Genomic DNA, 72089 nt, shown 5'->3' with positions numbered 1-72089 from the left:
AATATTGTTTATTGCATGACTGGTTAATGATTTACATGCTTTAACGAAATTATTTAAACATCTCAAGCTGCGTACAAATGTAAAACAAAAATGTATCGTCCTAAATATCGAGTTTGCTGTTTCTCATTTGAAGCGAATCAGATCGACGGTGGATGAGAAAGAGCAGAAACAGCTGTTGATGGATTTGGATGTTGTTATGAGCAGCGATTGCCCTTACATCGTACAATTCTTTGGAGCACTGTTCAGAGAGGTAAACTGGTTCTGTTTATATCTACATTATTTCAATGTATGTCAGCGTTTTCACATCTTGGGTGGATGCATTTTCTGCTATTTCATACAATCAAACTAATGCCTAATTCACAGCCCTTTATTGATCCATTGGTGGGTGAAGGCCTTTCCCACACTGTGCTGGCCATGGGGTTGTGTGACCATACTTGACTATGGTTTGGTGAAGGTGATGGGCATGCCCAGAACCACTATAGATACCACTTGCCACTGATATTATCCTTAGGCGTGAATTGAATTAATGTTGCCAGTCATTGGGCAGGACGCCAACACTGCACCACTTTCCTATCAACGAATAATACGGCAAGTTATTGTGATGAATGTATGGTATTTAAGTTATTATTTCTTCTTCAGGGAGACTGCTGGATCTGTATGGAACTCATGTCTACCTCGTTTGACAAGTTCTACAAATTTGTGTATTGCACATCAGACGATGTCATCCCAGAAGAAATATTGGGAAAAATAACACTGGCAGTAAGTTATATAAAACTATATATCTTTTGTTAAATGATATAAAATGAAAATGTTGACTTAACACTAATGTAGACTGTTAGACTGTAGCCTGGTTATTACGTTTAGTGAGCGTACTGGTAGTCTATAATGTATACTGTAGCCTGGTTTTTTAGCTTGTGAACACTTGGGCTATGCCCATCTCTAAACCCTTATAAACACTTTGCCTTTAGAGGCTACCCCCTCTTTTCCTTATGACGACCGCTTGTGTTGCGATCAAAACGTCGTGGTTATTGTTTTATTTTATTTTTAATTACTGAAAGAACCAATAATAAGTCTACATTATAGACTGCCAGTACGCTCACTCCGATTTAAGAACCAGTCTGCAGTCTACATTAGTGTTTTTTGTGTTTTATAATTTTAATTAAATTTTTATCATTTTTATTTTCATTCACTTTATTTTTTATTAAAATGTTTCTATCTATGTGACTTTACCGAAACAACCAAAGATTATACATCAAATGTATTTCCTATTTTACGTGGGTAACATGATTGACATGTTACGTTGTTTTTTAAAGTAAGTTTGTACATATTCCATTTTCATAATTTAGTAAAAATGCATTTTTTTTATATCCCCTCTGTAGACTGTAAAAGCACTCAACTACCTGAAGGAGAATCTGAAGATCATTCACAGAGGTTTGATCATGTTTCTTCCTCTTCTGATGCATGTTTGTAACTAGCCATTTGATACAAAAAATGCTTATAAATAAAAAATGACGTGTCTGGAAATGCCAATAATTACGCATATATGCAGTACAAGGAAAATCAACGTATATGGTACATAATATCATTTTTCCAACATTTCTCTGCCAATGTGAATAGTTATTTAATGTTTTTTTCCCCTTGAAAATATAATATGCGTTTAATAGTGTGTGGCTTGATTCATAATTGTTTGCACATTTTTGTTAATCAAGCGTTAATTAACACTCGTTATTACATTACTGTCACTGTGCTCCATTAGAGTGCAAAATTCCATTGTGGCCTCTAAGGTCACATAGTCACACATCTATTCAGATGAGATTACATGTTTGATATGTTACGTAAAATATTCATACGTTGAAAGGGGATTGCTGTCAGATATTATACTGCTGATGCAAAACATTGTTCGCTTGGTTCACATCAATAAACCAATAAATAGCGTAAAGCAGTTTTAACACGTAGTCTTGTAACATTTCTCAATGGTAAAGTGTAAAGGAACCATAGCTTTTTTTCATATGGGCATTTAGAATATTTCTGTTTAAACACTTTTAATTACCTAATCAAAATTACTTTAGGGTTATATTCAGATGTTTGGTCTACAGATAAATACATCATTATCGCTGCTAATATTTTTCAGAAGTTTGTAAACAGGAAAAAAATCTAAATCGAGTGATTGACGTTATTTTTTAACATTGCTGAATCTTTTAATCACATTTTTTTGTATATGTCCCTTCCTCGCCTTAGATGTCAAACCTTCAAACATCCTTCTCGACCGCAGAGGCAACATCAAGCTGTGCGATTTTGGCATCAGTGGGCAGCTGGTGGATTCCATAGCCAAGACGAGGGATGCAGGCTGCAGACCCTACATGGCTGTGAGTCATAATAAAAAAATACTTTACATGTAGCGAGTTTGACTTGGGTACATACATTTAACCACACATTATCATGGGACCTCCTTTGCCAGCACCAACATATGTGAACATGTTTTTTCCCCTTTTTATCTGGCAACAAAACAGGTGTTAAGTTGTTAAAACACCAAACTGAAACCTTTTACAAGGAATCATGTCTGCATTAACCACAATACTTGTGGTCAAAATGCAAACAAAAAACATACTCTGATAATATATGCATTGTCTTTGAAACTGATTGGTCCACACCAGAGACAGCTTTATTTTTAGCCTCGTCTCAAACGGTGTTAGATCAGAGGACGCCAAAAGGCGTACAGCACAAAGACAATGCCACTATCAGAGTAATGAGAGCTCGGGGTGAGCATCTTTGAGCTGTGTACGCCTTTTGGCGTCCGCTGGTCTAACACCGTTTGAGACGAGGCTCAAAAGAATGCTGTCTCTTGAAACTCTTCATTTGTACTTTTTAAAGAGGTTAATCGTTGGAAGTCGTGTATACCAAATGTTGAAATAGCTGCATTCCCTTAGAATTATTTTTTTTTATTTGTGTATTTAGTCTTATGTGACACTGAATCATGCCTAAAAGTTTTGAATGCTAACACCAGCACTGACATCAAACTAGCTAAGATTAGTTGAATGAATCCATGTGGGGGAGTCCATGCACATGAATAACATTCCATTGTCGTCTTTGGTATTTAGGCCACTGGTGTCATACAGTGGCAGTGTAAACGGATACAGTAAAGTCAAGAGATTGAAATACTGGTATGAGTAAACGTGGATTGGTCGGAATAACTTTTCACTTGGGGACTAGGATAACCATAAATGTCCAATGAAAGTCAAATGTAACAAACTGACTACGTCATGATTTTATTTATATTATAGATACATCGCTCAGGGATGACCACAATAAATAATATGCACCTGAATAATAGCACGATTCATGTTCTTTGATTCTTTCGGTAAAGTCACGTAGAATGAGAATAAAATAATAAAATAAAATAAGACAACAGAACTGTCGGGACGACAGAGCTTCAATGAAAGAACAGAACTGTCGGGACGACAGAGCTTCAATGAAGCTCTGTCGTCCCGACAGTTCTGTTTTCACCTGAAGAAGGCTACTTGTGTTGTGGCCGAAACGTCGTGAGAATTTTATTGTCTTATTTTATTATTTTATTTTCATTCTACGTGACTTTACCAAAAGAACCAAAGAAGGTGAATCCTTGCAGTCACGAAAGCTTTAAATTGAAATTTAATAGCACGATTGTGTAGTATTATTTTGTATAATTAATAAAACAAACATTTAAGCATAATGCATGTGAACAATGCATGCACAATTAATATCTACTACATTTAAAGAACTACTGAAATGTTTTTCAAACTTATTTATGGTAATGACAAAAACTATTGTTGGCTTTGATTATTGTGAGGTCATACAACATGCTTACATGTAAATTGTCTTAATGGTCTTATAAGTTATTTACCATTTTGGTTGGAGCAAGTCTCTTGACATGTCCTCACACTGCTAGGTAATATTAATCGTTGGTGGATTTACTTCATAAAATGCTTATTATGCGCAGTTGATAACAAAATAATTGTGCTTAAGTCATCTTAAAAAAAAATAGATTTTAAGTCTAAAAATAGATAACTGGTTAGAAGTCACATTTTCCTTTTGCGGGAAGAACATTATCAGTAAAATGACCCAAACATTACGTTTTAACATTAGTGTTTAATTACCTCAAAAGGGATTTCATTTTTTGTGAAGTGGTGACATTTCGCCAGGGTATTTTGCCTTCAGAATTCTTATTACTCTATCATTTGATGTCACTTGTGATTAATTAAATGTCTGGCTGCTCTGCCTCTATTGAACTCTTGTACAAGCACTGATGTAATGTAATAAGTTTAGATTTCCAGTCCCAAGGTTCCAAGCTAACGTCATCAATGGTGACATCATACCCTATTCTTGGATTATATAGGTATTTTCCCTGGTGGGTGACGTCAGGATAGGACTTCAAAGGGCAGTTAAGAGCTGGTAAGCTCAGCGTTTAGGCATGCCTGGAATTGCCATTCATTTCACTTGACTGCTTACTGGGTGAGGTCATAGCACAACATTCCCCACTTGTATCTATTGTTTTAGAATTAACATATTGGTATCGCCTTCTTTGGTTCTTTCGGTAAAGTCACGTAGAATGAGAATAAAATAATAAATTGATAAAATAAAATAACACAATAATATTCTCACGACGTTTCGGCCACAACACAAGCGGCCTTCATCAGGTGAAGGGGACGAGACTGTCTGGTAGGACAGCGCTGGAGTGAAAGAGCCACGTTCAGATGAAGCCACTTAGCAAGGGAGCATGATTTAAGTCAAATGTACATAACGCAATTTCATCTGAACGTGGCTCTTTCACTCCAGCGCTGTCCTACCAGACAGTCTCGTCCCTTCACCTGATGAAGGTCGCTTGTGTTGTGGCCGAAACGTCGTGAGAATATTATTGTGTTATTTTATCAATTTATTATTTTATTCTCATTCTACGTGACTTTACCGAAAGAACCAAAGAAGATGAATCATTGCAGTCACGAAAGCTTTAAATCGAAAAATATTGGTATCGCGTTTTATGTCAAATATTCTCTGCACATTTCAGCCTGAAAGAATCGATCCAAGTGCATCAAGACAAGGCTACGATGTTCGCTCAGATGTTTGGAGTTTAGGTATAACATTGGTAAGCCGTGTACATTTTGGTGTCAACGTTGTCTTCTTGAACAAAATATTTTATTTTTAAATAAAGCCTATAAAAAAAAAACAGAGGAAAGATTAAAATGTTGCGTACAAAAGGGTCATCTTCATTTGTGCATCCTAATCTTAAGCCACTTAGCAAGGGAGCATGATTTAAGTCAAATGTACGTAATGCAATTTTTTTAAACAAAAGGTCACGTGCGTTTTAGAAATTGAATTTTTATGTAGACTTATTTCACATTCGCATAGCTTCAACTTATAAAACATTTAAATTTCGAATGTTATGTAATCCACAGCTTATAGAATTACACAGATTTTCACGAAATATGAAAGCATTTCAATATACATGTATGTGCCATTCAACCTATCCAATGCACTCCAAACTATCCGATTTACACGAAGCTCAAATAGTTTAAACCACTCAAATGGGTTTTTGAAACATCGATCATTCTAACAGTTAATGCAGTTTCAGGTTACGATGTACAAACTTCTTTGGCTAACGGTTATTTCCTGTGGTGACGGACAGATTGAACTGGCGACAGGGAAGTTTCCCTACCCGAAATGGAACAGCGTGTTTGACCAGTTGACCCAAGTGGTCAAGGGAGATCCCCCACAACTCTCTAACTCTGAGGAGCGACAGTTCTCGGCTAGCTTCATCAACTTTGTCAACAGCTGGTAAATCATGATGCTCGCTTACTCTCTTACATTCTTACCTGCTTCTTTGTACCATTACACAGTCGATCACCATCTCGTGACGGGTGGGGTAAAGTGTGGGTACCCCCACATTTTTTTCAAGATGTCTGGCCAACGTGTCGGAGTAGGCCATATGCCTTCTCGAGGGGGCTGTATAGAGCTCCCTCATGGGGGGGGGACCCTTCCTCCAGCAGTGGTGTATACATTTACGTGTGTTTCACTATTACCTTTCATTGAACTCGTGACTTTTTTCGTACCTTCAGTGGCTGCTATTCTTAGAACTTTTTTGTTTGTTACATGCAGCTAATATCCAATCTTGATTAATTCTTAAACTTGTTTTTTTTAAGCCTTACCAAGGACGAATCACGAAGACCAAAATACAGAGAGCTACTGGTAAGTTTAAAATAACTCTTGTTAATTTCCGTTTTGCATTTTGTGGGGTTTTCGAACATCATTGACACGTGTTTTTATCCGTACGCCTGCAGAAACATCCGTTCATTCTGATGTACGAGAGCCGCAACGTGGATGTGGCTGTTTATTTCTGCAAGACCCTGGATCGGATGCCTCCTTCTCCTGTCTCGCCCATGTACATCGACTGAATTGTCCTCGGGTCTTTAAAGAGAAATCAGTACCAGGAAAAGGCCTTCCTCTTTCCCGTCATCCCAATCTATTCCCTGTGCAATAAGTCTGTGCAAAATTCATTTATTCACACACGGCCTCTGGAGATCCCAATCACAATGCAGCTAGTTAGTGTTTTGCGAATGTAGAATTCATTGTTCTTGGATATCCCTGTTTTTGTGCACACCTCACTGGACTTTGCTAGTTGTAATGTCTCTTCACTTGGTGTGTATCCTATGTACCATTAATGGGTTACTATGAGCTTTGTCCGAGTCAATGTAATTTAGGGCTATTAATTCTCTAAATTAATTGGTAAAGTTAATCAACCTGTTGATTATTGAATAATGCAGCCAATTTAATGTATGTAAACAAATATTTAACGACGTCATTCAACATTTTTGCTAGGTAAAAATGCGTTCAGCTTTCCCGATGCAAAAGTGTGTTAGAAAACTGCTTGTGAAATGTTTTTGAACCTCACCATTTTACCTAAATGGATTAGAAGAAAATCCTGAAATCCCAATAAATGTTCATCACCTTAAGCAAGAAAAAAGTGCTGTTAGCATGTGTTGCAGTTTTAAATGCTTCCAGTTCGGCTGTTTTAAAATATTAACTTAAATTATTAACTATTTAACAAAGGTTTGGGCTCAACAGTTGGAAATGTGCTGTGCAAGCAGTGAACACTTGGAAAGTAATTATATGGATTATTCCTGATATTTCATGACTACAAACTTATTTTTCTGCATACTGAAAGAACCACTGATCATGAAACACCATGGTGACTTTGTTATTTTGTTAATACCAAAAAAAAATACTTAAAAAAATCTACATTACATAGTAATTACCTAAGTTTTTTCTGTGTAACATAACATACTAACTTTAAACACGGGGGTAGAGATTTTAACATTTCACAGTATAAATTAAGGTTAATGTTCTTATTGTGTGTTTCATCTGCTCCTTCCATACAGCAGTGAATCAGACCAAATATTAGACAAATGTAATGTGTAGGGGTGTTGCAGCATCTTTGCTTAGTTGAACTAAGCCAGACACATTTCTCGATAAGGCGAATTTATTTGACAAAATTTAAAATTGGGTTTTAATAAGAGTAAATGAATTATTTCAGTTATCTGAAATGCTGTATGCCTGTGTATTTTGATTTTTTTCCCTCTCACTGTCTCATCGAGGTTTTTAAATATCACTATTGTTCTGTTTAAATTATGTAATATTACTTTCAGGTTTATTGAAAATAAGAGTTTTTATTTTAAAACACGTGGAAGAGTTGCATTTGTCGTGTTTCACTAACGCTACACAGTTGGGTTGTATAATAATGATAATAAACAAAAATAGATAATGTTTCATGTAAGATATTTGGATACTGTGAAATCCAATGAGTATTCTGCTTTGACATGGCTTTCAAAACTCTGCTCCAACTTTTAAGGCAATGGAATGTATCAAACGTGTAAACCGATGCTGCATTCTCTACATGTGTTTGTGTTGTAGATGTGAACTTGTTCTGAGCCCCTGTCTATTAGAAACCTGTACAGTGCCTGCTTGTTTGTGTTCCGTACGTTTTAGGCATATCGTGCGGCAGTCTTTGGTTCTGAACTCTGCATTTATTTTGTTGGAAAAGTGGACTGACACTTGCAACAGATGTTTATGCAGCAATGCCAGATACTCGCCGTGTGTTCATTGCAAGTTACATTTACTCTTTTACTGGCTTGTACATAGTGATGTAATAAAATTGGGAAATGGTTTAAAACAATCTTGTAATCGTTTGATTATGTTCAACATTACATTTTATGCAAGTTCTCCAAAGTGCAGTGATATATCTTGAAGGCAGAATAAATTGTGAGGATAGCCTTCATTGGGGGATGTCTTGGATACTGCGAATAATGCGAGTAAATTTAAATAATATTTTATTATTTCCCTTTTACGTGACTTTACCGAAAGAACCAAGAATATGAATCCCTGCAGTCACGAAAGCTTTAAATATGAATAGAATGTGAACATGAATTTACTCACATTATTTGCAGTGTCCAAGACATCTATTCATATTTACATAGAAAATGAACACTTAAATACTTATTTACAGTTTTATTACAAAATTGCTCTTTCAGTTTAATCTGAATCATCGTGAGGCAGAGGTAGAAGGCCGAGAGGTTCCCAGGAGGTGGAAAGCCGAAAATGTTTTCTGCTGGGTTTCAGGAATGTTTTTGTCCTAAAATGTGAAGAACAAAAAACAACACTCACGGCTGAGCCTTCCCATGGTACGAGCTCGCAGTCCCATACAACATGCATGTTGTGTGTCTGTTAAACTTCTTTCACAGTGCATAAGCTAACCGTGGTAATTGAAGGTGCTGGGGGAAGGACAACAAAATACAAAGCAGTTGTAACGAAATTGGTTTTCAATCTAGAAGTGCTGAGCTCCGATGGCTTTCTAATATTGGAAGGAAGAGCGTTCCAGACGACCGTAGAAATGTTTGTGCATAATGCGCAAAATCAATCGGTATTCTTTACGCACGTGTCTGCGCGTTGTTTGAAACGGGTGGGCTTTTTCCAGCACGCACTTCGTCTGTCATGGTTTTTTCTCGGCATTTACAGACCTTGATCACTGCCAGAAGTAGTATCGCCGAGTTTAAAATACTACACACCAATCTAAATAATTGTTTATGCTCACAAAAACAAAATCGCTTTAAAAAATAATAAAGTGCAGACTGTAAAATACTGTTAAATGACACGGGCATTCTTAGCATTTCCCCTGATTGGTTGTATCCTCTTTAACACGTGGATTTGCTCTCCAACACACCAGTGGGCTGTACTCGTAACGAATTGGCATGTTCTATTTACGTGACAAACCTTACTAATTGGATGTCGGGTAGTGGCGGGTTTATCGACACATTTACGCGATTTAACCAAAAAACCCTCTTATGGATGGTTGTATCCTGGCAACAAATCCAAGCTAATCACCTAAAGTTGGGATGAGACTTTCTAAGAGCATCGACATGCCAAACTTTTTAAATAACACATGATGCGTGCTTTTTTTTAACCTTTCCCATGAAAGAGCAATGCAACTATTCAAAATACATTTTGTATTACCGACTAAAACAATGAACAATTAACAGCTATATATCTAAGAAGCCAGAAGCTCGGTAAACGTGGGACGTTGAACCAAATAATAACCAACGTTCCAACAATTCCAACCCACATGCCAACGTTGGCCCAACGTTAGACGCTTTACCTGGGAGGCTTTTGTTGCAGGGTCGACACAAACTTGTGCGGATACATCTCAAAGTAGAACATAACTTACTGGAGAGTACAGAACGGCACAGGTCAACGCTCAACTGCAATTTTTAACGCACTGTAAACAATTGTCGAAGCATGATTTGCAATCTTTATTTTTACAATTTTTTTTCCAGGCATTGAAAACAAAACGTTTATGTACGGTATACCAAGATATCAATCTATTGTTTGTTTACCCATCCCCAAGTTCTATGGAAGAATGGACAAAAAAGTGTGTTTTATCCGGTAAGTCGGCTAATCTGCCCTAACGAGGGCTCGCTATTGCAAAAAAACCAGAGAAATGGCTCTAATAATTATGCCGCTGCACCACACAACACTCAAATCAACATGGGTGCTTAATTCCCCATCATATGAACTGCCAATTTAGCAGTAAATAATTCTGTGATGTAACCTATATCCCTTTCTGATGTGTGCTCAGGTCGTAACCACGTGTTGTTAAGGAGCTTTATAGCTCATCGGATTCCTCCGGTATAAAGGAATATTCTCGATTCTTTTGGGCATATTGTCTGATGTTTTCTTTGCTCCATGTATCCGGCATTTTAACCAAAACGCGGCACCCGAGTAAGAAAGCCCATTGTTCAGATTTTGGCACAAGTGATTTGCCACTGAACAATGAACAATATCGAAAAGCGATGCCAATGTGGATATGTCCATTGTGGCAGCGGAAGAACTGTACAACGATAGGAAACTAAATACTGTACTGCAGTAAAAGTTGAGCTCGGTGGAAACTGATGATGAATTGTATGGTTATAGCTTAAACTTTAGTGAGCATTCAATGCGTTGTGCGCATCTAGTACATTCATAGCTATTACTTGCAGGAACAGTTTTGAAGGGTAATCATGGTGCAGCACGACAATTGATGTACTAAATTTCGATTTAAAGCTTTCGTGACTGCAGGGATTCATCTTCTTGGTTCTTTCGGTAAAGTCACGTAGAAGGGAAATAATAAAATAATACAAATTAAACATAATAAAATACATGTCAATATTATTTTATTATTTTCCTTCTACGTGACTTTACCGAAAGAACCAAGAAAATTGATGTACTCTTCCCCCCCCACCCCCACGCTGGCCCAGACATCCTAGAAGAGGTGGGAAGTCCCCAAACTTGACCCCACCACACGCCGATTTGGTGTAACTTCATCATGCGGTGGTGTGGGCTATGGGGGCATCTCAGAAACTTCCACCTTGTTTCAACTGCCACGCCGGGGAGATCGGCACTATCGACCTGGATTTCAAATCACGTTCTAATCATTGCACGATGACATCATCCCATGTGTGTATGTAGCACTTCTTTCGGAGGTGTAACTCTCACACAAAGACACAGATTCCCCGTATAGCCTTAACAAACTGTTAGGGCAAGTGCTGTTAGCGAGCACCTGTGAAGGCTAGGGGGTGGGTGGCTAACACCACGTCCGACCGCCTTTGTCTCCCCAGTGGCGATGTTTACTATCCACTGAACTAGGGGAGGCCCAGGAAGGTTAAGATAATCATCACTGGTGTTGGCCGTCGTGAGCTGGAATCGAACCCGGGTCGACAGGTTCTACCGCTCACACACATGTACACACATACCCACAACACTCATAATATAGTATATAAAACTATAGTCACTCGGAAAAATGATAATCTCATTAGCCCCTCTGTTTGACATCAATCAATGCACACTATGTGCACATCCATACTGATCAATATTGACCAAAACACTCGCGGGGGGGGGGGGGGAAGCAATTTGCCCTGATTTTAATACAGACCGCAGTCAAAATAATAATAATGTTGATACTGTCACTATGAACTTTTGCTCAAAGTCGTTTGAGATTTGACTTTAGTATTTCGTTAGTATCTAAATTCTGCACGTGCCAAGAGTCTGAAATAATATTTGAACTTGCACAAATTATCTTCAAACGAAACTCTGTTTATTCAGTCCTTGCAATATATATTAACTTTAAAGGGCATCTTGATGTTTAAATCGCTGGCTCAATTTAGCATTTAAATTACTATATTGTTTGCTCTTTAATGTGGACCACTGGCTTTCTCTTGTGAGCAGTACAAACAGCGGTAAAGGTGCAGCACTGTAATTGATCACGATTAGCACGGTTGGCTACGTACGGAGCGAAAGAAGTTTAACAGACATACATCCAAGAGGGAGCTCAATAGAGCCCCTCTCGAGCAGTGGTTCTTCTTCTTAACCTGGGGTGCATCTCGCACCCCCTGGGAGTGCGAGATGCCCTTTTCTAGGGGTGCGAGACATGGGCAGATTTTTTTTTAGAAGGTTAATAAATAATCGAAATACAAATCTATGTACTTATTACCATGATACGTGTTGTAACGATTGCGAACTAAAGGGGGTGCAAGGCTGCAGTTAAAGGTTAAGAACCACTGATCGAGAGGATATCCCAGTAACACATTGCCAACGTTGAGGCAACGTTGGAACGTGGCTAGAACGCTGGGCCCAACTTTTCATGTAGGCTGGGGATTTTACCCGACCCTTACACACAGTGCCGGATTAAGCTAGTGCGGGGCCTGTAGCATATGTTATAAAGGGGTTTCTAAATAAATAAAAAACACGTAAATATTAAAACACAAATTTTTACCTTGCATAGTAAAGTAAATTGTATTTTTTCATTTTCTATACAGCCAGATAATGCGACCATTCGCTAGCCTTAAACACCCAGTCGTTCATAAAAGTTGAAGGCAGTGTAGTACTATAGTAATCGAGCAAGTGCACAATCACCGAACCGGAATTGATAGCTTGGAAGCATTTAGCGCGGGGCCCTTGAAAGTGCGGGACCCGTAGCAGCTACACGTGTCGCAGCTACACGTGTAGCAGCTACACGTCTACACGTGTAGCTGCTACACGTGTAGCTACACGTGTAGCTGCTACTACCCCGTCCTCTCCATCCTGAACTCCCATCGCAACCTCCCCTCGCACTGCACCACCCAGGGCAATCCCAATCGACAACTCAAACACGCTCGCTCGTGCACAAGAGTGAGCCGGTGGCCTGGCGTCTTTGCCAGGCTGTGCCCCTGTGACCTTTCCTCGCGCTCACTGGCACGCGAACCTTCGAAAGTCCCCCGTCGAACTCTCCGTACGAGGTTATACGTTACGATGTCAGGGGCCGTCCATAAATGACGTCACGCGATTTTTGACGATTTTTGACCTCCCCCCCTCGTCACACCCCCCCAAATATGACGTCACAAAGCTCTGCCCCCCCCCCAAATAAATAATGCTTCAAATCGCTTTAAACTATTGTCATTGTAGTGCGTATTTAATGTGACGCTGCACTCTGATGTTGTAGGAGAAAACATTTATTTAAAAACGTATATTTAATTAAGAAGAACGTTTTGATTTAAAGTTTTCGTGACTGCAGTAATTCATATTCTTAGCTCTTTCTGTAAAGTCACGTTGAAGGGAACAATAAAATAATAAAATATATATTTTAAAGTCCCGTTGAATAATAAAATATATATTTTATTATTTTATTGTTTCCCTTCAACGTGACTTTACCGAAAGAGCTAAGAATATAAGTAGAACGTGTTGTTAATATTTAAAGTTGCGCATTTTGATGTGACGTTACATTTCTAACACCCCCCCCCTCTCGTTACACATCGTCACAAATGTCTGACCCCCCTGCCCCCCTAGGTGCGTGACGTCATTTATGGACGGCCCCTAATATAAAACGAAAATAAATAAATAATGCGGCCCCGTTCGCTGACGCCACTGCTGGCGCAAGGGCCACGAGAGGGCGTTCGCGAGAGTATTCCGTCTCGTCTTCCACGTTGGCCAGAAGTCTTGGGAGAAATGTGGGGAGTAGACCCCCACCACCACCATCACCACCACGCGTTTATACTCCACCACGGGCGAGCTGCCCACACGCGCTCTGTGTGTGCGCATTCTGCACTGCTGGGCGGACACAGCGAGGCCGGGGGAGCCGAGGACACGTGCCGCCCATCCATTCAACTGGCCCATTGCATGGAGAGATGGAACGGGCAACCTCTGTGTCTGGATTGCAATGCGCAGCGTGCGGACCACGGACGCGCAGGGCAGCGTTCCCGTTAGGTGGCGGCAATGCTCCGCATTTGACATTGTGGGAATCGTATTCTTAAGCACTTCCCCCACAGAAACAACACACGAATGTGGATGTATGTTTCACATTGGCTCGTACAATTGAGAACGTTTGCACAAATCAGTTTCAAAGACAATGCATGAATTAGAATCAGTGTGTGTTTGTTTGCATGTTCATCACAAGTACGTGTGGTTAATTCGTCTCTTTTTATATTCTGCAGGCAATTCACTGGTTATCTGTGCACGGTACCAAAATAGGCTTCCTTATTGTAATACAATGGTATAGAATACTGCATAACCAACGTTATAATTCAGTACAATCGTTGATTGTGTGTCCTGGGAAGTTTAGTTCTTAATTTTCGGAATTTGGTGGCATATTGTGTGTTTTTTACAGTGTAATTTATTGTTTACCGAGCTACGGCCATAACATGTTATATGAGCACGCGTTTCTTCTTCATTTATAATCACACGAGGCACCTGTTCCCGTTGAGAGGCGCGATCTCATCATGTCAACTCAAGAAGTTCCTACCACCAAGTGCCAACATTTGTGGGCCTCACCGAGAAGTGACACCCGGTCTCTGCGACATGGCCAGTGATATTTAAAAGTCAGCCTCGAGCTACCCCGCAGTCGCCTTACAAGGGAAGAAGACTTCGCACTAAGCTGGCTAATTGGAACCGGGCGGAGAGGGGGTGCTGTGGTGCAACTGTGATATGTTGCACCCAACTCTCTCTACGAGACAAAGCGTTGTAGCCCGATCATTGATTGCATTGAGGTTATATATATAAATGTGTCGTTAAAACCCGCCAGCACCCGACACAGCCAACTAGTAAGGGTTGTCACGTAAACAGAACGTGGCCAATTCGTTACTAGTACAGCACTAACCGGTGTGTTGGAGAGCCAAGACACAACATTTACAATCCGAGTACGACGTTTCGCCAGTAATTACAACTTGCTTCATCAGGCGACAGCCAGATTTGTGGGGAAGTCTGTTTCGTTTCTTATATAGAGGCGTAGATGTGGTGGCCACGCTTCTGCACTCTTGCGCAAAGTGGGTGGGGGGGGCATTAATGAGTCAACGTACATTACACTATGTAACACAATTTTTGTTCCTGGGTAGTAAGTGTTATTTTGTAATTGCTTATGCCTAAAAAGGATAGAAAATTGCTATTATTCCCCACACACTTTGCTTTTGTGATCAGGACAGTGATATCTTGAAATTTACCGATATTCAATGAGAAAACGGGCGAATTTGTGTCTTTTCGTTCACATAAAGTCAGAAAAAAGCAACATATAAATAAAAATAAACATGTATTTATACTAAAGTAATACTAAAATCACTGCAAAAGATTTAGAAGTGAGTAGTTTTTCGAGATTTACGATTAAACTGTAAATCACTTTCACGAATCAGCCCCCAAATGTAGTCTCCCATAATGTTCTCGTTATACTGTCCTTGGTAGCGGCGTTCAAAGTCCAGTTTATCCTGGTGGCAGCGCTCGCCTTGCTCCTCCGAGTACGCTCCCATGTTCTCCTTGAATGTGTTGCGGCGCAGTCCACGACTCCGAGGCAGGTTGCGGTTAGGGGCTCACGCCACGTTTATTAAGGGCTTATGCCAAAGTGTGTTAGGGGCTTACGCCAACCCACCCCCCTAGCCGATAACTCTCCAGGGGACAGGGGTACCAGGATCCCTACAACCCCAGCTAACTCCCCAGGGGACAGGGGTACCAGGATCCCTACAACCCCAACCTCGGCCCGTCGGCGGAGTGGCCTCCCCTAGCCTCGGGTGAGGATTGTCGGGGAGGCTGACCCCCGTCTCCCCGCTCATCTGCGACCCACCGCTCTCCGACTCCCCCCCCCTCGCAGCGGACCCTCGAGGCATGATTTTAAAGGGGCTGTACGAACCGCCCCGCGAGATCGCCGCTGTGCACCTTTCGCACACGCTAACCACGAGCCGCGCGGTGGCTAGCGCACCCACGGTAGAATACCCGCCGGCGCGTGAACACAGGGCACTCCGACGAGTAGGCTCACGGGTTTAACGCGCGCGGCGAGCGCGCACACGTGGGTGAAATTACACACTCGTGTGCAAACACAGGAGACCACAGCGAGCAGGCTCACAACACCATGCACCCCTCTCCGTACTCGCAGAGACAACACGACAAGGTTTAATGTCTACTGGCAATTTATTCTCCGATTAATTGAAGCTAATCTACCCGTGTCAGTGTGGGCCAGCAGGGCAGGTCTAACCTATCTCCCGGCGGTCTAGGACTCAATTTGCCTGGTCTCTCCCTACTCACTTTCCCTAAGGGCTTTTCCCCTTTGTCTCCTCTGTACTTACGATCCGATCTCGAGGTGTAGGAAGTCGCGGAAAGGCGAGGCTGCACGTGGCTTTGGCTGGGAACTGGACCTGGCTGCTCTGCCACCCGTCTCACGGACGTTCGAGTAGCAGGGGACGATGACTCCTCGGTCCCTCACTCCAGAAGACCCCGAACAAAAGAAGCCCTGTTCCTGATCTCCATCCTTTTTATCCCCCTACATCAAAGCTAACGCGCCGTTAACCCACTGGCCTCTCGTCCAATCCGGAGCCTCGGATTTCCTGCTCTTGGCCAATCGGATTAGTCCCCTCTCCGACGCCCGCGCCCCATTGTTTACCCAAGTGCACGGCCGAGAGGTCCTTGGCTACCGCCCCAACACACGTTGTGCAAGGGCGAGGTCCCTGCACACGTTGTGTGGAGACGAGGGCCCCCCTTGTCTTCCTGTCGCTCGTTACTCTGTCCCACCCCCCTACCCACCTGCTGACGCGTGTCGAGTGTGGATGCTTTCTATCCGCGGTGGCTCCGCAGCCCCCGTCGTGACCATGCAATTTCAACTCAGGTCACGGCGCCGCAGTGCATGTTAGCCTCGGGGGAGGTCGCCCAATTTCCTGGTCGCAGGAAACCGTGAAGTTTCGTCCCGTGGGAGGGCTTCTGGGTGAAGACCTGCCGGCCAGGTGAGGGGGGTATGCGTGTGTTCAGGTGGGGGGTGGTGATGGACGAGCAGCGTCGGCCCCGTCGCTCGGAGGTGGCGGCGTCGCGGCCACTGGGTCAGCAGAACGGCTTTGCTGCTGCGGCATCACAGTGGCGGGCCCGGCCTCGGCGGAGTGGCTTCGCTGCCGTGGCACCACAGGATCAGCTCCCCTGAGTCCCCCACTCCTAACCCCCGACGACCCCTGTTACCTCCCCGGTCCCCCTTTAAATACCCCCCCTGGGGCATAACGTCACCATCCCCCAGGGTCCACCTGACGTCACGTTCTACGACGCCACTCTCCGAGGGCGAGCGTGACGTGACGTCACCTACTACTCCCCTACATCACCCCCCCCCCCCCGTGAAAAAAAACAGCCGACCCAGCTGCAGTCATCATGAGAGCGGGGACACACGCGCGCCCACTAGAACCCCACAACATTAGGGCAGCACGGCACACGACAAAGTCAGAACAGGGCACCACCCGGACCATGGAAAGAGGCCATGAGGGTTGGGAACGGAAAAGCCGGCCCGCCCCCAGCCGTCAGTGGATATGCCGGCCCCTAGAACGTGTGTGAGCCGCCGGCCCATCCGCTGGTGCAGGCGCCCTTGGCGGCGCCGTCGGTGGGGGCACCGGCGATGCATCCGCGGGCAGGCCGCTACTCCGTGCGGCCTTGGCCGTCGGAACAGGCAGATCGCCCGCCGGACCCAGGTCCGTAGCAGGCACCCCCCCCCCCATACGGCCCGACACCGCCGGCTTCACCTGCGGGGGCTCTTCGGGCGCACACACGGGCAGGGCAACGCCCTCGTCCTCAGAACCCACCCGGCCCGGCTTGTCGTACGCATCAATCGGTGGCCGCTCCAAAAGTGGGGATGAACCCGGGAGGCCCGGCGGTACAACCCACTTGAGCCTAGATGGGTGAACGATCCACCGGTGGCGACCCAACCTAATACGCACACACTGTAGCCGACGAACCTCCACCACCTCGACGGGACCCTGCCAAGGGTGATGCAACTTTGGGGACGTGCCAACAGGCACTTGGGGGCAGTGCAGCCATGCCAACTGGCCCCTTTCCCACGGAAGGCCAGCAGCCTGGTGTTTGGGCAGGCGCTCGGTAGCTGCCTGCCGGCTGGCCGAATTCCCCATCGCCGCTTGCCGCGCCTCGCGCAGCCGATCGAGCGCGACCCTCATGGGTGCAGGGACAGGCGAGCCCTTCCTGGAAAGCCCCAGGTCCAACTGGACATGCATCGGGGGCTCGGGATCCCTCCTGTACATGAGATAAAATGAGGAGAACCCCGTCGAGGCATGAAGAGCCAATCTGTACGCGGCCAGCACCCCCGGGATGAACAGGTCCCAGTCCGATTGGGACGCGCTCACGTGATGGCACAGCATAGAAGTGAGCGTACGGTCCAGTCGCTCTACCATCCCGTCGGACTGGGAGTGGTAGGGCGAGGTGCGGACCTTCTTCGTCCCAAGGAGGTCACAGACAAGGAGGTCACAGACCTCCTTGAGCAAACAAGAAGAAAAATTCCGCCCTTGATCAGTCAAGAGCTGTTCTGGCACCCCCTTATCAAGAACATACCCCTGAACGAATGCCTCCGTGATGGACGAGGCCGATTGGTCCACCAGAGGCCACGCCATAGGCCAACGCATGAGGTACTCCACCCCCACCAAGAGGTACCTGTGACCCCGTTGGGATGCAGGGAATGGCCCCAAAATGTCGAGTGCCACAAGCTCATTCACACGAGAAACCCGGATGGACTGCAGCGGGGCCCGATCTTGACCCACTGGGGTCTTCCTCCACGCGCAGTCGTGGCAACCTTTCAAAATAAGGGCCACATCATCCTCCACACCCGGCCAATAGTAGCCCCGTTTACGGGTTAACAAGGTCTTATGATAGCCGAGGTGCATAAGTTTCTCGTGAATGGCCCTGGTCAACTTACCTCGCAAGCCAATGGGCATAACCATACAATAGCGTTACAACTGGGCATCCCAACGCATGAGGAGGCCATCATGTACGGCGATCACCGGGGCAGCCGACGGAGCGGAGCTCCGGGCCTTCGAATCCACCCGGCATCGCAGCCTCAGCAGAGAGGAATCCTCCATCTGCAACTTAGACCATACATCCCGGGGGAGCCCCAGACCGAAATCCAGAGGCAATGCTACACCTGGAGGGGGCGCTGCTTCGGCCGATGCGACCAACTGGGCCGTGGTGCCCACTGGGGCCTTACAGCGGCTGGAACCCAGGGCACAAGCGCACCCGCCGTCCGGGGGCAGCCTGGAAAGGCCATCCGCATTCCCATGCCGAGTCCCCTTCCTATGAATGACATCGAAGGGGTACTCCTGGAGCACCTCGAGCCAGTGGGACATCTGGCCCGAGGGTTGGTCAATCCGCAGGGAATACTGGAGGGCCGCATGGTCGGTCCGGACGGTGAACCGGCGACCATACAAATACGGCCGGTAGAGCTGGACAATAAAAGACAATAGCTAGCAGCTCCCTCCTGGTCACGCAATACCGCTGCTCAGTGGGAGACAGTACCCAGCTGCCGTAGGCCACCACCCTTTCAACCCCATCGATCACCTGGGCGAGAACAGCCCCAATGCCCGTGTCACTGGCATCGGTGTCGAGGAGGAACGGCCTAGAGAAATCTGGGTACCCCAAAGGCGGTGCATCCGCCAAGGCCCTCCGAAGCGCCCCGAAAGCAGCCTCCTCCCCCGTCCCCCAGTGAAATTTCTGACCCTTGGCGGAGAAAGCGTGCAGTGGTTTCACAATAGTCGTAAAATCGCGGACGAACCGGCGATAATACGATGCGAAGCCAACAAAACTACGCACCTCAGCCACAGATGTGGGAGTCGGCCACGTCCGAACACAAGCAGTCTTTTCTGGGTCCGTGGCCACACCTGACGCCAGTTGTTGCGGCGCAGTCCACGACTCCGAGGCAGGTTGCGGTTCGGGGCTCACGCCACATTTATTAAGAGCTTATGCCAAAGTGTGTTAGGGGCTTACGCCAACCCACCCCCCTAGCCGATAACTCCCCAGGGGACAGGGTACCAGGATCCCTACAACCCCAGCTAACTCTCCAGGTGACAGGGTACCAGGATCCCTACAACCCCAGCTAACTCTCCAGGTGACAGGGTACCAGGATCCCTACAACCCCAGCTAACTCTCCAGGTGACAGGGTACCAGGATCCCTACAACCCCAGCTAACTCCCCAGGGGACAGGGTACCAGGATCCCTACAACCCCGGCTAACACCCCAGGGGACAGGGTACCAGGATCCCTACAACCCCAACCTCGGCCCGTCGGCGGAGTGGCCTCCCCTAGACTCGGGTGAGGATCAGCTCCCCTGAGTCCCCCACTCCTACCACCGACGACCCCTGTTACCTCCCCGGTCCCCCTTTAAATACCCCCCCTGGGGCATGACGTCACCGTCCCCCAGGGTCTGCCTGCCGTCATGTTCTGCGACGCCACTCTCCGAGGGCGAGCATGACGTGACGTCACCCACTACTCCCCTACAAATGTATCAAGATGAGCATCAAGGATATGGACTTTGAGGGACATCCAACAGCCCATTGTGCCGTAGTTCTTCTGCGACAAAGCTGTTCCAAGCCGCATTCTCCTTACTAGTGAGCTTCTTGAGGAATTCATTGCACTCCAGGATCTTCTTTTTCTGTGGTTTGACGAAGACACCGGCTTTGATCTTTGCCTCAGACAGCTTAGGGTAGAAGTCTTGAAGGTACTTGAAGGCTCCTGACTCCTTATCTACAGCTCTGACAAATTGTTTCATAAGGCCCAATTTGATGTGGGATGGTGGCATGAGCACCTTCCGGGGGTCCACCAGTGGCTCCCACTTGACGTTGTTCCTCCCCACAGAGAACTCGGTCCGCTGTGGCCAGTCCCGCCTGTGGTAGAGCGCCTTGGTGTCCCTGCTGTCCCAGCAGGGAAACTTGGTAAAACCACTTTGGAGACCCATCAGGAATGCCACCATTTTGAAGACTCCGATGACTTCCCAGCCGTACTCATCATACTTCAAGGCGTCCAGCAAGGTCTTGATGCTGTTGTAATCCTCTTTGAGGTGCAACGAGTGAGCCAGGGGAAGAGACTTTGCTTGTTACCATTATGGAGCTTTGAGGCTCCTGGATGAGCTGTCAATGAAGAGGCGTCACTCATTCTTGTTACAGGCGATTCCGATTGCCTCGAACAGACTGATCACATTGTGGCAGAAGCAGAGCCCATCTTGACGGGTAAAGAAGCTGCAAAAAGATTGGTGACGCTTCCTCTGATCTGCGACTTGCACAAATTTTATCCAACAAGTTCCACTGCTTGAGCCTAGACGTCAAAAGCTCGCCATTAGACTTGGTGAGACCAAGATCTCAGATCAAGTCGTTGAGGTCTTTTTGGGTGGAGTAGTATGGGTTTCTCTCTTCACCTCCACCTCTGAAATTGTCATCTGGATCCACAACGTCTTCCTCGCTCGCTGACCTGCTGCTCTCTTCTAAAGACGGCTGCTCTCTCTCCAAAGGAGTGGGTACGGGGAGCTCACGGCAGTGTGGCACCAGAGTGATGGATGAAGGAAGGTCTGGATACGTGATAGCAGGTGCATTCTTGCCAGTCCGACGTTTGGAAGGATCCACCATGCAGAAGGAGCCCAGCACACGAACCACCGGCACGCGCCTCGCACACCCTTCTGAACAGACTGTTGGTAGAAGGTGCACACACAGCCCAACAAATACACTTCATATATGACACGCATGAATACGAATGTAAATTCACGTTCTGTTGTCCAAATATTGAATTCAGATACCAACGTACAAATTAATTAGAATATTTATTTATACCAATCACTCACAAAACCACCTACCCACCCTCTCAAGTTTTCACACACACTCATTCACCAAGCCGTGCCGGCCTTCACAGGTGCTGGCTAACAGCACCTGCCCCAACAGTCTGTTAAGGCTGTCGGGGGCAGGTGCTGCGGGATATTTATCTTTGCGTGAGTGTGTAAATGTGGGAAGCGGTAGTGTCGTGATGAACACACTTCGCCACGAAGTCAACCAACCAGTTGGATTCCCGCTCACGACAAGGCAAAGACCAGTGACGATTGTCTGAATCGGTTATGGCCTCGCCTAGGTCGATCACTGTTACATTATTTTATAGCTTTATTTTGGTGATTTTGAAACCGTTTTGGTTTAGCCATGTTTGTTTGTTGTAGTACAGAGTTAGCCTGATAACTTTAATCTAAATTGTGTTATGGTTGGTTATTGTTTGACTTGCATCCCACTGGGATTTTTGCACACAGCGTTGAAATACGGTGTTTTTTTCTGGAAGACTTTTCTGTTTTTTCCTGGATTTTTCTGTTGCGTGTAGTCACTTTAAGATGGTTCTCGTTCATGTTTTTATTTGTTGCGGTTGCACCCGAGTCAAGAGCCGCATGGCTCACAGTATTATATACCTAATAATTGAAACTGAAAACTGCTTGAGTGGTCAGTGGGTTCCCGCCACATTCTTGGGATAGCGAACTTCATGGCTCTCTTTTCCCATTGTACCATCCTACAAAAATACATTGATTTCACCCATGACTAATGTGTAAGAGATTATTGCAACATTTTTCATATATGATATAATAACATTGAAAATTGTAAAACATTTGAAATTTTTTAACAAATTTTGTAACATAAAATTCCGAGAAACGATTGTCCATTTTTCCTTCCAGAGTTTTTTTTGCATTTGCTCGCAGGTGAAATGAGGTGCCCAGGGTTTGTCTTGATCCCCGACAGGCATGCCGAAATATGCCTTGTAGGCCTCACACATCTTAGCAGATGCTTCCACAGAGTACTTTGACGCTCTTGTCTTGATAAATTAGCTGCAGACATAGAAAACGGCATCTTGCTGATGCTTACAGCCTCTTGATTACATCTCAGAAAAATGCAGATATGTATCCACTTAGGCAGCTGGAACTAAACTGAACTGGTGGGCTTAAGGCATCGGTATTGATACTGCTATTTATATTACTGGAAAGTTCTAGAATGTTCTAGACGTTACTCCAAGTTTACTCAGCACTGAATCTATCTGGAATGTTCTGTAAAATAGGTAAATTTCTAAATACCACTGTCCTGGTCACAAAAGCAAAGTTTGTTGGAAATAATAGCCATTTTCTGTACTTTTGAGGCATAAGAAATTAGGAAATAACACTACCCAGGAACAAAAAGCAATTGTTACACAGTCTTATCACATCATGTTTGTTTGCATGCTCACCACAAGTACGTGTGGTTAATGCAGACTTGATTCCTTGCAAAAGGTATCGATTTGGTGTTGGAACATCTTAACACCTGCTGTTTTATTGCCAGAGAGGGTAAAGTCTATTCTTATTTTTAATATATAATATACACACAATGCTTCATCTCTCTGTTCTTTAGGAACATTACAACGTTGATTTTCATTGCAAAACTTGTTGTTTTGCAAAAAGCCCTCCAACCTAATGTCTTCTTCCTATTGTTGAGTGTGTGTTGATACATCGTATCGTCCTTCAATAACACGCCTAGGCAAACACACCCTCATGTGTTCCCCGGCCGTGCTCTGCGAACTCATATCGATTGTTCAGTGGATTAATTTGAACTCGAATTGTTTTGCTGAAGCCCACTTACTTTTCTTCAAATAAAAATCAAATGCGATGTCTTTAGTTCACAACTCTGCAGCGATCTCTTTCAAGCTGTTCCCACCGCATCCGCGACTGGAAGACCATAAACACTGCCCTTGTTAGCCTCCGCTGGTCCGTCCATCAAAGCAATTGGTCCACGTGAATTGGGCGCATAATGCTGCTTGATGCCCTTGAACCTCGTGGACAATTATGCCCGTTTTCTTTTTGTTAAAATGTGCATTACGCAGATGTGCAGTGCTTACACCCGGTCCCCCTGAATGTATAATGCACAAACTCTGGTGGCACTTTGCTCTTATTTAGTAAATTGGAAAACATGTAAGGAAGGACAAGATCCAAGGGCTCGCATAATGCGCATGCATAACAATGTGTAACATTTTTTTGTGTTCCTGGGTAGTAATTGTTATTTCCTAACACCTGTTTTATTGCCAAAAAGGGTAAGAGCTATACTTATTGTTAATACTTTAATACTGGAAAAAGGTCCCAGGACATTGTGTACATGTACCTGCGGTAGCATTTATCTTGGACGTTGACAAAGAGAATGGAAGGAAAGGTGAAACACGTGCAGGGAAGTGTGCCCGTGTGCATGCTTGCAATAACACCGAGAAAAAGACAAATACAAGGCTGAGATAATATATTCGAGTAAAAGACACCGTATTGATTTTTAAGAAAAAATATGCGGGCTTTGGGGGTTGAACGCCACTATAATGAATTATGGCGGGCGGTCGAGATTAATAGTGGAATAGCAGCTAATTGCGGGAGACTATACCCACCGTGGAGATGGAGTGATGAATTGTGGCAGCATAAGCTCATGAGAAATTGCGGGAGCTTGGGGGGGGGGGGGGGGGTGGCATTCAGCCATTGGTGGATTGCTCATGGCTGCTTATGGCAATGACATTAAGAACACCGTGTGACACGCAGGCTCAGTTCACAAACTTATGGCTTAAAATTGGCCTGAATAATTTGGCCTTGGTCAATTGGCCCTGCTGCTTCAAGCCCCGCAAGCCAGTCATCCTCCCGGCCCTTTGCCTAGTATGAGGTCTACTTGGCCACTTTCCCACCGGCCCGAGTTTCTGCTTGGCTGCTGGCCCCTGTCTACTACTTTCCCTGGCCTCCGTTCAGCCCCCATAAATCTGGTTCTTGGACATGCCGGCTAGCTCAGGTCTCTCTGCTGCCTTTGTCTCGACCATAACAATGATTCCAAGGAGCGCAAACCATCACCTCGCAAACTTCGGTCTCCCCGCAGCGACTTTTCGCTGGCCATCGAACAAGACGGTGGTCACCGCATCGTGCGTGTTTCAGATGCGCTTCTGCGGCCGTCTGGAACGCTCTTCCTTCCGATATTAGGAAGCCACTGGGGCTATGCACTTTGAAATCATCATCTAGATTGAAAACTCATTTCTTGCGAACTGCTTTTTGTGTTTAGCTTGTTGTCCTCCCCCCGCACCTCCGATTGGCGCGGTTGGCTACGTATGGTGTGGAAGAAGTTCAACATACTGTACATACAAACAACCGTTCCATCAGCACAACCTTCACTGTCCACATGTTTGTTAACACAAAAAAAAACAGATCCCCCCCCCCCATGTAGGCTTTAACAGTGTGTTGGGTAAGTGTTGTTAGCGAGCACCTTATGAAGGCTGGCAGGGCACAAGAGTGGGTGGAGTGGTCAGCACCACCACTGACCGCCTTTGTCTTCCCAGTGCTAATGTGTACACACCGCACCAGGTACTCATTTGAGGCTGAGTCATCTTTGGGCAGGCTCAGGACTGGTTCAGATATCTTTCACCGATGTTGGCCCCGAGCGGGAATCAAACTCAGGCAACTGGTAGGGCAGTGCATAAAGCCACTATGCCGCTGCTCCCCACAAACACACACACACACCGTTCAAGCTTCTTTTTCCAAAATGTCCTCATCTTTATACAAGACAGTGAAAAAGAGCTTGGTAGCTCTTCGGGATTACTCCTCCTGCAGTCTTAAATCAAGATGACGTATTGGTCACTGCAATTATAAAGCGCAGCCAATCACCTGAGGTTGATTCCCGGCCACGTATAAAACGAGAGGCGAGTGATATCCGAACCGGTCTGGGTGCCCTCTTCACCCACTTGCAGTGACCAGCTTGGTGAAGTATGGTTGACAATCCCATCATTAACACAATGGGGGGGGGGGCATCATCCAGCAGTGGACGGACAATGATGATGTTGTGATTATGATTATGTAAATTTGACACGTAGGCTTTCGCGACCAATGATATTCATAATGAAAGTGATTTTATTTGGGTTAGATCGCGTGAGTATACATGTGTCGTTCACCCGCCACCACCCTGCACAGTCAACCAGTAAGGTTTGTCGCGTAAACAAAACATGGCAATTAGTTACTACTTCAGCCCACCGGTGTGTTGGAGAGTTAAACCCACAACAATTACAATTTGAGTACGACGTTTTGCTGGTAATTACATCCAGCATCATCACAATTCTGGCAAAATCGCCCATTGATGCTGTACGTAATCACCAGCGAAACGTCACGCTACTCAAATGGTTAATGTTAATTTACTCACCGGTGTGCTAAAGTAGTAACTAATTGGCACGTTTTGTTTCCGTGACAAACCTCACTAATTGGTTGTGTCGGGTCGTGGCGGGTTAGCGACACATTTACACTAACGCGACCTAACCTAAAAAAAAACATTAATTATGAATTCTGTAAACTGTCTACGAATCGAAGCTAAAAATATATATTTTTTCATTTAATTAGCTCTAACTGCACTCTCATCTCGTATTAAATAATGGCATTTTGGTGCCTTAACAGCGGCAAGAGATGTCAAAGGGAACCACATCCAGCGATTTAATAGACACCCGCCTTGCATGTGCATTTAAAGTCCATAACGGTGCGTGGCAGTGCCTCCGAAAAGCTCTCATTGGATGTATGTTTGTTTTTATTAATCGCTGCATAAAACACCCACTTTAGAGACGCGTGCGTTAATCTGCAAAAAATCGATTCGTTAATTGACACGTTTCACTTGCACAGTCTGCCAAATGGCCAGCATCAGTGGCAAGATAAGAAAGAGAGCAGGTGCTACGATAACGCTTGAACATGATCTCCCTGTGGTTGGATCCCAACCAAACCTAACAAAGGCCAAGAATATCGGTTTATCTGATGTCTCGGTATCCCTGCCGGGCGGATCGCTTGTCATTTACAAGGCTAAATGTGCCGCATCTTACACGCTGCTGTACTGTATGTATACAGTGAGGGAAAAAAGTATTTGATCCCCTGCTGATTTTGTACGTTTGCCCACTGACAAAGAAATGATCAGTCTATAATTTTAATGGTAGGTATATTTGAACAGTAAGAGACAGAATAACAACAAAAAAAATCCAGAAAAACGCATGTCAAAAATGTTATAAATTGATTTGCATTTTAATGAGGGAAATAAGTATTTGACCCCCTCTCAATCAGAAAGATTTCTGGCTCCCAGGTGTCTTTTATACAGCTAACGAGCTGAGATTAGGAGCACTCTCTTAAAGGGAGTGCTCCTAATCTCAGCTTGTATATAAAAGACACCTGTCCACAGAAGCAATCAATCAATCAGATTCCAAACTCTTCACCATGGCCAAGACCAAAGAGCTCTCCAAGGATGTCAGGGACAAGATTGTAGACCTACACAAGGCTGGAATGGGCTACAAGACCATTGCCAAGCAGCTTGGTGAGAAGTGACAACAGTTGGTGCGATTATTCGCAAATGGAAGAAACACAAAAGAACTGTCAATCTCCCTCGGCCTGAGGCTCCATGCAAGATCTCACCTCGTAGAGTTGCAATGATCATGAGAACGGCGAGGAATCAGCCCAGAACTACACGGGAGAATCTTGTCAATGATCTCAAGGCAGCTGGGACCATAGTCACCAAGAAAACAATTGGTAACACACTACGCCGTGAAGGACTGAAATCTTGCAGCGCCCGCAAGGTCCCCCTGCTCAAGAAAGCACATATACATGCCCGTCTGAAGTTTGCCAATGAACATCTGAATGATTCAGAGGACAACTGGGTAAAAGTGTTGTGGTCAGATGAAACCAAAATGGAGCTCTTTGGCATCAACTCAACTCGCCGTGTTTAGAGGAGGAGGAGAAATGCTGCCTATGACCCCAAGAACACCATCCCCACCGTCAAACATGGAGGTGGAAACATTATGCTTTGGGGGTGTTTTTCTGCTAAGGGGACAGCACAACTTCACCGCATCAAAGGGACGATCGACGGGGCCATGTACCGTCAAATCTTCGGTGAGAACCTCCTTCCCTCAGCCAGGGCATTGAAAATGGATCGTGGATGGGTATTCCAGCATCACAATGACCCAAAACACACGGCCAAGGCAACAAAGGAGTGGCTCAAGAAGAAGCACATTAAGGTCCTGGAGTGGCCTAACCAGTCTCCAGACCTTGATCCCATAGAAAATCTCTGGAGGGAGCTGAAGGTTCGAGTTGCCAAACGTCAGCCTCGAAACCTTAATGTCTTGGAGAAGATCTGCAAAGAGGAGTAGGACAAAATCCCTCTTGAGATGCGTGCAAACCTGGTGGCCAACTACAAGAAACGTCTGACCTCTGTGATTGCCAACAAGGGTTTTGCCACCAAGTACTAAGTAATGTTTTGCAGAGGGGTCAAATACTTATTTCCCTCATTAAAATGCAAATCAATTTATAACATTTTTGACATGCGTTTTTCTGGATTTTGTTGTTATTCTGTCTCTCACTGTTCAAATAAACCTACCATTAAAATTACAGACTGATCATTTCTTTGTCAGTGGGCAAACGTACAAAATCAGTAGGGGATCAAATGCTTTTTTTTCCCTCACTGTATGGTTATTGAAATACATTGAGGGATGCTGCCGTCGTGTTAATTGTGGCTACGCTGGACCTTCGATGTAACGTGAATAGTTACTCAGGAAACACAAAATCGTCTCGGCAGCATCTCTCGTGCCCACCGCTGCCGTCTCATCGCGCCGCGTTCCCTGAAAGCGTTTTAGGATGTCGCTTCGAAGTGGTTGGTACTCGAGAGCTCGGCGGTTCAATCTCCCGGCGTGGCAGTCGAAACGAGTTTTCTTGAATCAGCACCTCCGAATTAGCAAATGTTGCCAACATACTGCGCGAAAGAAGTCCAACGTACGTACATAAAACTGGGTGCACCATAGTTAGTCAAATGCGGCGGGGTAACGTGTGGGTACTCCCACCTATCCCGAGACGCCTGTACGGTGCAGAGGGCTTCAGCAAAGCTCCCTAGAGTGGATGGATGCCCTCATGCCAGCGATGGCGCGAGCGAGACATCGCAGGGCTTGAGACTTTCTATTAAAATGAAAGTTTTTTTTTTTTAAAAATTACCAAAGCCACCCCTTGAGTCGTTACATCCCCTGAGCATAAACAATTATTGTTGTTTACCATTGACCTTTTCCCTAGCTTGCTCACCCCGTTTAATTCTCTACTGCACCTCCTTGCACTCCTTCAAAAGTGTTCGTGTGTGCGTCTGTGCGCCACAGATGCCACGACTGTGACTCGAACCTTTATTAGGTCTGACAGCTGATGGCTCCGAATACTTTTAAATAGAAGTGACATCAAGAAGATGCACGACTTGGAGCGCATTCCAGACGCAGGGCCTTCTGTTATTCTTTCCACTGCTCGCGTTAATTTAGCTCGCCTTATAACTTTATAACTTTACTCAACTTCCCACGACATTCGTTCCTCGCTCTCTTTACTCGTTCTCAGTTAACGCCTAATGCTGTAAGGTATTCTGCAATGAATGTCACGTGCCATGTGGGAGCTGTCAGAGGCTGCCCCTACCTCATAGAACGGGCACATTAAATGCGTATAATTTTAGCCTTTATTCGATGTACGTTATAGAGCCAAGGCTGTATTTGTTACATTTCTCATATTTTAATGCGTGGAGTGGTGTTACATGAACAATTTTAGACAACTTATTTGGTGATGCAGCGTTGGCAGTGGTGTAAAATGCACGGGTACCAAATAACTCTCTGCCTTATAAAAGGAAACGTATATAACAGATGACGCTTCGGGCAATGACCCTTGTTAAGTACTTTGAAGAAGGGTCATTGCTCAAAACGTCGCCTGTTATTCCGTTCCACCATTAAAAAGCATCTCTGCTCAGTTGCCTATCCCACCGCTACTCGCTCTCTTGGCTCCTGAGCTACGACCAAGCCTACACCAACCCCTGTCACTACACCTATCACTACCCCTATCACTACCCCTATCACTACCCCTACACCAACCCCTATCACTACCCCTACACCATGCCCTGTCACTACCCCTATCACTATCACTACACCTATCACTACCCCTATCACTACCCCTACACCAACCCCTGTCACTACCCCTATCACTATCCCTATCACGACCCCTACCCCTATCACTACCCCTACACCAACCCCTGTCACTACCCCTATCACTACCCCTATCACTACCCCTATCACTATCACTACCCCTACACCAACCCCTATCACTACCCCTATCACTACCCCTATCACTACCCCTATCACTACCCCTACACCAACCCCTATCACTACCCCTACACCATGCCCTGTCACTACCCCTATCACTATCACTACCCCTATAACTACCCCTACCCCTATCACTACCCCTACACCAACCCCTGTCACTACCCCTACACCAACCCCTATCACTACCCCTATCACTACCCCTACCCCTATCACTATCCCTACACCAACCCCTATCACTACCCCTATCACTACCCCTACACCAACCCCTATCACTACCCCTATCACTACCCCTACCCCTATCACTACCCCTACACCAACCCCTATCACTACCCCTATCACTACCCCTACCCCTATCACTACCCCTACACCAACCTCTATCTCTACCCCTACACCATGCCCTGTCTCTACACCAACCCCTGTCACTACCCCTACACCAACCCCTATCACTACCCCTACACCAACCCCTATCACTACCCCTACACCATGCCCTGTCACTACACCAACTCCTGTCACTACTCCTACACCAACCCCTATCACTACCCCTACACCATGCCCTGTCACTACACCAACCCCTGTCACTACCCCTACACCAAACCCCTATCACTACCCCTACACCAACCCCTATCACTACCCCTACACCAACCCATATCACTACCCCTACATCATGCCCTGTCACTACACCAACCCCTGTCACTACCCCTACACCAACCCCTATCACTACCCCTACACCAACCCCTATCACTACCCCTAGACCATCCCCTATCACTACACCAACCCCTATCACTACACCTACACCAACCCCTATCACTACCCCTATCATTACCCCTACCCCTATCACTATCCCTATCACTACCCATACACCAACCCCTGTCACTACCCCTACACCAACCCCTGTCACTACCCCTATCACTATCACTACCCCTACACCAACCCCTATCACTACCCCTACACCATGCCCTGTCACTACACCAACCCCTGTCACTACCCCTACACCAACCCCTATCACTACCCCTACACCAACCCCTATCACTACCCCTACACCAACCCCTATCACTACCCCTACACCATGCCCTGTCACTACACCAACCCCTGTCACTACCCCTACACCAACCCCTATCACTACCCCTACACCAACCCCTATCACTACCCCTACACCATCCCCTATCACTACCCCTATCACTACCCCTACACCAACCCCTATCACTACCCCTATCACTACCCCTACCCATATCATTACCCCTACACCAACCCCTATCACTAGCCCTATCACTACCCCTATACCAACCCCTATCACTACCCCTATCACTACCCCTACCCCTATCACTACCCCTACACCAACCCCTATCACTTCCCCTATCACTACCCCTACCCCTATCACTACCCCTACACCAACCCCTATCACTACCCCTACACCATGCCCTGTCACTACACCAACCCCTGTCACTACCCCTACACCAACCCCTATCACTACCCCTACACCATGCCCTGTCACTACACCAACCCCTGTCACTACTCCTACACCAACCCCTATCACTACCCCTACACCATGCCCTGTCACTACACCAACCCCTGTCACTACCCCTACACCAACCCCTATCACTACCCCTACACCAACCCCTATCACTACCCCTACACCAACCCCTATCACTACCCCTACACCATGCCCTGTCACTACACCAACCCCTATCACTACCCCTACACCAACCCCTATCACTACCCCTACACCAACCCCTATCACTACCCCTACACCATGCCCTGTCACTACACCAACCCCTATCACTACCCCTACACCAACCCCTATCACTACCCCTACCCCTATCACTACCCCTACACCAACCCCTGTCACTACCCCTACACCAACTCCTGTCACTACCCCTACCCCTATCACTACCCCTACACCAACCCCTATCACTACCCCTACACCAACCCCTATCACTACCCCTACACCAACCCCTATCACTACCCCAACACCAACCCCTATCACTGCCCCAACACCAACTCCTATCACTGCCCCTACCCCAACCCCTGTCACTACCCCTACCCCAACCTCTGTCACTACCCCTACACCAACCCCTATCACTACCCCTACACCAACCCCTATCACTACCCCTATCACTACCCCAACCCCTATCACTGCCCCTACACCAACCCCTATTACTACACCAACCCCTATCACTACCCCTACACCAACCCTTATCACTACCCCTACAGCAACCTCTATCACTACCCCTACACCAACCCCTATCGCTGCCCCTACACCATCTCCTGTCACTGCCCCTACACCATCCCCTATCACTACCCCTACACCATCCCCTCCTTAACCACCTCCACTGTCCTCCTGACCACCACCACCACAGCTACACCAGCACCTGTACTAAGCCCACTCTTTATTTTAACCAAGAGCACCTCATGTACCTTATGTACAATGTTATAATTACTGTAGGCGCTATATCTGATATACATCGAAATAAGAGGACATCGAGGAATATGTCGAGGTGGATTTGTGTTAATTGTGGCGCAGCAGCTTCACCAAATAATTACCGTGTTGAGATTGATTTAGTTTTTGGGTGACCGCCTAATTCCTGTTGTTAATTTCAGTAGAGGGCCATACATTCGTTCGGCGAACACTGTAGCATATTAAAATTTCGATAATCCATTTACAGTAGACCTTCAGCTTTCATGTACAGTGAGGGAAAAAAGGATTTGATCCCCTGCTGATTTTGTACGTTTGCCCACTGACAAAGAAATGATCAGTCTATAATTTTAATGGTAGGTTTATTTGAAGTGTGAGAGACAGAATAACAACAACAAAATCCAGAAAAACGCATGCCAAAAATGTTATAAATTGATTTGCATTTTAATGAGGGAAATAAGTATTTGAACCCCTCTCAATCAGAAAGATGTTTTGCTCCCAGGGGTCTTTTATACAGGTAACGAGCTGAGATTAGGAGCACACTCTTAATGGGAGTGCTCCTAATCTCAGCTTGTTACCTGTATAAAAGACACCTGTCCACAGAAGCAATCAATCAGATTCCAAACTCTCCACCATGGCCAAGACCAAAGAGCTCTCCAAGGATGTCAGGGACAAGATTGTAGACCTACACAAGGCTGGAATGGGCTACACGACCATTGCCAAGCAGCTTGGTGAGAAGGTGACAACAGTTGGTGCGATTATTCGCAAATGGAAGAAACACAGAAGAACTGTCAATCTCCCTCGGCCTGGGGCTCCATACAAGATCTCACCTCGTGGAGTTTCAATGATCATGAGAATCGTGAGGAATCAGCGCAGAACTACACGGGAGGATTTTGTCAATGATCTCAAGGCAGCTGAGACCATAGTCACCAAGAAAACAATTGGTAACACACTTCGCCGTGAAGGACTGAAATCCTGCAGCGCCCGCAAGGTCCCCCTGCTCAAGAAAGCACATATACATGCCCGTCTGAAGTTTGCCAATGAACATCTGAATGATTCAGAGGACAACTGGGTGAAAGTGTTGTGGTCAGACGAGACCAAAGTGGAGCTATTTGATATCAACTCAACTCGCCGTGTTTGGAGGAGGAGGAATGCTGCCTATGACCCCAAGAACACCATCCCCACCGTCAAACATGGAGGTGAAAACATTATGCTTTGGGGGTGTTTTTCTGCTAAGGGGACAGCACAACTTCACTGCATCAAAGGGACGATGGACGGGGCTATGTACCATCAAATCTTGGGTGAGAACCTCCTTCCCTCAGCCAGGGCATTGAAAATGGGTCGTGGATGGGTATTCCAGCATGACAATGACCAAAAACACACGGCCAAGGCAACAAAGGAGTGGCTCAAGAAGAAGCACATTAAGGTCCTGGAGTGGCCTAACCAGTCTCTAGACCTTAATCCCATAGAAAATCTGTGGAGGGAGCTGAAGGTTCGAGTTGCCAAACGTCAGCCTCGAAACCTTAATGACTTGGAGAAGATCTGCAAAGAAGAGTGGGACAAAATCCCTCCTGAGTTGTGTGCAAACCTGGTTGCCAACTACAAGAAACGTCTGACCTCTGTGATTGCCAACAAGGGTTTTGCCACCAAGTACTAAGTCATGTTTTGCAGAGGGGTCAAATACTTATTTCCCTCATTAAAATACAAATCAATTTTTTACATTTTTGACATGCGTTTTTCTGGATTTTGTTGTTGTTATTCTGTCTGTCACTGTTCAAATAAACCTACCATTAAAATTATAGACTGATCATTTCTTTGTCAGTGGGCAAACGCACAAAATCAGCAGGGGATCAAATACTTTTTTCCTTCACTTTAACTTCTTGAGCCGTAACCTTAATGCTGTGTCTAATATATTAATACAGGCCCAAGGGTATTTCTCTACTCACGTTTATTATCATATTTTTTAACGAGTAACTTTCTCGACAGCTCGGGGCTCAAAAGTAGTTTTTGTTATTATCGTGAACGTAAGTCACTGCCGCTCTGTACTTAGGCTTGTTTGTTCGAACTCTGTACGCATGAGCACGCAAGTGCGTGCATTCCGTGTGCCTCGACATATAATGCATTTTCAAGTCCCACCAGCTGCCAAGGCGCAAATACTTTTCTATTAATAGAGCATATTTTTTGGTTAGTGTTTCAACGTTGTTTTTTTTTTCTCTGATGCTCCTTTCCATGACTTTTGTTGTTGTTGTTGTTAAATGTATCGTTAGTCTACAAACAAATATTTATTTGAAGGTACCAAGGGGAGTTTTAGCTTGCATTATGTTTTTCACTATTCACAGTTTGTCAGAGCTGCGTTCCCCACCTCGTGCTGTCTTGTAGTAAGACAGCGGTAGATACAATTGCCATTCTCTTTGATCAGATTATTGTCATTGTTTCCCTGAACATGCCATCGGAAATTGTACTTTTAAAAAAAGCCCGACTTAACCTCTCATTATTTTCTGCACGTAGTATAACAATAGGCTCCAAAAATTCCAAGTTTTTAAGGATGGCCGTGAGTGATGGCTCTTGTTTATAAATTGCAGACAGCCGGGCATGGTCTTTGTGTAGGAGTCAGGTTCTGCTTACGGAACCTAACACTTCGGAGCAAAAGTTAAGACGACAGTTCATTTTACAGCAACCTTTTTGTCAAGCCATTGATGTATGACGGTAACGCCCCATTGCTTCATCGCCCACGAAGGTTACTGGACATGCACTTCACCATACCCTTTAGTATGGAGCGATGGTGCATTGGTGAGGCCTGCCTCAGATATTGCTCGTTATTAACGTGGCAGTTATTACTGCACAAAGAAAACAACGGAATGGTGCAGCATTGGAGTTGTAAGAATGGCATTAAGTTTTGGGGAGAAAGGGCTAATTGTTATTAGTAAACAAGCCTTTTGCCCATCCTCGGACGGAAGCTGTAATATTTACGAAAAATTGAGCAGAGTCTAATTGTATATTGTGTAAATTTAATGGCAGTGAATCTTGCACAAAAGAATGTCATAAAACACTTCACTGCAGTTCACTGTGGCACTGTATATAATTGACCTTTTATTTGTTCAAATTCACTGCTCTGATACTTTATTCTCTTCTGCTTTCGGTCACTGGAGTTGAAATAAATTGGAATTTGATACAATAACTGGAAAAATCACCGAGAAATGTCTATTTTACCATAATGTAGAATCATAAATTAGACTTACCTTTTGTCTCAAGTGCTGAAGAAATAAAGACACCAAATCCGCTTTGTTGCTGCGTAGAATGATTTATTAGATTCACTTTCAATAAAGAAACGTCAAACTTAAAGCGAATTTGCGAAAAAAAATATTTCTGCTCGACCTTCTCCACGAGTGTAAAAATCCACCCGCTCATGAATATTAATGACGGGGGGGGGGGGTGCAGATGTGGAGTGACGTCACACGCGTTACACACAAACAGACATTCTTAGCTCATTATAGTCGTAATAACAAAAGCATACAATGTTGCAATGCTTTAAGTTGAAGTGTAATGCATGATGTCACTTTGTAATCATGATAAATTATCAACAATTTTAATGGTTGTCAAAGTCATGAAATAGGAAGAGTCAGATACAACCAAATTAATTGCATAGGTTGCTATTTTGTGTACACTCATTGAATTCTTCAATCGATCACATTTTTACTTTGTTTTGTACTTTGAAACTTCATTGGCCATACTAAATAATCATCACCATCATCATCATCGCCATCATCATCATCGCTTTGAAAGTGTTTAGAGCAATAAAAAATGTCTTTAGTAGGTAAAAAAAAAATCACAACAGACATGATCATTAAACTTTTCCCTTATCAAATGTGTCAAGCTTGTATCATATACCGCACTTGTAAATGTCCTTTTTTCAAATTGTTGAAGCTTGAAATGTAGTTTTGGAACAAAAACACTCAGCGGGCAATAAATGTTCCATGGTGAAGTTTTAATTGTATTTTCACGTTGTGGTTGGAGCACAAAAGGGCAAGAGAATGGTGTACAGCAGTGGAGAGAAAGGAGTTAAATTAGGCCATGGGGAATGGAAGGCTGTGTGCTGTGGGCTGCGCTGTGATCGTATTCTGCTGGCAAAGCAAGTCGAGGCAACAATTCGGTGACCAAAAAAGGCCTCCCTTAATCCCGGCGAGTTCACGGGGATTGACGTTTGGGGACCTTGGCCGTCCACAAGTGGTGGCAGCTACTGACTGAAGTGGTATCAACATCCTCCTTAAAGAGGTTTACAAATCAACGTGGACGGGTTGTCAGACAAGGCGTTAACACGTCGTGTAAGTGGCCATGAGAGACGAGCCATGTGTCCTGTTTTTTCTTCGAGTTCTCACTTACGCTTTTTGTTACAGGGCTCCACTTTTTTTGTTTTTTTCAGGGCCTCCCACCAGGAAAAGATTTGCCTGAGCCGAACCCACAAAACAGATCAGATTTTAAATTAAGCTCAGACAACAAACGATGGCTGTGCAGTGATGTGAATTGAGTTCTAATTTGTACAGCATTACGACAATATTGCAAGTCATCATCAACATCTTTATTTCAAGTTTGCAATACAGGTCTCAGTGCAGAGTTTCAAGAAACGTGCTGACAGCTTTAAATATGTAATACACCGTTTATACATTTATACAATAATAATATAGGAATCATAATTTTAGCTCTTCCTAAATCTACTCCTGGACGAAAGCCTCCACCACGACGTGTTGTTAATGGTGGTTGTTTGACCATACTTCACCATGCTGGTCAACGTGGGTTATTGAAGGGGATGCCCCAGGACAAGTTCAGATGTTTCACGCCACCGATGTTTCCCAATTGACCACACTTGCAGGTCACCACTTACCGTCTTCCAGAAGATAGTTGAACACGTCCATAGATCCTCCTCCAGAAGTCTTCCATCGTCCATAAGTTAATAGAATGCAATGGGTAACATTGCCAGAGGAGTTATTTGGCATCAAGACCCGGGGTAGTGTCAAAACAGTAGAGGCGTGGGATTGCATGGAGAAAGAGGGCTCCCCAAAACTAGAAATGCACTGGGTCACCCATAAATCTTAAATCCGGCAATGGATTGTAGTTTCTAAGATGCCCACAATGTGAATGGAAGTTCTGTTGGATAGCTGCACGTTCAGTGTTTTTTATTTGCTTTTTGGCTTCTTGTTGACTCGCCTTCTTGTCGAGTTCCCTCCACATTTAGAATCAACGTGCCTATAGAGTACTTGGCTGCTTTAAATTTCCACGTGACAAGCCACTTCGTTGAGCTATCTGTCATTTGTGACCAGGTCGCTTCTCATAAAGAGCTGCATATCTCAGCGGGCCTTTGGCTTTATAGGGTGGGCGTGAGTGCGCCTATTGCTCATCAAACACGAATCTTATTTCTCTGGGGACTTTCGGTTCTCGTGAAAACTTTCCAAACTTTTATACAAAGGCAAATCAAGACCAACCAAGATCAGCCGCATTGTGACGTTTTCAAATGTACACCAAGCACACCTTCGTGTACTTTAAGAAAGCCGTTAATTGCGCCATTTGCACAGTGCAAGGCAATCGTGAAGGTGCTCTGTTTCATGGACATTGTCTGTATCCGTTGCATGTTAGTGGCGCGATGTTCTTCAACCCAGTCGAGTATTTTGCAGATCAGTTTTGCGAATATGGCAAATTTGGATGATGACGCTGGCACACAATGGCAGTAGTCAATGCACCCCCCAGCAAAAACCAGGGAGACCTGCCAGATTCTAACTATGAACCTCTGAAACAAGCGGTAAACGTGCTACCACTGCCATACGTTCACACCCCCACCCAACGAAAAGTTGATATATTATTTTCTTAAATTTACTGAAAGTTTTACGTGGTGCAGTAATGATGCACATTTGAAGAACATTTGACAATTTATGACCACAAAAGAGACATCATGGGGCCTCTTTTGCCAGTATCAAAATATAAGAATAGTTTTTTATTGCCATGAAGGGGAAAACCTATTCTCATATTTTGATACTGGCAAAGGATGTAGTTGCTCACCCCGAGCTCTCAATGTTCTGATCGTGGCATTGTCTTTGTGCTGTTCGCCTTTTGGCGTTGTCCTCTGGTCTAACACTGAGACTAGGCTCTAAAGAAAGCTCACTCTGGTGTGGACCAATCAGTTTCAAAGACAATGTATCATATACTGTCAGAGCATGTTTTTTGTTTGTATTTTCACCACAAGTATATGTGGTTAATGCAGATATGATTCCTTGCAAAAGGTTTAAGTTTGGTGTTTTAACATCTTAACACAGCTGTTTTATTGCCAGAAAGGGTCAAACCTATTCTTAAAAAAGAGGCATGTTTGAGTCTTTGTTCAATGGAAAGCATGCTCTTGTAGACTGGCTTCACCCGCATAAGGAAACCAAATATAGACCGTTTCCAAAAGAAGAAATCCACCTGCTTATAACTTTAAGATTATGTTTCCCAAGCTGGCTCTAAGAACTCGACACTGAAATTGATAGCAGTTAAGGAGAGCATGCCCTTGTGGGTGGTTTAGTCGTGGGTCGAGCGATGCACTGGCTTAAGTCAACGAGTCCTACGGTGGTGGCATTTTTTTTCTTGGCATTGTGTTCAGGAACAATACCATTGGTGATTATTACCAAGTGAGAATGTGTCTCTTTTTTGCGTCGTTTTATTCCGATTGTGCTATTGGCATCGTGCCATGAAACAAGGCATCCTTTCAGATATCTTGTAGGGAAGTGTAATGGCCCACAGAAGTGGACATGACAGCTACCTCTGAGATCCCTTGAAGTGACCTGTGTCCCACAGAGTAAGTGAGGACTACTTTTCACCTGCACTCAGACAGACCGAGAGCAAATGTTTGTCGCGTGACAGTCAAATTTACATTTTAAATCCTAATTTGGCAATTGGCCAAGTTAAGTACACAAACAAATCTGTCGTCGTGAAGGGTGTTCTTTAATTGGTGACCAGGTTGAGAACATCAACCCACTACATACGCTGCTTGGATTCAAACCTCGGATCTCAGCAGTGCCACCGAGCGCTCTAAAACCACGACCACGGCCACCTCAGATGTTTCTTTCATTTGAATATTTATGACGGTGTTCGTTAAAAATTTGAATGATTGACGAGTGGGGTGAAGTGGTGGATCCAGCACCTTCTCAACCCATCGACCTGACTTTTATTCTCAGTCACAGTGAGCAATGGTGAGAGACAAGCGATATCTGAACCGGTCCTGGAATCCCCCTAACCTGGTCAAACAACCCCTGCGTCCAAACAGGGCGTGGGGAAATACCTCCTCCATCCAACAGTGGGTTTGCAAAGGCCCGTGCTCTATAATTGTTAATTCAAAAGTGTGGCCTTAAGTGTCCCGGTATATAGGAATGAATTATGTTTCACCCTATTTTTAAAGCCTGCATATAAGGCGTGCGGTGCCAGTGGTAAAAGGAGTGTGCAAGGGAAGGGTGGTTGGGACGGGCTAAGGATTGAAACGTAACCCCGTAGAATATATGAACATGTATACGTGACCTATTAATATGCCCGAGTCAGCACGAACGTTAAATGAAAGTTTCTCTGTAGTTTGTTTCAGCGCCTGGATTTTTACACACTCGCATTTTGGGGAACTCGCACAACTATTGCCCTAGATTTTTTCCTGAGAATCCGTTTTCCGCACGTTTGAATGTCAAATGCATGGCTTGTGTCGTTTTAGAGCGTTCGGTCTGTTAATGCCTCAATAAAACACAGATTAGAAGTTGCCGGGTTCCCCTTTTTTTTTTAACCCGCGGTATAATTTTTTGCGGGGCGAATGTGCACATGAATGATCTGGGTTTATATATATGTAAATCGCTGCGAGGACTGTTCTCAAATTCCCGTTGCTTTACTTGAGGGCAGTAAGAGTCATGGTGGTCCTCGTATGTACATAACATGTGTTCGAGGCTTAAGCGAGGTCAACACGGCACATGCACGTACTCGCGTGGCGCGTTACTTAAGTTGCAACAAGCTAACTAACAGCTGCAAGAACTAATCACCGTTGCAATGCATCAGTAGTTTGTTTTGGAGACAGTGTTAGCTGAATGCACAATGTCTTCTTGAACGCTGCCGTTATAATTATTTCGGACTTTCCACGTTGCTGTTGTTTGGTTGTTGTTATTTTCGTTTGTTTGTAACGAACGGTGCTTCTTGCGTATCTACGTAAATGCACTGGCAAGTGAGCACAATAAAAAAAAAAACTGTGGAAAAAATATATCTTCACTGTAATTTTTCATTTGCTTTTTATTGTGAATGTCGCCTTGATTGGGATAACTGGTGTCAATAGGTAATCGCACTAGGTACCAATTGCATGTCTTATATTCGTATGATATGGTACATGTGAAAATGTAAATGTTGGTGCCACCTCTAGCAATTGTTGGTTAAAGAAACCACTGGCCGGATACTCCATATGTACCACACCTGTTTCCAAAACGTCCAAAAAGTCTGCATGCCAAAAAACTGTTTGAATACGCTGCGCGTCTGAATGTTTTATTTAATGTTGAAAGAAATAGAAGCTGAACGGCTATAAAATACACTCGGACTCATGACTGGCGGCCCGCGTCTATGGGCGTGCGGTGCTTGGGGATATTTTTAGAAACCGCTGAGTTGTAGCATTTTTTTTTTTACCAGTGCAAGAATTGATGACCCCAGCCTTTTTTTAACACAATATCTCAGTAGAAAGTAATTCCGTTAGCCCAGCCTACAGCATCTCACAAAGTATATATAAGCCTCTCCTCTTGAGCAAACCTCCGAGATCCTCGGTAGCTTCTTGCAAAGGTGAGTTCCGTCTTTGCAAAGCCAATATGTGTCGATAATCCACCATGCCCACTGAATGTGGTGATTTTATTGAAAAATATTACGCTTAAAAAAAGACTATTAACGATTAATATTTCGATTTAAAGCTTTCGTGACTGCAAGGATTCATCTTCTTGGTTCTTTCGGTAAAGTCACGTAGAATGAGAATATAACAATAAAACAAAATAAGACAATAAAATTCTCACGACGTTTCGGCCACAACACAAGTAGCCTTCTTCAGGTGAAGGAACAGAACTGTCGGGACGACAGCGCTTCAATTGAAGAAGGCTACTTGTGTTGTGGCCGAAACGTCGTGAGAATTTTATTGTCTTATGTTGTTTTATTGTTTTATTCTCATTCTACGTGACTTTACCGAAAGAACCAAGAAAACGATTAATATTGTTTTTTTTTCTTCTCAGGGTTTTCAGTATTTGCTGTGATATAGAGAAGCCCTTCAACGTACGTATATATAAAAAATAGCAAACACTTTGCACTCACACTATGCTTTTATTTTTAAAAGCTTAAGGCATCAACATTGCCTGCTTATTCCTAGAGGGCAATCGCATAAATGGTATTGCGGTGACAATAGTCAAAAGTGCCTCGCTTCTGCTGTATGTAAATTCTTGCAGGGTATATGCTGGGGACCTTGGAGATGCTTCAGTGGTTGCATGTACAATGCCATTTGGATTTGCATAGCATCTGAGTGCAACTACATCTCAACATGCTGTACAAAACCTTGGGAGAGGAGGCATATCTATTTGATTTATTTATATAAAGAGAAAGAGTCAATCAGAGGTTAGGGCAGGCAGTAGGTCATTTTGCGTGAGATTTCACCAGTTAAGAGCCATGTATATCAGTCTATAGGCTGGTATATAGTCGATAGAATTTGCATTCATGTGAACTATGGGCGAGCTTTGAAGACTTTTATACCAGCCAGTTGGTTTGCAGAAATTAAAGAATACGTGCTCACAGTTATAGGGAAATTAAATTAAAACGCATGCACACCTTTTGATAACATTTGAATGCAATTGCCATCAACAAGCTCACTAATGACATTAGGCAGCACAAAACAATCAGCATAATTGTGGAGAACACAAAAAAAAATCATCACACAATACGTCTCCACTGGCTTCTGGAAGTTCATCAGCGTTAGTTTAACTGGTCCTGACTGGCGATGAGAGACTGACTGTTGAGACTGCTCCAGACTTTGCCTGTAGTATTAACCGATGCTTCTGGAACAATGTAGTCCCCGAAGGCCATGTGGCCAATGGGTTGAGTCAAAAAAATACTTTAAAATGTTTACCTGAAGAGACGGATCTGGTAAGGAGACGTACTGTGTTGCACATTTCTTTTGTTAATAATTTCGTAATTGTATCCATATATCTATCTCACTTTCATGAAAGGGGCAATGAAAGATGACTGACTTTGCCCTATTGTTGAGCATGACTGGTAAATGATATTCAGATTGTAAATGTTGTGGCTTTGCTCTCCAACACACCAGTGTGCTGTACTAGTAACAAATTGGCATGTTCTGTTTACGTGACAACACTTACTAATTGGCTGTGTCGGGTGGTGGCGGCTTTAACGACACATTTATATATTTACGCGATCTAACCTCCCCCCCCCCCACTCCCTATATTACGAAGCTCTCCGGGTGTGTTGTCCGGTCGAACCACACGCGCTGTTTTTTGGCACGACGTCTGACGATCCCTGAAGAAGCTCCCCAGCACGTGGAGTGGAAACGGCGCACAATATACGCGGAGCAAAACCGTCATTGGACAGCCGTACAGCACGACCGCAACAACAACAAAAAACGGTCATTCATTAATTTTGTTTCTCTCACCGCAATCCCCAAACACCTAAAGACCAGGCAAGATGGGAGACCTGCACGAGTTCGGGAAGGCCGCTCCCTTCCTGCGCAAGTCCGAGAAGGAGCGTCTGGAGGCCCAGACTCGCCCCTTCGACATGAAGAAGGAGTGCTACGTGGACGACCCGAAGGTCGAGTTCGTGAAGGCCATCATCAAGAGCAGCGAGGGTGGCAAAGTCACCGTCGACACTGAAAATGGCCAGGTATGCATTACGAAATGTGTTCTAAAGTTTTCAATGGCCATTATTTCGAGAATACGATTAAATATACACACACTTTATTTTATTTTTTATGTTACAATGTATAAACAAATTCTTTGGGTCTTTCGGTAAAGTCACGTAGATAGGTTCAAAGAAAATAACAAAAAACGACGACATTTCGATCGCAACACAAGCACTCATCATCAGGAGATCAGGAGATGACGATTGCTTGTGTTGCGATCGAAACGTCGTTTTTTGTTATTTTATTTGAACCTATCTACGTGACTTTACCGAAAGACCCAAAGAATATGAATTCCTGCAGTCACGAAAGCTTTAAGTCAATGTATAAACAAATCAGTGTAACGATCGTCCTGGATTAATTCGGATCAATTACTTCAACAGTGTGAAGTAAAATGTGTCTGACATGAGTTATTCTCTTCCCCGCAGACTGTGACAGTCAAGGAGAGCCAAGTCCACCAGATGAATCCTCCCAAGTTCGACAAAATTGAGGACATGGCCATGTTGACCTTCTTGAACGAACCGTCTGTGCTGTTTAACCTGAAGGAAAGATACGCAGCCTGGATGATTTACGTAAGGAACGGCACTCCGTGTTTCATGCACAGTATTGTGTTGCTGCTTGTAGTATGGGTTGCCCCCTGTCCTGATGTTCCTAGGATTGTCCTCTTTTTGACAGTAGCCATCCTGGGAAATTTGCGACTATTTAAACATTGTCAGCCATCCTGGGAAATCTGTGAAATCTGCGAATCTTTAAATATTGGCATCTAGTTCTCCCCTCGACTGCTCTTGTGAGATACTCTTTTTCTGCTTATTCTCGCGATATTTCTGGGGGTTGTGCTTTGCTGTTATTGCTTGGGATGATCCAGCTCTGGAGCAACGACGCCGTGTGGGTGAGCGCCGCGTAACGTTGAGATTCGTGCTGTTTTGCAGACCTACTCCGGCCTCTTCTGTGTCACCATCAACCCATACAAATGGCTGCCGGTGTACGACCCAATAGTTGTGGCTGGATACAGAGGGAAGAAGCGTCAGGAGGCTCCTCCACACATCTTCTCCATCTCTGATAACGCTTATCAGTTCATGTTGACTGGTACGTTGCGAACACGCACTTTGTCTCACTGTGCTGGCACGCGCAAGCGCTTATGGGCGGTCAAGTGAAACTGCCAAACTATTACTGCTATATCCTTTAAAGAATTGATGTAATTTAAAGGTGACTTTTCGTTAATTTAACATGACTGGGTTAACTTAAAAGTGTTATTAGCTATACATCGCACGCACATGTATAATATCTGATAACATAAAAGGCATTCTGCCTTTTATACAGGAGGCCGTGGGTTCGATCCCGACCATGACGCTTGCTGTATATTTGGAGTTTGTATGTTTTCACTCCCCGCGGTCGCATTAATTTTTATCCGGGTCCTCCGGTTTCCCCCTCCACATTTGGAATCAGGCATCGAGAGTATTTTCCTGCGATAAATGTCCACATGATGAGCCACTTCGTTGAGCTATCATTTGTGGCCAGGTCACTTCTGAAAAAGAGCTATACAGCTCAGTGGACCTTACCCGGTAAAATAAGAAACATTGAAAAAAGAAATAGGAACCATAGTTCATTCAAACCACACGTGTGCTGAAAAATCAACGTCTAACTGCGGATGTGGACTTAGGCTTGTGTGAATCAAAGATCACAATGATCCTCTCCTCTGTGTCCTCCCGATTCACTCTCACACCCCACCTCCCAGCTTGTCCCCTCATCCGTGCCTGTCCCCCCCTCTGCCCTATGGATCAAACCTGAGTTGTCGACGTCCCATTGACCACACCACGGTCTCCTGAAATTGGGTGGTGTGTGATTAATCATTATACTAGAAATCAGCTTTGGACACCAAGGTCTTGAACTTTTGCATCCTCACGTCGGTTCTGTGCTATCGCCCCTCCGTCTGGAACGCTCCTCTATATCCCTTTGCACATCCGCAGCATCAAATGCACTCTGACTTTCAAGAAACATCTCAAGGCCTCCTCTATCTCTGTCTGGGTCCAGGGCTTTCCAGCAGCCCTCTGAGCTTGGCTCTGCGCCTCTCAGTTGTTGACTTGTCAGCAAAAAAAATCTGGCGCATTATAAATGTAATTATTATACAGGGTGATCCTTTTGTAGACACCTCACTGATTTAATGCGGTGTTTATGTTCATATATATCCGCCTGTAAAATTATTGGAGATGGAACGGAATCATTCGCAAGGGACTATCGTTTCAAGAAGAGAGATAATTTTGGGAAAGTGTTGGCTCCATACCTTACGGAGGATAATAAGATGTGATGTAATACATGTATATTGAGATTTCAGGGAGATACGGAAGCTTTCAAACGAAGTTGCGTTCTCAATAATGTATCCTTATTTTAGTGGGCTATCTATAAACCAATCACCCTGCATATAGAGCGTGATTAGTATTGTATTTCAATGTTTTAGTTTATAAGGCTGTGCATTACATATTCTGTAATTTATATCCCTTACAGATAGAGAAAATCAGTCTATCCTCATCACGTAAGTCGTTTAACATTTTTTTACACCAACGATTCCTATAAAAAGTGAAAAAAACCCGGCACATTCATTAGTAACTATGCCTTAAAATGATGTTTTTTTCTACAGATAAATAACAGCCACCATCCCAGGCAAATGGGTCCTTCTTGATGGGCCGTGCGTTGTTTTGTTTTTGCTGTTTGTCCATTGTGCACCATTGCCAATGGCAGTCACCAAATAATTTGGTTACATTCCATCAACAGGAAGCACTTCGCCCAGCGCATCCTGGGGGTGTTATGACACCCGGCGCCGTCTCTAGGAAACATGTAATTTCGCCGGGGCACTATGAATGCAGCTTCAGATCCACAGTGACCGTTTTTTCTTTGGTATCTGCCGTACCCAGCGGAGAATCCGGTGCTGGCAAGACTGTCAACACGAAGAGAGTCATCCAGTACTTCGCAACAATTGCGGCCCTGGGCGACGTCACCAAGAAGAAGGAGGAAAGCAAAAAGGTAGGTCTCTTTTTCAACGTTTTAATAGTAAAAAAATGCGACGTTTCAATTCCTGTTACAACGTTATTAGTTTTTTATTTAAAGCTTTCGTGACTGCAGTAATTCATATTCTTAGCTCTTTCGGTAAAGTCACGTTGAAGGGAAACAATAAAATATATATAAAACAATAAAATTCTCACGACGTTTCGACCATAACACAAACGGTCATCATCAGGTGTGAAAACCAACGGAGATAGCGAGAACACGTTCTAGTTTTTATAAGAATAATATATGATTTACACCTACTTTTTTGTACGATCAGGGTGCAGTGTGTGGAACTGGGCGGTGAGAAGGCTTACCTCTTCACTTGGTCAACGGCTCAATGTGGGCTTCCTATGGGTGTTACTGTGGGCATTGCCCCCTGCAAGTCACTTAAAACTCATCAGTTCACGTGATGATCTGCAGTGGTGGTGCTGGCCCATTAACGGGCCCAAAAAGGAAATATATGTTTTTGCGATTTCCCCAAATTCAATTTCATAAACGCCTAAGCGAAATTACAGAAGAAACATGGACAGGATATAAATGTGTAGCGAAATAAGAGAAATGCAGACAAAGACAGAAATGTAGCGAGATGAAAGAGATGTAGACCAGATAGAGATGAGTTTAGATGAATTCGCTTCCATGTGAATTTGATATTTTTAAATGTTTAATAAGGATCTGAATTCAAGCTGATGTTCGATACACCGCTATTCTTTCATGATACGCAGGGCCCCCTGCATCTGCTTCAGGCCCTAAGATGTTGCTTACTTTGCTTATTGTTAACACCGACGGTAATCTCTTTTTTCCCCCCAAAATCAATCGTGCTCATGGTTTTGCTTCACTCAACAGGGGACCCTTGAGGATCAAATCGTCGAGGCCAACCCTTTGATGGAAGCTTTTGGTAACGCCAAGACCGTGAGAAATGACAACTCGTCACGTTTTGTAAGTGAGACAACTCGTGTAGACTTTGTTGATTTTTCTTTTCCTTTTTACACGCAAAAGCCACGTATACGAGTGCCAATATCATGTCACTAAGCCGACGTTGTTCCCTCGCAGGGCAAGTTCATCAGAATCCACTTCGGTGCCACGGGAAAACTATCATCCGCAGATATTGAAACGTGTAAGTTAGAAAGCATGCACGTACACACAAACGTATTCTCTTATTTGTCAATTAAATGGGGTCGTCGTTTCATTTAGTTGGAGTGACGTGCTTCTATGTAAAGCGTAGCCTTTATATTCAGAGAATATAAAAAAATAGATATTTTTTAAAAAGTGGGGTTTATTATTTGATTACCTTCTCAAGACTCAAATAAATGGAAAAATTACTTTAAAAATGTGTAAAACCTGTTGCATGCATTGGTAGGGTAATTGCAATATTTTTTAAAATTTCTAAATACCAGCCATTCTGGGCACGGTTTGCTTGATTTTTATGAATAATTTGCTCCAATTAATCATTAAATAGTTAATTGCATATTAATAACAAGTGATGGCTGTGCTGAAAAGTACCATAGGTAATTAATATTATCTCTAATTTGAAGGTATTATTGTAAACATATTTCTAGGTAGTATTGACTGCGTACTCACTTACCATGGGCACATCACAATATCCTCTTGCTTGAATAGGCCTTTGTGTGTCCGTGTCTTAGCCAAATTAATCTTTAGTTGGAGAAAAACATGCATTATTGTATATTTGGTAAATATGCTTAACGTGCAAATATAATAAGAAAAGAGTTTAGTCGGTGTGTCCAATGAGATATATATTAAATATGTGGACAAAAGTCTAATTGGGAACCGTTTAAATATTAAAATATAGTTTTTTTTAAACAAAAAAGATAATTTAATCGATAGGTCACATGTGGCAGGGTAAAGTGTGGGTACTCTCACCTCTGCCAAGATGTCTTGCTGTGTGGAAGAGTAGGCCAATACCTTCTAGAGGGGCCCTCTAGTGGAAGCGTTATTCCCATAAGTGGTGTAAGCAGGACATTGCAGGGCTGCAACTGACCTTTTCGTAAAAAGAAAACAACAACAATAATGCATTTGAGCCTACATTGTTGTGTAAAACATACAAGTAAGCGGATTCAGTAAACGTAAGACATAACACAAATCTTCATCAATGTGATTTTAGTAATTTTAATGACACTGATTTTCAGATCTCCTGGAAAAATCTCGAGTAACATTCCAGCTTCCAACGGAAAGGAACTACCACATTTTCTATCAAATTGAATCTCAAAAGAAGCCAGAGCTTCTGGGTAAGTTTTCACGAGAGGTTTGCTTTTTTATTAGATTTTCATGGTAAAAAAAAAGCGTACTCATCTTTTGAAGTTTCAGTTTTTGTCAAGACACACCCTTACGGTATCACTCACCTTGATAGGTTTTTTTTGCATTTGAAGCATGGATCGCAGTTTGTTTTGCCTATCTTACAACTGAATTTTCTCCGCATTTTTATATCGTTCCTCACAGAAATGCTGCTCATTACCAACAACCCCTACGACTATGTTTTCATCAGCCAGGGTGAAATCACCGTGCCGTCCATCGATGATGGAGACGAATTAATGGCCACTGACGTGAGTCTTGTCACCTAAATCATGAATTAACGTCGGTTACATCATTAGACCTCTTTTGCCAGTACCAAAATATAATAAGAAGGTTTTCCCCCTTTTTTCCCCTTTGTTTTCCTTTTTTCTGGCAACAAAACTGAAACCTTTTTCCAAGGATTCATGTCACTGCATTAACCACAATACCGTCCCTTGGTGTGGACCAATCAGTTTCAAGGACAATGCCACATATATTATCATAGTATGTTTTTTGTTTGCATTTTGACTGCAGGTATTGTGGTTAATGCAGACATGAATCCTTGTAAAAAGGTTTAAGTTTTGTTGCCAGAAAAAAGGGGAAAACCCTATTATTATTATTATAACGTTGGTTACATTTTTCATCTTCCCATAGTGGAGCTAGGCTTTGACTTTTGGGTATGGCCGGAGCAGCGCATTGGCGGACTGCATTGCCAATCCCATGTACAACTTCTCCCACAATATCGCCTGCATTGCAACGTTGATTCTCAATGGTTATGGAAGATAACTTTGCTGCACTTTGTTGATTTCATTTGTTCAGCGTTTATTGGTGTAACGACAATAATGAAAGCTTAGCTTGATTTACACTGCTTTGTCATTGCTCACCCTCAGCACAGATTTGCCCTGGATGTTTGATCTCTATAGCAAAACATATGGTTGGTTTTCAGGATATCGTGGACCTTAATTATTATTGTTTTATTTCCACTGTTCTTGCGTTCGAAGAATAGTAAAAACCATTGGTCCTAATATATATGTACACACATGTACAGAGTACAAGCAGCGGTGTTGTGTTACATTTAAACATCCTAATTATATTCTTGTTTTTCTTTTCTTCCACGTACAGAGCGCCATCGACATCCTGGGCTTCACCAACGATGAGAAATTGAGCATCTACAAAGTGACCGGTGCCCTCATGCACTACGGCAACATGAAGTTCAAGCAGAAACAGCGGGAGGAGCAGGCGGAGCCTGACGGCAATGAGGGTACAGCGAACTTCCAAGTCCAGAAATTACAATTTCCATTTCTCCCCCAATTACCACCGGCTCTGTCTTCCTGTCCCCTAATTGCATATAATTTGGATACGTGATGCACGAATGGAGAATTAAAAACTCTCCAGTAGTAGCGTGCGACTGTGGTCATCCACAGCGGAGACCGTGCAGCGTAGAACGGTGCAACGTCCGATCCACAAACACGGAGGAGACACCACAGCGATAATTCACTCCTCCGCCACTGCTCCTGATGCGGTTAGCTGGGCTTGACCACCTGAATCTGAACTTGTAGTCGCTGCTCTGCATCTACATCAGCAGCCGTACGAAAGAAGTAGGAATAAGATATAATTTCGGCGGCGCAGTGGCATGGAGGCACCACTCGTGCCCCAGAGCAAGGCGTACCTGGGTTCGATTCCCTGACACCTTTCTGTGTGGAGTTTGTATGTTCTCTCTCCCCCACTGCTGAATGGAATTCCTCCACGTTCTCCCGTTTCCTCCCATAGCTAAAAAAAAATACACACACAATATAACTGATATTAGCCCAAAATATCTCGATGCTAAAATAATCACTTAATTTGGATTACGCGTATCAACATCGCCCCCTACTCTGAAAACTTGGCAGGAAAATTCTGAAAAAGAGTTTTGAGACTCAGTGAGGCTTTCTCGGGTAAACAAGCGAAGTAATACTCGTCTGTACAGCATTATTCCTTTAGTTATTTCTCCCCTATTTACTAAATCATTTTGGATATATATTACAAAGCATCCCTCATATATGTCATAATCCTGCAAATAATCACGTGAAGCTCAGCACCTGGTTGTGGAATATTAAGGTAGGCTTAAATTTAGCCACTGTATGAACACAAATCAACAATTTTCTTTTTTTAACGCAAAGGCATTGATCCACGTGTTGTTGTTGTTGTTGTTTCAGATGCTGACAAAGCGGCCTATCTCATGGGCCTCAACTCCGCAGATCTCCTCAAAGGCCTCTGCTACCCCAGAGTCAAAGTCGGCAACGAATACGTGACCAAAGGTCAAACTGTCCAGCAGGTACTGTGTGACATTATACGCCGTCCTATTCCGGGCAGCGGTGGCTAGACATATTGGTGTGGGCACAAAAAGCCTCTTGGGGATGGGGGGAAATGGCGAGTGGAGTGGGAGGGTGTATGTAGGTTAAAATCTTTATCGTTATTAGCAGCTAAGTATTATTAGGGTTTCAACCTTGCTTCACTCGTGGGGCATAGCCTCACCAGCCCCTAAGTATGAAGCGTCACTGATTATGGACTTGTGAATTAAGCTATATTTTGCGGTGTATCAGTTTTATGTCCTACTTGATGTAGTTGCATTATTAATATTATTAGTGACTGGTTTCGTACTGCACACTTGTAAGCCACCGCTTTGGAGGCAGGGTTGATAGAGGTTATCTGAAGTATCTATCCAAGCAGATACAGGGTTGATAGATGCACGGAGGTTACCTGAAATATATACACTTTTGTAAAAAAATATAGTTGTAGCTACTTCAAATTACTGCATGTGTGACGATAAAACATAAATTGCCAAAAACCCTCGTGAGACTCGTTGAATCTTTCACGGACGGGACAAAAAAGAGTCAAAGATAAAAAAAAAGTTGAAGGCAATTTTGCTCGTTGACGGAAAACTTTCCTCCTCTGCGCAGGTGCACAACTCAGTGGGTGCCCTGGCGAGATCCGTGTTTGAGAAGATGTTCCTCTGGATGGTCATCCGCATCAACGAGACCCTTGCCACCAAACTCGCGAGGCAACACTTCATCGGTGTGCTGGACATTGCCGGCTTCGAAATTTTCGACGTGAGTGCGGTCTGCATTTTTAACCCCGCACGTACAGTGTGACGTTTTTAATCCGCGTCTGGTGAAATATGGAATTGAAATCGCTCTCTCGAGCGCTTAGCATAATTGGATTAATACAAAAAACTACAAAGAAGATAAACCATATTGCTCTGCGTGCCAAACGCCTCTCTGTCCTCTCAACACAGTTCAACACCTTCGAGCAGCTGTGCATCAACTTCACCAACGAGAAGCTGCAGCAGTTCTTCAACCACCACATGTTCGTGCTGGAGCAAGAGGAGTACAAGAAGGAGGGCATCGACTGGGTCTTCATCGACTTCGGCATGGACCTGCAGGCTTGCATCGACCTCATCGAGAAGGTTCGAGCCCTGAATGCCATGGCGTTTTAGTGTTTTGCAACGGTCAGTGCTGTGCTGAAATTCAAAAGAGAGACACTTCGTTTGTTATAGCCACGGTTGGCGGACACCGAGGTATCATGTGCAGTCTGGCACACTGGGATGGTGCCGTTTTATAATTGTGAGCACACTGGACACTGGCAACCTAGAGATTTGGCAGCTCGATTTGAACTTCCGGCAAGGCAGTTGACACAATGGGCACATTTTTTTGTTTACATCGTCCTGCCACTGTCCACCCAGCAGTATAAATGTGGTACAACCACACTTAGTTCGGCAGGTCGATGTAGTGGGGTGAAGCGTGGGTGGCTTCCACCCCTTCCAAGATGTCGATGTGGACAGTGTGGAAGAATTGGATAAAATATCACAGAGAGAAGTATTCTAGAGCTCCTCCAGTGGAGCCATTTCTGACAGCAGTCACGTGAGCAAATTGCAGCGATGCACCTTTACCGTTTACGTTGCGTTCACCCATCACAGACCTCTGGTCTCTGTTGCCGATCCTCTTAATTTTCACGCCCATTGCGTGACAAAGCCTGTACATGTGACGATACTTAAAATTCTCATCGTATTGTTTCAGCCCATGGGCATCATGTCCATCCTCGAGGAGCAGTGCATGTTCCCCAAAGCCAACGATCAGACCTTCAAGGAGAAGCTGTACGACCAGCACCTCGGCAAGAACCAATTCTTCCAGAAGCCCAAGCCGTCGAAGGGGAAACACGAGGCTCACTTCTCCCTCGGCCACTACGCCGGCAACGTGGACTACAACATCTCTGGCTGGCTGGAGAAGAACAAGGATCCACTGAACGACTCTGTGGTGCAGCTCTACCAGAAGTCATCGTTGAAGATGCTGGCAGCTGTTTACGCGACCTATGCTGGTGCTGATAGCGGTAAGGATTTCACATGCGAAGTAGATACATGAATGTCTTAGAGGTTCTAAACATTTCTGTAGGTGCATTTTTTTGTAATGCCTAATTGTAAGACATTGTCCACTGCCCGTATTCTTAAAGAGCCACTTTACAACATCATTTAAAAAAAAAATCTCATGCTTTCATTCGAAGCCCCCTTTTTTGTCAATCCACTGCTGGACGACGGCCTCCTCACCCCCCCCCGCAGGTCTTGGGGTTTATTTGACCATACTTCAGCACAGATGCTGGGAGCATCTGTGCTGAAGAGCACCAGCGGATTTTGCTGCAGTGCCTCCTGACGACGATGTCGCCTTGCAGCAGCCCGCAATGGCAGCTTTGTGCAGGGTGGTCACCCCTCCAAGCACTAGTCCAGACTTACATCTGCTTAGCTTGCAAGGTCTGATGAGATCAGGCATATTTTGGGTGATTTGGTTACAGGTTTGCTTTGATTCGGTATGCTTTTGGAAGTGGTGATAAGCTATATTTCCGGTCCATGGAATTAGTTAAAAAAGAAATCATTTTCACAGCGTGTTTCCTAAAAACGTACATTACAGTTGTTATGACCCTTCACGGTGAACACGCAAAACGCATTTCTTTCATACGGAATCACATCGAGCTTCGCCTCTGGACAAACGCGTGGTGTTTTTTTGGAGCACGTTAAGCTCAACGCGTTTACCCCCCCACCCCTCCCCGTTCTGTTTCCGTCGCTCGTTTGTGTAGACAGCGGCAGTAAGGGTGGTAAAAAGAAGAAGGGCTCCTCCTTCCAGACCGTGTCTGCCCTCCACAGGGTAAAGCGACACGGACCTATGACACTTCACGTTGGCTCCACGTCAGCTTTTTACAAAAACCTGCGCGGGTATTGCCGCCGACTGGACGCTGCATTCGTCTTGCCGGGAGAAATATAAAATTTGCATCCGTTCGTTATTTGTCGTTCGCAGGAGAATCTGAACAAGCTGATGACCAACCTGAAGACAACTCACCCCCACTTTGTGCGTTGCATCATCCCCAATGAGACCAAGACCCCCGGTTTGTTTTGCAATGCCCACGCTGACAATTCCTACACGCAGCAATGCTTAAAATGCATTTTTGAATCGGTACAAGCAGCAAAGGAAAACTCAATATTTAAATAACCCATGCAGCATTTTCACTTGAGGTATTCTGATGTTGTCCATAACATTAGAAAAAGAACGGATATTATTGACCACATGTTGGGGTTCTCCCTTCGCTTTCACTGTACAGGGGTTTACAACAGTGCCGCCTGTGGTTTGTGTAGTGCAGATGTGGCCAGGAGCATGCGTGTGGGACGCAGAATCAGAATCTTAGTTTAGACTTGGGGAATCCGATGAGCTGTAAAGCTCTTTGTCACACATGTCCCTTAATCAAGCAGGCAAGGGCACACAGCTACTGCTGTGAGTGTCGTGGGTTGAGCCGCAGCACCCACAACACGTTTCAGATTTTGGCTAAGAAACACCGACAATTTTTTGACAAAACTAATGGTATTTTTTTTGTCTGGATTTTTCCTTCAACAAGGGGACACATGCTGACTGATTATCCTGATGACAGAACTGACAGTCAGTTTAGTGCTGTTGCATAGATTCAATATAATTGTGGTACAGCCGTTTAGTTTGGTTAAACGTATGTATTAAAAAGGTTTTGGCCAAAAAATATATTCAAATCTGTAAATGACGGGAAAACCCATAACAACAGAAAAAGCGCAGTCCGGAAAACTAAAGGTTTCAACAACGCACAAACACATGCACTTTGTGTATAACAAAAGTACCTTTCAAGTATTATGCAAAAGCACTTGTGCCTTAGGAATTGCATTGTGGTCATTTGGTCTAAAGTCACCATCGGTAAATTTAGCAAATGTGACTCACCAACAGGCAGCGGTGAGACAAATGCAGCTGCAGACCGGTTTCGTTATTATTAGGACTCATCAGTACAGCCACCAAGACTCACCGAATCCAAACCTGCCTCTGTGAAACCTCATATCTGTAGAGACCCGACATGCACACTGCGGGGGAAATTTTAGACCAAAACGTCGGCACACGAAAACCTACTCTCCTTCCAATGACATCAGGCATCCTTCACGTCTGCTGTGAACCAGATGGCACGGACATTATAGCAAATACACCCGCGGCATTAAGCAGGGCGGCCTGCCGGATCCGATCCACCGAGTCTCTGCAGCAAGCGGCGAACTCGCTGCCGCTGGGACGTGCCGCCGCCGGAGAGATTGAGTCTGTAATGTCACCGGTAACCAACGGGGGAGCAACCGCTGGGGTAAGCTGTCTCCAACTACCGATGTGTGGCTGCATCCCCGGTGAGGGTTATTGACCTGTCATGCGTTCCATCTCCAGGTACCATGGACAACAACCTCGTGATGCACCAGCTGCGTTGTAACGGCGTGCTGGAGGGCATCAGGATCTGCAGGAAGGGCTTCCCCAACAGGATCGTCTACGGTGACTTCAAGCAGCGGTGAGTGCAGATAGACGTGTGACGTCGTTGTAAACTCGACCGCCGTAGCCTTTGGCGATACGAAGGTCACAATACGTAAAGGCCCCTCTAGATATTGTCACCGTTATTGTCACTGGCAAACTACGATGGAGCTAAAGCCACGGCATACCTGAAGGAGAGGCTGCAATTAAGGTGAAACTGATAGAAGTCCACTCATATCCTCCATTAGAAACGGTCGCTTTTGTACACGACTGAAGCTATTGAAGGCCCAGCAGTCTACTATTATTTATTTTCAATAAATTATTTATTATTATTTTTACCCACTTATCACGAATGTGCTGTCAGCATCATGTCATAAGATAGAGAACCCCATTGTACATTTGCAGTACGTGGTGTTGTTTCATAGTCACTGTGCCAATGATATTCAAAGCTAATTCCAACAGATTCATTTTGTTAACATGTAATCACTTGCAGAATCATAGACCACCCCCCATCAGCAGAACATCTCTTCTCCAATGTATTCTGGTTTCAAGAGGTTTTACTGCAGTCGTTAATGACAGGCTGCATCTCACTACACTTGAGAACCCCGTATAATCATGGCTGACTCACTCGATTAGAATCTGTAAGTTGTTGCTCTGCATCTACATCAGCCAGGATCCGAGCGCTACAACTACAACCTCCGAAACACCCAGTCACCTCCAGCAGTCTGTCGTTAAAGTCTGTGCCATGCAAACCGCGATCGTTAGCGTCACACGTGACCTCGCGTGCTCTCTCGTGCCTCGTAGGTACCGCGTGCTGAACCCCAATGCCATTCCGGAGGGGCAGTTCATGGACAGCAAGAAGGCCTGCGAGAAACTCATGGCCTCCCTGGAGCTCGATGACACTCAGTACAAGTTCGGACACACCAAGGTATGCAAGGCCAATCCTTGTGTAGTTTCTGCCGTTGTGTGTCTCATGTAGATTATACTCTAATCCGGTTGTGAATATAATCCCAGGGTTCTTTTAGGGTGTATAGAATCAGAATATTAATTTATACTGCAGGAATCCGATGAGCTATATAGCTCTTTTTTACAGATGGCCAATAGGTCACAGTGAAGCTCTCATAAATTAGAACGATTGCAAGATATAACAAAAATTACTTGGTCACAAACATGAATCACTAACATTGGAAAACCACACAGCTATCACCGCCTCCCCCCTCTTACTGCAAAAGAAAAATTATAGCAAGAAACCTCCTGAAATGGAGATTTATCAGGCTCAATGAAGCATTCCTGGTTAGACAATCGTATTCTCCAGCATATTTTCAGTTTTGCCGTTCAGGCCGATACTCACCAACTCACCAATGCCGTGTCTCCCAGGTGTTCTTCCGCGCCGGTCTCCTGGGTACCCTGGAGGAGATGAGGGACGACCGCCTGTCTCTCCTGCTCACGCGCACCCAGGCCCTCGCTCGTGGCTACCTGAGCCGCGTAGAGTTCAAGAAGATGTTGGAGAGACGGTAAATATGATGTTGTTTATTATTACTGAATGTCTTTTTTTTTACACAACAACAACAATAACAACAGCCATTCGCCACTAAGTGGCGGCGACGACACCATGGCACTTGTGCCAGGCTATGTGCACGTTGAGGCACACACACAGACACATACACACATTCAACAGCAAGCCACTCTCTTATATAATAATTGATGTAACTATGGACAATGTCACGTCATCTTTGTGGTTCGTTGCGTCTTCCTACAGCGAGTCTCTGATCATCATCCAGTACAACATCAGAGCCTTCATGGGTGTCAAGAACTGGCCGTGGATGAACCTGTACTTCAAGATCAAGCCTCTGCTCAAGTCTGCCGAATCCGAGAAGGAAATGGCGAACATGAAGGAGGAGTTCATCAAGACCAAGGAGGCCCTTGAGAAGTCAGAGGCCCGGCGTAAGGAGCTGGAGGAGAAGATGATCTCCGTTGTGCAGGATAAGAATGACTTGCTCATCCAAGTCCAGAGTGTAAGTTCGCACTCATTACTGTTGGTTAAGCCACCTGAGTGCGATGTGAATACACCGAAATGTGACTCTTGCAGAGTTTGATGTTTAAAATCAAGTATTACAATAACATGAAATGCCTCGATTTAGATATGTTTTGTCGTTGTTGTTGTGTTTTCATAATCATGAACCTTAAGGATATATTAATATTCCTGTAATCTAAAGTCTGCTACAGTCTGCTGTTATAATTTACCATACAGTCACAAAACCAAGAGTGTTGAGTTATGTTTGCCATCTCTACGTCTTGTCCAAAAATGTAAACGTTGACGTGCTGCGTGCCACGTCAAATCAAATCAATCCCTTTTCTTGACGCAGAGCGAGGAGACCCTGAATGACGCGGAGGAGAGGTGTGACCAGCTGATCAAGACCAAAATCCAGCTGGAAGGCAAGATCAAAGAAATTCAAGAGCGAGTCGAAGAGGAGGAGGAAATGAACGCTGAGATTACTGCCAAGAAGAGGAAGCTCGAGGACGAATGTTCCGAACTGAAAAAGGACATTGACGACCTCGAGCTGACGCTCGCTAAGGTCGAGAAAGAAAAACACGCGACCGAGAACAAGGTGAGTGCGCCGCGTTCGCAGATCGTCCAACGTGTTAAGCACAACGTGACCTCGAGACAACGGCCAAAAATGAAATGCAATCAAATCGATCGGCTGAAAGTGGCTTGTCCTCTAAATGCACCTTTGTCCATTTTTACTCTCCTCTCTCCAGGTGAAAAACCTGACCGAGGAGATGGCCGTGCTGGACGAGAACGTATCCAAGCTGACGAAGGAGAAGAAGGCCCTGCAGGAGGCTCACCAGCAGACGCTGGACGACCTCCAGGCGGAGGAGGACAAAGTCAACTCCCTCACCAAGGCCAAGGCTAAGCTTGAGCAGCAAGTGGATGATGTAAGATCTCAAATTTTTGTTTATCGTTTTAGGCGGGGGGGGGGGGGGGGGGTGTGTCTGTGGTACAGCATTGACCAATGACACGAGCAGAAGCACTCGTACCACGTTAGGTTTTAGCAATGCCCTAGAAGGGGAAAAAAACCCCCAATATAACGGCATCCCTCAAGATGCGCGTGATCATCTCCCAAGGTGTGATCAACACAGAGGGACCGAACCTGAAACGAGCCGCGCTTGGGCAATGCCACGGAGGGCGTGGGAACCCAGTCCAGTGCAGTGCGAACAGCACACGGTGCAAGACCGATTTTCCCTTTAACAACGCACACCTTAGAGATAAAAAAACGTCAATGCGAATTTAACGTAACGTATATCGAATTCCTTCCCCTATTCATAAGTCACGGTTTTAGGAAAATTCCGTACATCGAGTTGCCTTCAAATGAGGGATAACTGTATAATAGGCAATGTTCATTGCAGAGAGATGGTCATGCATGGCTTGCAGTTTTAGAAATGCAAGTGTTAGAAATGCAAGTGTTCGTTCGCGATGCTCTTAACGACAATGTTGCGCCTTCCACGCCCTCCCCTTGACGCGTTCAGCTTGAGGGCTCGTTGGAGCAAGAGAAGAAGGTCCGCATGGACGTCGAAAGAACCAAGAGAAAGATGGAAGGGGACCTGAAGCTGGCTCAGGAGTCCCTCATGGACTTGGAAAACGACAAGCAGCAACTGGACGAGAAGCTGAAGAAGTACGTGCTCCTGTCGCACCTCGTCCCGCAAATAAGCACCTGCGTCACTCTCAACTTGCGAACTGCACATTGACTAACTAACGGCTGGCATGATCTCACCCTTCTTCTTCTTCTTGTCCATCAGGAAAGACTTTGAGATGAGCCAGCTGAACAGCAGGATCGAGGATGAAGTCAGCCTGTCCGCTCAACTGCAGAAGAAGATCAAGGAACTGCAGGTGGATTAAGCGAGCGTGCCGGCACAATGGTTAATGAGTTTGCGCGAACGTCGTGTGTTTCTTGAAGTTTGTTTTTCCGGGAAAAATAGCTTGCCGCGGTTTTGTGTTTTGTTGAGCTGCAATGGTAACGCCGGTCTTCTGCCGCAGGCGCGCATCGAGGAGCTGGAGGAGGAGATCGAGGCCGAGCGTGCCGCTCGCGCCAAGGTGGAGAAGCAGAGGTCCGACCTCTCTCGGGAGCTCGAAGAGATCAGCGAGAGGCTGGAGGAGGCCGGCGGAGCCACCTCGGCTCAGATCGAGATGAACAAGAAGAGGGAGGCCGAGTTCCAGAAGCTCAGGAGGGACCTGGAGGAGGCCACCCTGCAGCACGAAGCCACGGCCGCCGCCTTGAGGAAGAAGCAGGCCGACTCCGTGGCCGAGCTCGGGGAGCAGATTGACAACCTGCAGCGGGTGAAGCAGAAGCTGGAGAAGGAGAAGAGCGAGTTCAAGATGGAAGTCGACGACCTCAGCAGCAACTTGGAACAAGTCACAAAAGCCAAGGTAACCTTTTAAAATACAAACTTCATGAACAGGTAACACTGAGGTCCTAAGTTAGAATGCAGGTGATTGCGAACCGGGTTCTCAAGTCTAGTGAGTTGATGGTCTCAACCCAGTTATTAATGGCTGCACACAGAAAAACCATGATATCAAATTTGGTTCTGAACTTGAATTTGGAATAATTCTAACTCTGATGTGTTGAACCTAACAATGACGTTTACGTGCCTTTTAATGCGCAGGTCAATCTTGAAAAGCTCTGCAGGACAATTGAAGACCAGCTTGCTGAAGTGAAGACCAAGGAAGAGGAACAAATTCGTTCCATTAATGATATTAACACTCAGAGGGCTCGGCTGCTGGCGGAAAACGGTATGCACATTTTTTCCCCTCTGTCTAAAGGCAGCTTCTTGGCTCAAGCCTTCTCCTTGGAGTCCAACATCATCCTTCCTCTTCCGTTCACGAATATTCCTTTCCATTGTTCAAGTCGACCTGTAGCCCCCTCTTTTTTTGTCTCTAGTTATTTTACCCAGCATCCTCCACTCTAGAGCTTCCTTCAGCAAGGCTTTCCTGTCTGACAATGTGCCCCGTCAAGTCTACGCCGCCTTCCATTAAAAGTCATGGATCAGATCTCCTCCTTCCTGAACCTGTTAAAGTACCCACTCATTCGTTTTCCTTTGCCCTCCAGCTGATTTTGTTTCAATTTCACACTCTACCCACATTTCAAAACTCAGTTTACAGATATATTCGTTTGCGCATTGTTTGGCTTTATGCACGGAACGCCAACACTGCGTACCGTAGTAATCTCATAACGTTGATGAAAAAGGCAATTACGTTTTTTTTAGTTGCCAGCACTCGTAGAAATTTTGCGACGACAATGCCAAACACGGCGCGTGAAAAAAAAAAGATTGGCCTCGCAAGTTTGCGTTTGTGCATTTTATCACAGGCGAGCTTTCAAGAAAATTGGAAGAGAAGGAAGTTCTTGTGGTGCAGCTTTCCCGAGGGAAGCTGTCCTACACACAGCAGGTGGAAGACCTCAAGAGGCAACTCGAGGAGGAGATTAAGGTGCGTGAAAAAGCTGCCTCTCGGGCAAGGGGATGTTTAATATATATTTATATATATATTTTTGCTGTTTTTTTTCCCATGGATTTTCTGTTTGCAAAGTCACGTAGTCACTTTAAGATGTTTTTCTTGCTCGTGTTTTTGTTTTTTTGTTTGTTGGTGGTTGCACCCTATTCAAGAGCCGGATGGCTCACAGGGCTATAAAAAATGAACTAAACTGAACTAATACGCGCGTTTTCTCTTGAAGAAACTTTATATGTAATGCAAGGTAAAAGGTGCAGCCCTGTCATTTCTTACTCGTGCCACTGGCCGGCAGAAGGACCTCTAAAGAGAGAGAGAGCTCTAGTGGGTATGTGGCCTACACTGATCAGACATCTTGGGGTAGATGGGAGTACCCACAACCGTACCCACACTTGCACTGCTGTAGGTACAGATGAACGTTTAAACTTGTTTCGCACAGTACGTATAGCTAACTGCGCTAATCGGGGTGAATAGAGGCCGGGGAAATTTTACGATGCTTGCCCCATTTTGTCAACTGCCGCGCCTGGACATTGAACCGGACGGTGACCTCCCGAGCACAAGTCCAGCGTTGCTCACAGCTACAATAGTAGCAGCAAATATTACGTCAACGAAAAAACAAAGAACAGGTGCTGGCATCAAAGACAAAATACTGCAGCGGCAGCGTAAGCATAGTGTCTGCCTTCGATGAGAGAAATGGGTGCGCAGAGCTGACATTTGAATTTCAACGCTTCGACACGGATCGACGCGGTAAGAGGCGAGCACTGGCGTTGACCCGGACAACGCTGCAGTCGCGTTGCCATTGCTGCCCTACGGAGCGAGCTCACGAGCGGCGTCTCTGTGACCGTGCAGGCCAAGAACGCCCTGGCCCACGCCGTGCAGTCGGCGAGGCACGACTGCGACCTCCTCCGCGAGCAGTTCGACGAGGAGCAGGAGGCCAAGGGCGAGTTGCAGAGGGCCATGTCCAAGGCCAACGCCGAGGTGGCCCAGTGGAGGACCAAGTACGAGACCGACGCCATCCAGAAGACCGAGGAGCTGGAGGAAGCCAAGTGAGTATTCACTTCACATGTGAACGCATTGTTGTACTCCTCCACCACCAACGACACCTTCAACAGCGTGCACCGACAGGGCGTGGTGAAATGCGGTCAAATTCTCTTCACAATCTGCACGGGCGTAATGGTGAGGCCCTCACCCGGCGGTGGAGTGACACAAGGGCTGGGACTAAGACAGGCCTTCTTTTACCACGCGCTTGCGTCACCTTTGCAAGAGCTTTGCTCGCTACGGGAGCGGCGCGAATACCGGGGCGCGGCGAAATGACAACGTCGCTCTCGTCGACGCGAACCCGACGGTGTCCTCTTGTGCCGACCGTGAAGGAAGAAGCTGGCCGTCCGTCTCCAAGAGGCAGAGGAGCAGGTCGAGGCCTCGAACTCCAAGTGCGCCTCCCTCGAGAAGACCAAGCAGCGTCTGCTGGGTGAAGTGGAGGACCTCATGATCGACGTGGAGAGGGCCCACTCAGCTGCCGCTGCACTGGATAAGAAGCAGAAGGCATTCGACAAGGTAATGGTCTCTGACCCCACCGCCAGCGGCACGTGTCGCGTACTGCTGCTGATGAAGAAGAGCCCGCATGTGCACGCCGGGCAGGCAGATCGCAGAGCGAGTTGGCACAGTAGGGGGGCACAGGTGGTGCATCGGCCAGTCATCTCGGTCAGTCGACCCGTGGCACCACCTTGGTCTGTCCCGTGACCTCCTGCCGGCGGGCGTTCGACGCTTCACGTGGCCTTAAAGTGCACATAGCCTGGCACAAGCGCCGTGGTCATGTCACCGCCAGTTCGTGGTGAATGGCGGTTGTTGTGATATTGAACTTCCTTGCACCGTACGTAGCAAACCGTGCTAATTGGAGGTGCGGTGGAAAGGACAGCAAACTAAAGACAAAAAGCAGTTCTAATGAAATGAGTTTTCAATCTAGATTGAAAAGTGCATAGCTCCAAGTGGCTTCCTTAATATCGGCAGGAAGAGCGTTCCAGACGGCCGCGGAAGTGCATCTGAAAGATTGCGATGCGGTGACCGCCTTTGTTCGATGGTTGGCCAAACAAAAAAAAAGTGACGTCTTGCGTAATTAACCGATGTGTTTATTTTCTTTCAAACCGCTCCAGGTTCTGTCAGAATGGAAGCAGAAGTATGAGGAGAGCCAGTCCGAGCTGGAGGCGTCTCAGAAGGAATCGAGATCGCTCAGCACAGAGGTCTTCAAGCTTAAGAATGCCTACGAGGAAACGCTGGATCATTTGGAGACACTGAAGAGAGAAAACAAGAACCTGCAAGGTAATGCAAATTTGACAAAACGTTCCCGTGCACAGTGGGCGAAAACAGACGTCGCTGTCAGCGAGGAGAATAAAGACACAAGAGTGGACCAATGAGATGCTTCATTTTGCGTTCCCATCTTTCGTTCCAGAGGAGATTTCTGACCTCACGGAGCAGCTCGGCGAGAGCGGAAAGGCCCTGCACGAGGTGGAGAAGAGCCGTAAGCAGCTTGAACAAGAAAAACTTGAAATCCAAGCAGCTCTCGAGGAGGCAGAGGTAAATGCTCCGGTTGAAACGGGGTGGCTTAAAGTGAATCCAGCTGACGTGCTTTCCAATCACCAGTCGATAAAGTCCTTTAATTGCGAAGGGTCATTAATGCATTTTCTTAATCTTTTGTTTCTCAAAGGCGTCTCTTGAGCACGAAGAAGGAAAGATTCTTCGTATCCAGCTCGAGCTGAACCAGGTGAAGGCGGACATTGACAGGAAGATCGCCGAGAAGGACGAGGAACTCGACCAGCTCAAGAGGTCGAACCAGAGAACCGTGGAGTCCATGCAGGCCTCGCTGGACGCGGAGACCAAGAGCAGGAACGAGGCGCTCAGGCTGAAGAAGAAGATGGAGGGAGACCTCAACGAGATGGAGATCCAGCTCAACCACGCCAACAGGCAGGCGGCCGAGTCTCAGAAGCACCTGCGCAACGTGCAGGGACAGATCAAGGTAATGCTCCGCGATCGCTACTGCGTGGGTATCCGTGGTCACGCTGTATATACAGCTCTCCTGTGCGTTTATATATAAATAAATACAAGGTTTTTTAAAAATATATATATAGAGGTACGCACACAAGTCCGGTACAACGTGCCGGGGGTGTCAGGGGAGGGGTGACAGAACGACGAGGGGGACGGTGGGGGGGGGAGCTGTCCAGCATTCAGCACAGATCTCGGGATGGGCTAAAAAATACTCGCAGCACACCCAGAGGCCGGGGGGGTGGGGGGGGGGAGTCCTCTCTCTCCGGCGCGTCGTTGTGCCGAGTGGTGTTTGGGCGCGATTGTCTGACGTTTCGCGCTTCTTCTTCGGCAACGGTGAGCTCCCAGCAGGTGGGTGCAAAACGTCAGACGCAATTCCCTAAAAAAAATAAAAAAACGCGGGGAGAGTTGAAACTCATCGACCGTCGATTGTTTCCGCCGCAATCTTAGTCCCCGCCGGCGTGACAGCGCTCCAACGCCACCGCTAAGTCTCGCGCCAACGCCTTTTGAATCCGCCAGGACCTGCAAGTCCACCTCGACGACACCCTACGCAGCAACGACGACCTCAAGGAACAGGTGGCGATGATCGAGCGACGCAACAACCTGCTGCTGGCCGAGGTGGAGGAGATACGCACCGCCCTGGAGCAAACGGAGAGGGCCAGGAAGGTGGCCGAGCAGGAGTTGCTGGGCGCCACCGAGAGGGTGCAGCTGCTGCATTCCCAGGTTCGCTCGTGGACAGGAACCGTAAGGTGGGGGGGTGGGGTGGGGTGGGGGTGCAGAAAGGGAAAAAATCCGCCCCGCGATCGATTTTTCGCACCGCTGCAGGCGGGAAGGGGTTTTCTCCAGGGTGGGATCTCGAGAGGGCACCCTGCTAAGGGGCGATTTTATTTGCCTGCTCTGCCATCCTGGCCGGAGGTGAGGGGGGGGGGAGGAGTACCCCCACCTCACGCGACCTGCCGATCGACTAACCCTGGGTGGTACAGGGTTAGGGGGCTTTTAAGGTCAATTGCTGTGCCAAGGGATTGAACCTGCGACCCCTGCGTGCGCTCACCATTATACCGTGTGTGTATAACATGTTATACCACTGTTCTGTTTGGGCATATATATACAGTCGGCAGGCACGGATTTGTTTGTTAATTATTTATGCGTAAATGTAAAGGCACCCCGTTAGCTTCGTGGTGCAATCTTTAACCTGCGTGACCGTGCCTACTTAAAATCCCCGTGTATAATTGTTTTTTTCTTCTTAACAGAATACCAGCTTGATCAACACAAAGAGGAAGCTTGAGGGAGACATCGTCCAGTTGCAGAACGAGTGCGAGGAAGCCATTCAGGAGAGCCGCAATGCTGATGAGAAAGCAAAGAAGGCCATCACTGATGTAAGACAGCTGTGCTTGTGATCCTCTCCAGTCACTCTTTAATGACACCCACAAACACAACATTATACGTCATTGCGCATCACCGCATGATCGACTGCAAGTTCCACGTAACCCACTAATTTATAACGTCCGAAATTTCCAAACGTACATTTATGTCGTGGCAATTACCTCGAAACGCGAAAAGAGAGATAAAGTTTCCCACACCGCGTGGCCTCTCCGTAAGTCGCGACGTGACGAATTGTCGTCCGATTGGCCAGGCCGCAATGATGGCAGAGGAGCTGAAGAAGGAGCAGGACACGAGCGCCCATCTCGAGAGGATGAAGAAGAACATGGAGCAGACGGTGAAGGATCTGCAGAACAGGCTGGACGAGGCCGAGCAGATCGCGATGAAGGGCGGCAAGAAGCAGATCCAGAAGCTCGAGACCAGGGTGGGTGACCATTGCACCGGACAACGCAAGATTGGTTCGGTGCATTAACCAACCGGGCCCGAAGTTTGAATCCCTTCCGATGCGTGCGTCCGTGCTAACGCAGCGATGTTGTCTCCTCGCGCTGTTAAGGTGCGTGAGCTGGAGTCCGAGCTGGACTCCGAACAGAGACGCATCGCCGAGACGATCAAGGGAGCTCGCAAGTACGAGCGCAGAGTCAAGGAGCTGACTTACCAGGTGACGTGATATATTTCTCGCCAAAAGGCAACGCAGCATTTTTACGAATGGTCCTCGTGTATCAACGAAAAATGTCCAGTCAAACGGGGTTCCATCTTTCCAATGGAACAACTTATATATACGAAATATTCAAATAATTACTGTGTTACAATTATAATGTTGATTATAACTACGGTGGAAAAAACTCGACGGCTGGCTGCTGAATGGGCTTCTTTCCACCCCAACACTAACTCTGTTGCTAGTGGCTGCGGGGCCGTTTCCACCAAAACCAGCTGGGTAACTGGCTACACGGGATTTTCAGTGTAAAAAAATAAACATTTTTATTGACTTGAAACGGGGGAAGAAATTTTGGAAGACAGTAATAGGCAGCGACACACCGAAGAGGTGGGAATAGAAAAGGAACACGGTTCCTTTAAAATTGCTCCAACTTTTAAGTTTGCGCTCCGAGTGTACTTCTTTCTCCAGAATATTCTTCAGATCGTGGAGAAATATTGAAAATAAAATCCCTCACAGTCCATATTATCTTGCCATTGTATTATTACGTAAAAAGGCAGATTCGTTTTAGTGAGTCCGAATCACAGGAGGATTGCGAGAAGAGAGCGACATTTATGATGTAAGTTATTCTGGATGATATTGGTCGCGAAAGCCTACGTGTTAAACTGAGAATGACATTGACAGCTGCAACAGCGGGTTCTCACTCCCAGTAAAGATTCAAACGGATCAATTCAGAGATCTCTGTAAATGGTGAATTGATCAGTGTGACGTTCCCTTGACAGGCCGAGGAAGACAGGAAGAACAACCTGCGACTCCAGGATCTGGTCGACAAGCTGCAGCTCAAAGTGAAGACTTACAAGAGGCAGTCGGAAGAAGCGGTAAGTTATCCGTTTCTCGTGCTGTTCGCCTTGAGTAGGTGCTGTGCGGCCGCAGCCTAAGCGTTGTTGGCGTGCGTTACGTGGGTGACTTCGGCACGGTGAAGGCGGCCCAGCTCTTAAGCGCGTTCGTCGAGGCCGAGCTTCTCGGTTCAAGCTCGGCGGCCACCCTGGTCAATACCGCCACGCCGTCTGCTTCGCACTGGGCGTTACGGATCGCTGAACCCGCGACGTCATTATGAAATGGGTAGGCCACGTGCGCTGGAAATTACCACTCGTGTTCGATGGCTCTGGATTTACCCAACTGGGTTAAAGCCACGTGTCAACATCGTCCCCTGCTGGCAGACCGACGCCGATTTGTCGGGTGGGCGCTGCGTTCACCCTGTGCCCGGGTAGGGACAGCTGCCAGAAGGGGTCCCCTACCGCAGAGCGATGTACCTGCATGGGAAGGCACGGTGCATGTATGTACCGTATGTTGAACTTCTTTCGCACCGTACGTAGCCAAGCGTGCTAATCGGAGGTGCGGGGGAAGGACAAGAAACTAAACACAAAAAGCAGTTCTGAAGAAATACGTTTTTCAATCTCGATTTAAAAGCGCATAACTCCCAGCGGCTTCCCAATACCGGAAGGAAGAGCATTCCAGACGGCCGCAGAAGCGCATCTGAAAGCGCGCGATGCGGTCACCGTCTTTGTTCGATGGTTGGCCAAAAATGCAGTGCATAGTGTAGTGTTTTGTTTGGGGTATAGCAGTGTATCGTGAGGTGGATAATAGAGCATAGCGTCGTGTGCATGGCCTCTGAAAGCGTGCGACGCGGTGAACCTCACGGCGACGATCCGCCGCCGCAGGCTATCCTGATTGGCTTCGCTGTTCCCTCCGTGCCCACAGGAGGAGCAGGCCAACACAAACCTCTCCAAGTACCGCAAGCTGCAGCACGAGCTGGAGGAGGCCGACGAGCGTGCGGACATCGCCGAGTCTCAGGTCAACAAGCTGCGCGCTCGCTCCCGGGACGTGCACCCAGCGAAGGTAACTTAACTCAATCAGAACTTTGATGGGGAGGGGGCTCAGCCCCCTCCATTCCCCCCTGACGCCACAGACCTGGAGATTATGGTCAGATGCCTATACAAACCCTATTCGGACTGTCTTTGAAAATTCTCAAACCTATGCTCTTGTTTTCTCATTAACAGCAGTTGTAATAGCTTTCCGAAATAGTTTTCTTTTGGGGTTAAATCGCGTAAGTATTAATGTGTTGTTAAAACAGCCACCACCCGATTAAGCCAATTAGTAAGGTTTGTCACGTAAACAAATAAAAATTGTAAATGTGTGTGGATTTACTCTTCAACACACCGGTGGTGGGCTGAAGTAGCAAGTAATTGGCCACGTTTTGTTTACGTGACAAACCTTACTAATTGGCTGTGTCGGGTGTTGGCGGGTTAACAACACGTTTATACTTACCTGATCTAACCCAAAAAAACCTTTATGACAAAAAACGCAAATTAGTTACTAGTTCAGCGCACCGGTTGTGTGTTGGAGAGTAAACCCACAACATTTACAATTCGAGCAGCATCATCAGGCGGCATCCAGAGTTGTGGAGAAATCCTCCTGCGATTGCTATGCAATAGCAGAAACGCAGACTCATCATCACTCTGTTGCGTGCCTAAAAGTCCAGCTGCACCAGCTGACGCAATCACTTATTTTGCTTTGGGTGGAAATGTCGAAGCACTTGTCACTGAATATGCAAGGCAGCTGTAAGTCTGACTCATATCCACTTTTGTTCTCTTGCAGGTTGAAGCCGAGTAATGCCAAAGGTACCGAACTACCGTAGAGCAATTTGCCGTACAATACAGCATTTGACTTTACTGCTGCATAGGATCTACACATCTAATGTATGTAAAGTGCATTGAAAAATAAAAGAAATTGATGAAACTGCCTTGGTGTTAAGTGCCTTCTTGTCTCAGTCGTTATTTTTTTAAAGTGACGCATTCACACATTTTTTTTTCCGACTCCACGCTCGCCCGCAGTTGCGTCAATACTCGACACGATATGACTCTTGGAAATAAGCTTATGTCACGTGCAACAAACCGCGTAGCTTGATTTTATCGACATATGCCAGTCACTATTGTATGTTGGGTCTGCATCGTTGTTTTTATTCGAGCTTCTGCAAGTACGAGTGGTCATCTGCAGGTTAACTATTCTGCACTGGGCAGTCTCGAGCACTAGAGGGCGGCAGAGGCTCTCGTTTTGACGCTTGTCACGAGACGAGGCGGGTGAACGTTCACCCTAATAAGTTCATGCCAGTGGTGCGGATGGTGCCGTTCAGATGATGCACATTTTCCCACTTCAGTCAGTCTCCACCAATAACTTAAAAATCACTCCACAGTTATAATTTAACATCCTGTATACCATTGTTATTTTAAGGCAAACAAATAAATCACCAAAACATTATTTACACCTGCAACATGGGACCATTTAGAGACACTTATCAGTCATAATCGTCCACCATCTTATTAAACTTTAAGGGCCAGATAATGGGTGACAGTGGACAGCATATCAGAGACAAAACCAGATCTGTTGGGACCACCCAACTTGTTCCGTAAACTTTTAATTGCCACTGAATTGTGGACAAGAAGGGCGTGTACCCATGCATACTCTGAGTGTGTTGACTTGACACCTCATTTCTCTCGTTTACCCACTCAAACGCACACTTTAATGCGGGTTTGCGAGATATAATCCCAATACCACATCATTCAAATTCCCCCAAACAATGATAGATCCTGTACTTATGATAGGAATGTTAGTAAAGTTTTTGAAGAGGTCAAATGAAACATGTGCAAAATGAATGTATTACAATATGTAATATACCTATGGTTATATGCAATATTTCTATATTTTGACATAAGTGTATCACTTGACACCCTGTACACTTGCAAATGAGATATTCCATCTGAAGGAAGTAACCAAGTACATTGTTTTCATGAATAAAAGGAAAATGTTACAGGTTATTTAGTTTCAAATCTATTTCCCTAATTAAAAATGCTCTGACTATAATTGCTGTGGTGAGGCAGTGGGGCACAGATGCTATTTTATTATTTGACAAACCTCACGAGAGTACAGGATGGTAAATTGCAATCATTTATAGGTCTGGAGCAGCCACAGGAAATACAATTCCAAAGTGCGTATTTTTGGGCGTTTGAAAATGTGCCATCTTGGCCATCAAGACAGATGATTGAGCCAAGTGGGCTGAAGGTTGTTATAAACCTCCTTAGGTTGCACGCAGGTTATGTGGGTGACAGAGTTAAATGATGGCTTTCTGCAGGATTTGTTGGTTGTGGCATTGAGCCGTTCCATGAGCAATTGTACCACCAGATTGCCATCAACTCAGGCCGAGGAGAAATTAGATTTTTGTTTATTATCCAAGCACACGTTCCAATGTTTTCCATCTATTTTTATTGAGCTTTCGGTCACGGTGAAATTTCATATTTTCAAAACGTTTGTTCAGTGTTTTATTTTATAGTCACGTGTTTGTTTTTAATAAAATACCGCTCCAGACTCCATATGGCACGACACACAGTGTTAATATCAACTCTGAAATATTTCAAACCCATTTATTAAAATTTTGTTACAACTTATATTCGTTTAATGTGCCTTGCTTTTTTACATGCTTGTAATAGACTTAACGTCTTTGTTTTATAACCATATATATAAACGTAAGTACAATAAAGGTAGTTTATGTACGATGTGCACGTACAACCAGTTTGTTAACCCACTGCTGGGTGAAGGCCCTAAACACGTTTTTAAGGGTTATGGTAAATATTTGGCCATACTTCACCACGCTGGTCAGTGCGGGGTGAAGGTGGGGGGAAATAGACTTACAGAGCTACCATGGCTTTTGTTGCACTGCCCTCTGCTGTCTACAACGTAGCTCCACAGCTGTTACAACGTCCACATAACGCGCGTCAACATGTTACATAAGAGAACACTGATGCAAACAATTAAGTTCATCATTCCATTGTGTTTACCTTGGAGAAGACATTCGAAATTGTATTTATGCACGCATAGTGGGTGCCACATGAGGTCACAATGATTTCAGATCATTTTACTGTTTATATATCATACCTTTGTGCATTTTCACATTTTTATCAAGATTTGTAACTCATGCAGCAAATACTAGTTACACAATACATGGATTTAAATGCGAAAACTAAATTTCGATTTAAAGCTTTCGTGACTGCAAGGATTAATCTTCTTTGGTTCTTTCGTGACTTTACCGAAAGAACCAAAGAAGGCGAAAACTAAAGTTTAACATAACCACTGTCCGCGAAGGTTGATATTATTATGCAAAACAAATGCGAATATATTTAAATTCGAAAACATTGAATATATCTGCGCTGCTTCCACACTTTTCATGACATTTTTAAAAAGGTGATAAAAAACACATTTGAACAAATTTATGACACACTTGCATATAAAAAGCAACAACTCTAAACATAATTCAAGTTTATAGCTTTCAAAGGCAGCAGACAACCTACCATCACGGAGCGCCCTTAAGTTGTTGCAGTCCAGGGAAGAGTGGCTCGTGAAGGTGCACTGCGTTTATTGGAATGGCAATGTGCAGTAATTTGAGCCTTTCGCTTACATAAGACATTTTAAACAAAGTTGCTGTGAATGGCGTTAAGTAATACTGTAGGCTGATTATGAACCAGCTGCTTCTCGCATCAGTCACCCAAGAGTTGATGACTATGAAGGAATGCTTAATTTTGGCTGTCACAGCAGGATCAGTGGCTAGCCCCATGTATGTACGTGGAACAAATATAGAGTTCGCCGTCTTGACGGTGCGTATTTGATTTCACGCTAAAAATGTAAAACCCCCACCACCACCACCACCACCATCCCACTCCTGAAGGTCAAGCCGTGCTCAGAGAAAGGTCGTTTGGAAATGAGCGTCTGCAAGCGGGTCAGCTAAATTACGCACGCTCAAGTCGGTTTAAAACGTTAAGAAAATCTAACAACAACAACAGCAGCACACGGGTTTTAATTAAGCGGTCCCACTGTGCGTCTGTTTTGTGAAGGATTTTGGTTTCCTTGCACGACATTGTTGAACGAACATCTTGGCATGCTTAAAGTAGTGATCGGTCAGGCAAGCTTGCTGGCTTTCTTGCCAGCCGCACAGAGGCTCTTTCTAAACTTAATTTTGTGTTAACAGATCTACGGAAACAGTTTTTTTTT

The 72089-nt window shown here is 45.3% G+C and overlaps 2 protein-coding genes and 1 long non-coding RNA gene across 5 annotated transcripts in view; 2 read left to right on the top strand and 1 right to left on the bottom strand.

The window, feature by feature from the left end:
- The window catches only part of MAP2K4 (mitogen-activated protein kinase kinase 4), a 15814-nt gene extending 7611 nt beyond the window's left edge, over positions 1-8203 (top strand). For all 3 annotated transcript variants that reach the window (XM_032961045.2, XM_032961042.2, XM_032961041.2), the window contains 8 exons: positions 134-250; positions 640-759; positions 1380-1431; positions 2239-2366; positions 5042-5119; positions 5660-5808; positions 6174-6219; positions 6312-8203. In XM_032961045.2, the coding sequence (XP_032816936.1) occupies positions 134-250; positions 640-759; positions 1380-1431; positions 2239-2366; positions 5042-5119; positions 5660-5808; positions 6174-6219; positions 6312-6425 (804 nt within the window). In that variant the 3' untranslated portion in view covers positions 6426-8203. The remainder of the gene's footprint in view (positions 1-133; positions 251-639; positions 760-1379; positions 1432-2238; positions 2367-5041; positions 5120-5659; positions 5809-6173; positions 6220-6311) is intronic.
- Positions 8204-41082: 32879 nt separating this feature from the next.
- On the top strand, positions 41083-68792 carry LOC116946145 (myosin heavy chain, skeletal muscle, adult-like). Its single transcript, XM_032961040.2, has 41 exons — positions 41083-41172; positions 41610-41649; positions 43056-43260; positions 43705-43848; positions 44206-44362; positions 45779-45806; positions 46186-46294; positions 47162-47254; positions 47369-47432; positions 48463-48561; positions 48773-48876; positions 49727-49865; positions 50800-50918; positions 51544-51693; positions 51879-52049; positions 52660-52969; positions 53708-53775; positions 53926-54013; positions 55345-55462; positions 56227-56350; positions 56800-56936; positions 57182-57437; positions 57789-58031; positions 58183-58359; positions 58951-59096; positions 59221-59311; positions 59459-59848; positions 60085-60211; positions 60786-60904; positions 61772-61968; positions 62293-62476; positions 63073-63238; positions 63369-63493; positions 63624-63932; positions 64478-64681; positions 65209-65334; positions 65592-65762; positions 65892-65996; positions 66773-66868; positions 67752-67889; positions 68649-68792. Exons 3-41 carry the CDS (start codon positions 43066-43068, stop codon positions 68661-68663), a joined length of 5802 nt encoding a protein of 1933 aa, XP_032816931.1. The 5' UTR covers positions 41083-41172; positions 41610-41649; positions 43056-43065; the 3' UTR covers positions 68664-68792.
- Positions 49865-71609, bottom strand: LOC116946146 (uncharacterized). Its single transcript, XR_004403443.2, has 3 exons — positions 71393-71609; positions 50274-56898; positions 49865-50177 (listed from the first exon to the last, which is right to left on the bottom strand). It is a non-coding gene; the product is annotated as an uncharacterized LOC116946146 (long non-coding RNA).
- Positions 71610-72089: the final 480 nt, after the last annotated feature.

Source organism: Petromyzon marinus, chromosome 26 (assembly GCF_048934315.1).
Source record: "Petromyzon marinus isolate PM22_M1 ecotype Great Lakes invasive population chromosome 26, UKy_Petmar_22M1.pri1.0, whole genome shotgun sequence".
Lineage (NCBI taxonomy): Eukaryota > Metazoa > Chordata > Hyperoartia > Petromyzontiformes > Petromyzontidae > Petromyzon > Petromyzon marinus.
Note: the sequence above shows the minus strand (reverse complement) of the source record. Positions and strands in the feature narration are given on the sequence as shown.

What these genes read in the sequence shown, in the direction of transcription:
- LOC116946145 (XM_032961040.2), top strand. Translation starts at nt 43,066, where the DNA reads ATGGGAGACCTGCACGAGTTCGGGAAGGCCGCTCCCTTCCTGCGCAAG. An exon ending in CAGCTCTCGAGGAGGCAGAG is followed by an intron (nt 63,494 to 63,623) that starts GTAAATGCTCCG and finishes TGTTTCTCAAAG; the next exon opens with GCGTCTCTTGAGCACGAAGA. An exon ending in TCCAGAAGCTCGAGACCAGG is followed by an intron (nt 65,763 to 65,891) that starts GTGGGTGACCAT and finishes CGCGCTGTTAAG; the next exon opens with GTGCGTGAGCTGGAGTCCGA.